Below are 57391 nucleotides of genomic sequence, written 5' to 3' on the forward strand. Positions count from 1 at the left end.
ATCATTGTCATCAATAAATATTGCTGGACACCTCCTTCCATCAAACTTTCGAGAACTTGGAATATGATATACTTTCTTTGCCATCTTTGCTATCATTATACATTTAGTCATCACGATTTTTTTCCTTTTTTGTATTTGCGCTAATACAGATGGTGCCACAGAGAAGTATTCCCATGCAAAGGCAACATTTAAAATTTAGGCTTCCTGCTGACTTCCCCAATACTGTTGAGCGTTGCATGAACATGAATTCCTCCCCAAGCAGCATGGACTTTCATCCTGCTAAAGATTCTACTCTATTAGGTTCATTCGTACATATAAACTTTTAGCATGGACTTTCATCCTGCTAAAGATTCTACTCTATTAGGTTCATTCGTACATATAAACTTTTATTATTGAAAGTGTTTTCTCTGCTCTGATGCATCTGTTCCACCAGAACTTATATGTACTGCTTTGTTTCCCAGTTGGAAATTGTATTGGGGATGTGGAAGTGTGGGATATCTCTTCTGAAGTAAAGTTGTTTGGAAATGCGTTTATGATTTGGAACAGAGAGGCCATCTCAATGTTGTTACTGGTAAAATGACCCTAGGATCATTATTTGCACATATTATCATTCATTTTGGTGTGAGCTTAAGATTCTGATCCGGAATCTTGTTCTTTCATCACTAGAATGATCTAGATAAAGATCCACATATGTCAGTTAATCGTGTATTATGGAGCCCAGATGGATCAGTCTTTGGTAAGTGGACAGGATAGGAACTAATTTCTATATCTGCCCATTTTGAGTCCAGTGTTCTATTGAATTCCTGAATTTGAATGACTCCATAAACAGGTGTTGCGTACTCCAAAAACATCGTGCAGTTGTATTCCTATCATGTTAATGCTAATTACGCTGAGAAACAACTGGAGGTAGATGTCTCTTATATATTCAGCTAAAAGCTTTAATGTAATTTGGCTTCTGATAATGACTTTGACTTGCCAGATTGATGCTCATGTGGGTGCTGTAAATGATCTCGCATTCTCTTTGCCTCATCATCAACTTCTTGTCATAACCTGTGGGGATGACATGTCCATTCGGGTAGATATACTCTCCATAAGTAGTTAATTGTTAAAATTGTACCATGCATGATTTATAACAAATTGGTTATGATTGTTAATTCAAGGTATGGGATACTAAGAGTGGATCCAAACACTATACATTTGAAGGCCATAGTGCTCCGGTTTACTCAATATGCCCCCATGTCAAAGAGGATATCCATGTATGGGGTTCCACCTTATAATGTCAAGACTCGCTTTATTTCTCCCTTTGTTATCAAATTTTACTTATCTTTTCTGTTGATTTAGTTAATTTTGTGTTGCTTAACATGCAACAGCTCCTACTTTCCACATCAACAAATGGTGAGATTAAAGCATGGTTATTTGAAAATATGGGAGCAAGAGTAGCATATGATGCACCTGGTAATTCTTGCATGAGAATGGCTTATGGTGCTGATGGTAAAAGGTAACCTCCTTGAACCATACACTGTTTTTAGTCAAATTGTTCACCTGACTGTATTTTTGAAACCGTCTCAGGCTCTTTTCATGTGGGACAAATAAGGATGGAGAATCATTCATGGTAGAATGGAACGAGACTGAAGGTTATATAACTAGGTTCTACCATGGACTCAGCAAACCTTCGGCCGGTGTAGTCCAATTCAGCACAAGCAGAAACCAGTTTTTGGTGGCAGGTGATGAACACCTAATCAAAGTTTGGGACATGGACAATGCTCAAGTTTTAAACGTTGTCGATGCAGATGGAGGGTTACCAGTATGAGCTTTATTCATGTTTGGAGTCTTATGTAGTTAATTGTGTTTTTATTTTTCAGATATCATTGATATGTAGGAGCTTTGATTTACTTTTCTGGCTGCTTCTCTATTTTTAAGGAAACCCCTTATGTTTGCTTCAACAAGCAAGGCAGTCTCCTGGCCACTTTTGCTGACGAAAATAAGATCAAAATCTTGGCAAATGATGTTGGCTGTCAATTGCTCCAGAAATCAAAGTTTAAATCTTTTGATTCTACTGGGTATCTATCTGAATCATTGCAAAAGGTCAGAAATTAAAATTTGTTTCTACATTTTGCAAGAAAAGTACATTCTGCTTATTGGTTGTAATACTGTGCAGCTCGGCATTGGGCCCAGTCCAACTTCTCCAGGAGTTACAGTTCAGGATAAAAGCGTCCCAATGGTGTGTACGCCTGTGAATGTTTCTTTAAATGTTCATTCTGCATCAAGTCTTCTGATGAAGGAAACTCAAATTTATCTTTCTTTTGCGAAGCACCTAGCATATGATAGAATTAAGTACTCCACCCAAGCTGATAACAAGAGTTGAATGATTTGCAACAGGAAGCAAAAATGAAACCTCAAGTACCTTTGGAGCTGAGTAAGGCCCTGAACAGTCAAAAATGTTCAAAAATTCTTCAAGTTTCATTCTGCAAATCCTTGAGGCTTCCTTCTGAAGTCAAGACAAACAAGGTATGTTTATGTCATGTACTAGTCTTCCTTGAAGAATTGTCTAGAATAAGAAATAGCATGAACAGCCTCACCATCATGATTTGATATAAGATTGATTGGTTTTCTTTAATTTCTAAATAACTCTTTCTTTAGGCTTCTACTTCTGGTTCTGTCTTTGCTTCTGAATCTTCCTGTCTCAAATTTTACAAACTTCATGACAGGATTGGCATGGTTTCCATGTTGACAATTGGTTAACATTCTCAGGTTCAAGAGTGCCATACTGGGCAATGCCTTCTGTAATCATTATGACATGGCAAAATCAGAAAGAAGTTTTGCGAGTGTCATTCAAAATCAATACTTATTCCAGAATATGCATTACTCCGCTCCGCTCCACCCTTAGTGCTAACTGAAACGGTGCATCCAATGTCCCATAAAATTTGTAGTTTTAGAAGTTCGTGCATCAAAAAAAATCTTGCCTTCCTTGATTACTTTTATTCCACAGATAATTGAAAGGTCAAAATTTTGTACAATCTTAAATTTGTTCTTTTCCAATTCAGACTTTGAATTGTGCTCTGGCAGATTCACTACATGGAGCTATGATGAGATATAACTGAATTGAGTCAATTTCAACTGCAAAACATGCAGCACTGCTGCATTGTGGCTCCCGTATGATTTGACAATGTGTAAAAATGGGAATTATTATCTACACAAATATTATGTGTATTTGGTTTTATTCACCACAGTATTTTCCCTTGGTATAATTCCTTTAAATTTAGGATTTTTGCATTTCCTGTTTTCCTTTTTCTTCTTGAAGAGTCGAAGCCCCAAAAGTTAACGATTAGCTTCCCATACAACACTTGCAGATATGCAGGTTAGCATATACAAATGCATGTAATGGAATATTGGCTTTAGCAGCAGATGGCATTCATCTTCTCTGGAGATGGTTGGAAAATGAATTTAACTTCTTCCAGGTAGGTAATTAGATGCGTAATGGCTTCTTTATATTCAGCATCTCTATCTGATTCTTACTTAACTCCACAAGAAATTATAATTGCTTGCTTTGAGGTCATGATACTACCCTTGCTTACCCTTAAGACAGTGAGGAATAAAATTTGCCAAAGATCAACTGTTACATGTTCTTTTATTAAGAAATGTGTTCATTGCTTCAGGCAACCACAAATCATGCCCCTCAATCATTGCAACCAAGGAAAGCATTCCTAATGATCAATGACCTTGCTGACAATAACTTTGAATCGATATCACCCTGCTTTGCATTATCCAAGAATGACTCTTATCTCCTATCAGCATCAGGAAAAATGGTGTCTTTGTTCAACACAATGACATTTAAGGTAACCATTGAACTTAGCTGCTTTAGGAAATGCTCAAGATTTTTGTAGTTTAAACTCTAGACTAATTACTAATAACTCGAGAAAATATGAGAGCTTCTTTATCAATAATCTAGGGTCTAAATGGCAGCTATAAATAAATTTGAATGATGCCACATTCTTGATTGTTTGCAGAAATAAATCCTTGGAGGAATTCCAGTATACTTTTGGCTATTGGCTATTGGCTATTGCACCATTTCTAATGATTACAACATCTTAGTCTGAATTTTTCTAAATATAATTGCAGAGAATGAGAAGTTGCCTGCGGTCTCCACCTGCGGCTTCCTGTATGGCTTTCTATCCGCCAGATAACAACATAGCAGCTATTGGCATGGATGATTCAACCATAGTGATCTACAATTTGCGTCGGAATGAGGTATATCATTCAGTTCATCCATGGGAAGATTTTTCAACTGAAAATTAGTATATGTGGTCAAATTGTTTTTCCCTTTGCAGGCCATAAACAAGCTTAATGGACACTCTAAAAGGATTACTGGGTTAGCCTTCTCCACTACATTGAAAGTACTGGTCTCTTCTGGAGTAGATACCCAGGTCAGTTTGACATAACTGAGATGTCACCCCACATCCTGTGAAATATTTATGTGATAGATCTCTTTAATAGCCAATTTATACAAATTATCCACTCCTTTAAGCTCAAGATTTTCCTATTAATCCATCTGGATTTTATTCTCTTAAGCCAGCAACCCTCTATTGAGATGCACAAGCATCTAAGAAGTGTTCAATGTAATTAGCTCAAATAATGCTGCTCTCATACATGATCACTTGAAAGAACAGAGCAAAGAGACTTCCTTGCTTCTGAAAATAAATCTGGTATCTTCCAGGGTATCTGGTGTCAGAATTACAATTGAGTCAAGAATCAAAAGGTAGGATAGGCTGGCATGAGGATAATAAACTGAGTACCTTAGTCTGCTCACTTCTTTAAAGCTGTAATCTACCTCTCATTGATGATAATTTCCCGAAGCAATTGTTCTGCAAAGTTCCTTTACACATCAACTCATATTTGCGTATCCTTACCTTGTTCTTCCAGATCATTGTATGGGATTTTAATACATGGGAGAAAAAACAAAGCACATCACTGCAGATTTCTAATGGGTGGTCGCCATCAAAAACTTCAGAGACTGCTGTCCAATTTCACCAGGATCAAAAACACTTTCTTGCTGTCCATGAGACACAACTTGCAATCTACGAAACAACAAGTCTGCGACGTGTGAACCAGGCATTTCACCCTCCCCCTGCCAAGTGGAAAAATTAAATACTAATGATTCTTTTCTTGTTTTAACTTGTTAATATGATTTCTCATTATATGCTACAGTGGATGATTGGTGATTTTTGTGCACGGATTTCATATGCAACACTGTCATGTGATGACCAGCTTGTATATGTGGTCATGAGAGATGGAATTGTTATGATACTGGCAGCTTCCGACCTCAGTCCAAGATTTGAGCTTGATCCCTCTGTTTACCTTCCACCTACGCTCAGGTACCTATAGCTGAATTGAACAACTAACTAGATCACAGCTTTCTCATTGAGATTACTTTGACTGCATTACTTCTTTTGCTCATTGCTCAAATCTCAAGTATTCACTGCTTTAAGTTTGTCAGAGTTTACAGGTTAAGCTAACTTTGCCATCTATCAATTTTCATTGCTTTAATGAATACTAATTCAATTCATCGCTAGCACCAGTTACCATGTGAATGCTCAAGAAAGCTGCAATAGTGCATGGTGTAATTAGATATCCAAGACATGGCTGCATCTATCACTTTAATCATCCTAGGAATCCTGTAAACCGAGTTTTCATGATTCCTTTACGTAGTTTGCATATATTTTGTATTCATCAAATGACATGAATATGACAATGCATTTAAATTCCTGTGCATGTGGTGCTAAAAGTCTCCACCTTCAAGTCTCAATATTGTACAACAACTTAATACTTCTCCAATCTAATTTGTGGATGCAGTTGTTGTGTGCATCCAACTGTTGTTGCCGCTCATCCACAAAAGCCAAACCAATTTGCACTGGGACTAACAGATGGTGGAGTTGTCGTCATTGACCCTCCTGAACCTAAAAGGACATGGACTTCATTCAGTTGACAATGTATCTGCAAATTAGTAATAGAATGATCATAGGTTGGATCCAGTGAGGAGAAGAAGTACAGAGGTATGATTGGAAGTTTACTTTATTTAACTGCTAGTAGACCTGACATCATGTTTGCTGTGTGTTTATGTGCTCGATTTCAATCCTGTCCAAAGGAATCACACTTGAATGCAGTAAAAAGAATCTTGAGATATCTTAAAGGAACCTTAAATTATGGCTTGTGGTATCCAAAATGTTATGAACTTCCTTTGTGTGGATTCTCTGATGCTGATTTTGGAGGTTGTAAAATAGATAGAAAAAGTACTACTGGTATATGCAACTTTCTTGGAAATTGCTTGGTCTCTTGGTTTAGTAAAAAACAAAATGCTATCTCACTGTCCACTACTGAAGCTGAATATGTTGCTGCTGGTGCCTGTTGTGCTCAATTGTTATGGATGAAAAACACATTAAATGATTTCGGTTTAGTATATGAATGTGTACCCATGTACTGTGACAACACCAGTGCAATTAATCTAACAAAAAATCCCATTCAACACTCTAGGACTAAGCACATTGATATTAAGCATCATTTCATTCGCGATCTTGTCTCAAAGGGGATAATCCGTGTTGAGTTTATTTGTTCTAAAGAACAGATCGCTGATATACTCACAAAAGCTCTTCCGCTAGATCAATTTGTGTCTTTAAGGACTAAATTGGGTGTTACAGAAAAAATGTTCTGAGCCTTATTTCCAGTCAATCCTTATCGGACGTCCGATGAATTGAAACGGACGTCCGACAGTGTTCTTCATCCAAGGTACAGAAAATCCCTGGCTCGGATGGTTGTGTCGGACGCATCACTTCGTTCGGACGTCCGACACTCAAAAATGTGTCCTATAAGGCAGTTACTGACTCTTCTCAATTCATTTTCCTTCATCAGTCTCGGACGCGACCTTTCAGTTTCTCTAAAATTTGAAATTCAAATTCCTCTCTCCTCAAACCAAGTTCCGAGAAATTGACTCAACCAACTCAATTACACCTCCATTGCTCATTAACCACTCACAAAAGGCACTCCTAACATCCAACTGCTCCAAAATTCCCAATTTACATACGAAACCCTAATCTCATATAACCCTCTCCCTGCGGCATCATAGTGCACTCTTGTTAACTCTCACTGTTCTTTCCTTCTATACACAACACTCTGCATTAAAAATCACATCCACATTGCATCATGGTTAGGATGAGGGGAGGATCTACTAGTGCCGGACGGTCTTTTAAACTGAGGGATGAAGACATTGAAATTGTTGATCCACCTCCTGTGGCTTCAAAAAGAAAGAAAGTGACTCGTAGGGGCACAGGGAAGGAGACTGCCCAAAGAAAATTAGTTATACCATCTCCTGAATCATCTGATGAACAAATGGAAAGGCAGATCTCTGAAGGGAACATTGCTGGTGGAAATGAGGAACCAGAGCAGGCCACCCAAGGTGAAGAAACTGTCACAAAGTCTTCCAGTAAAAGAAAAAGGACTGCAAAGGGGAAGAGATCTCCCCAATCCAAGAAAAAGCAATCTGCTGATCCATCTGTTGATCAGCAGAATGAAGAAAACATCACTGAGAGTCAGCCAACACCTGAACCCTCCATCCGGAAGTCTCCAAGGACAAGGACTAAGACTCAAAATGCTGGTGCATCTGTCACTCAAACCTCTAAAGGAACACGTTCTGGGAAGAATCCAGTATCTCAGCCAGCACCTGAACCCATTCCTCTACCCAAGTTCATCGATGATGAAGCCAGAGACAGATTTGAGTTAGTATCTCAAAAAGGTTTCATCACCCAAAGGCTCATCATTCCTTTTGAATTTCGTAAGCTTGATCTTGAACCTGTCATCAAACTTTTTGAATTCCAGAAATGGACTCATCTCTTGACCATTCCCAATGTTTTCTATCCTGACATGCTGTATCAATTTTTTGCTAATCTTAGAAAGGGAACATCACACACTGAACTCATCTCTAGGGTCAACTCTGTAGACATCATATTAACTCCTGACACTGTGAACTCTATTCTGAAAACTAATATTGAACCTGGTTTTAAGGTAAAAATTGCAAATTTCTTTTCATATGAGGAATTCCCTTCTGCCTATCATCACTTTTACAATGCTAAACTCATGACTTATTTTCAAACCAAATTCAACACCCCTGCTGAGGCAAGATTGGATGATCTCAGTCCTCAGAATCTGATCATCTTCACTATCATCTCGAATCTGTTGGTGCCAACTGATGGCCACAGAACAGATGCAAATAAAATGGAACTCTATCTTTTCTACTGCTTTGTTGAAAAAATCCGCATTGACTTTGGATTTGTAATGTGCAAATTTCTGCTCAAAATCAGCACTGATAGTCGTAGAAAGCTTTCCTATGGCAGATTTCTGACCCCCATTTTTGCCCATTTTGACATACCCTTTTCTGGCAAATCTCCAAAAGAAAGTGCTTCTTCAGTTTTCTCCAAAGCTTATTTTGAAAGAAAGAATCTAAAATTTTTTGAGGGTCATTGGTGCTACAAGGAGACTGTGACCGAGTCTAGAAGAAAAAATTTGCATGAAACCCCTGTCACTCCTAGAACTCCTCATGATCAGTCAGGGTATATGTCTCCTTTCACCATTCATCCCAGAAAGTCTGCAAGTAAGTCCTTCTCTTCCAATTCTGAGGTCATCTCCCTGCTTGAAGACCTCAAACAGCATGTTATGCTTCTTGAAGATGGTCTCATGATGACCATGACCTCTGCCCAACAATCCTCTTTCCTTGAAAAAAGGAATCTTCTTGTGCCCCCTATACCTGAAACAAATGAGGCTGCTCATCAGAAAGAACCAAGATCTGAGCCCACAAGGCCAACCACTGGTGATGAGACTACTCCAGCTTCCAGTTCTCAGCCCAAGAATAAAGGCAAGGCTCCAATAACTGAGGAAGAAGTTGAAGACGATGGTGAAGAAACTGAGGAAGAGGAGGACCCTGAACAGTATCGTCTGACCAGGAGGAGGCCTGGATCATCTAAAATCACTATCTAGGCACCACTAGGTCACTGCACCTAAACCTAGGACTTTAGTTCATCTTTTGCATTGCACTTTTGTACTGAGTGCTGAACACCTGGATATTTTCTACTATCTATGAATGTTTTAACTAAGTGCTTGTTATGAATGATTTGAATGGATGTTATGATTAGCTTTTGAAATCTGTTCAATAAATGAATGTTTCTGTTTAACATCTGCTACATGATTGAGTTCACACTGTGCTGTACATTGTAAATGAATACACGGATAATGTTTCTGATGTGACGTACTGCTTGTTCCAAAAAGGGGGAGAATTGGATTTGTGATGACAAAAAGGGGGAGAATTGGATGGAATTGGATTTGGTTTAACACTGATAGAAGAAAGTAACTAGTTAGGGGGAGACAATCTCAGGGGGAGTTGAGCTGGATCAGCACTGATGGTGTGGATTGCGCCTCTTCTGATATACTATTCATGCACTTCGTTAGGGGGAGCAGTTAAATTCTGTGCTCTATCCAATTGTTTTGTCATCATCAAAAAGGGGGAGATTGTTTATCTCAATTCATATCTTTTGATGATTACAAAACAATTGGGTGTTTCTAATACCTTTTGTAGAGATCCTTTTCAGAAATGAACCAAACAGGTCTGTGGATTTAAAGCAGCAAAAGAAGAACAAAAAGAATGAAGTCTGCTGAGGATGATGTCGGACGTACAAAAGGAGAGGATCGGACGTCCGACATTCTTTGAGTTCCTTCGGACGAGTAAAGAACTCAGACTCGGACGTCCGAAGAAGTCAAGCCAGGAGTTACTTGTTTAACTGATCAGGATTCGGACGCTTAACACCTGTGTATCGGACGTCCGACAAGTGTTGCTGCTCTTCGGACACAACATTCTGAATGCATCGGCCGTCCGAAGAAAGTGAAGAAGAAATTTCCAAGTACTCATCCTACCTTCGGACGCATAAAAACCAAACATCGGACGTCCGACAGCACCAACGGCTAGTTGACTCTTCAGCTGCCTTCTACCCGTTGACAGCATTAATTGAGGAATTCTCTGGTCTCCTATAAAAGGAACAAAGTCAACCACCTCAAGACAACTTTGTACATCAAGCCTACATCATATTGTGAGTGATTCAAGTGCTAGAATACTCAAAAGAAACATTTGTATTCCTTGTATGTGCAATCTTCGTGCAGTTGTTTTTTCAAGTGTGACATAGCTTCTTCAATAGTGTAGCATAGTGAGGGTTGCGAGTGTTTGTAAAACTTCCTTGCTTGACCAAGTGTGTTTTGGGGCAAGAAGGAAGTGATCCCTTCCTTGTACACATAAGATTGGTTGCAAGTCTATTCAACTTGAAGTAACTTGGTATATAATAGTGGTGTTCAAACCTCAGTTGTGTTTGAAGCCTGGTTTGGTTCCTTATTCTTATTTACTGCTTTTCTATATAAACTGTTCTTCTCTCCATCTCACTAATACCTGTGCTATTGTATTATCTTGTTCATTGGGAGGCATTTGGGAAAAAGAAAGGCTGTCTGTTCAAAAAGGTAGAGTATTTATTAGCAGGTTTTTGAAAGCCTAATTCACCCCCCCTCTTAGGTTGTTTTCGATCCTTACATAGGTTCACTTATTTAGAGTTGGATTAGATTATTTCATTTGAGTCATGGGCCAGCCCACCTTGTCCAAGGAGTGGCCGACCCTCCTTTAGCTAGTTTCCTAGGGTTTCATTAGCCCCTTAGCCTATATAAAGGCTCACTTTGTACGGTCAATGGGTACACAATTTTCATAATAAAATTCTGATTTGTTTCTCTTCAATTGTTGAGAGCATTCGATCCTTTACTTGCTTTTGGCAAGGGTTCTTGAGCAATCTCGCGAAGGTCCTTGATTGTTCTACCGACCTATCCATTAGAGTAATCACCTCTATTGGAGTCGTCGTTCTACTACCATTCAACCAATTCGTGTCATCCGTTTTGGTTTTAGGTCCCGCAATCCAAGCGTTGGACAACCTCGCTAGATCCTTGGGCAAGCGTGCTACGTGTCTCGAAACGAGTTGATCGAGGTCTATACCAAGCGCTCTGATACCAACTGTGACACCCCCACCTCTCCCTAGGGCGAAACCTAGGGTATCAGCGGAACGTCTGCCCAACTCTCGTCAGGACTCACGCACTCGTTCAAGCTTAATATAGAGCCACAAAACAACCATCGACTTAATTAAGAAGTACTTCGAATATACAAGCCACAACTTCTAAGGCTAGCAATTACAGTTACAATCCACCAACCAACAATAACAAAATTTACACTTTAAGAGTCACCAAATTCATACAAAAGATATACCAGCTTTCACCAAGTCGCTAGTCTAGAACCTCCAAAGCCTGTTAAGGAAAACAAACTTAAAGGGATGAGCGAACGCTCAGTGAGGCCAAGAAAACTTAAACAAGCAAGCAAGTAGCACTAATCAATCAAATAACATACTTGAAAAGCAACTTTAAACATGAAGTTTCATTTAAGTGCACAAGTAGGAAATAACACACATGGGAGGATATATGAGCTCTCAGGTGCTATATCCACGTCTCGACCGATGCAAGCCATTTGGGGTTGACTTTCTGTCAACAAAAGTAGTAATAGGACCGTAGCGCTCCACTTACTACCTCCATCCAACAACACCCACTCGGATCCGTAACCAAACATTCATATAGGGGCGATACTATTCAAGTATGCCTAGCGAGATCTCAAAAAATCAAACTATATCATTTCCCAAGGTTCACCAAGCTTCTCGACCAAGCCTTTGCCGGCTCGAGTTACAAGGTTAGCCAATGGGTTGGGGCGTCCCCACAAACATGATTGGTCGATGAGACAACGTTCCAATCGACTTAAAATCATTCATAGCATTGAGTCGGGATGAGCGGTACCTCCCACCCGAATAGGGTGTGATACATGTTGTCACTTAGTGCTCACGAGTTAAAACATTTCAAGTACAAGTGCAAGTCAAATACATGCATTTAACAAGTATCATTCGATCGCAAGAGAGAGAGGACGAGGCGATAAAGTACACCCTCCCCTCGACAAGTTCACTTATCATATAGCACTTGTACAAATATCATTTCAATCACATTAGCATTGAACATGCACTTGACACTCACCGAAAGTCAAGGCAAAACAAGAGTAAAGCGAGAAGTCAGACGAGTTCTTCGACGTCCTCGTGACTACCTGAGACATGAACAATCACGATTACCTAGGTACTCGACCAAGGTTAATAAGAAAAATATTTTCTCGCTACCCACTCTCAAGATCACAAGTTCGAGTCAAGTTAAAGGAGTTTTTCTCACTAAATCATTGAAATAATGCCCAAAGAGAACTCAAAGGTCGTTTTTTATTCAAGTCGTGATAAGTAAATCTCAATTTCAAAAGAAAGTACCATATTTACTTTTGGCATGAACATCGAGAAAAAGGTACATGGTTTTCATCTCTCAAAACCTCTAATCTCATGTCCAAACTTTAGAATATAAAGAACGTTCACCTTTTCTAAACTAATGGAGTCAAAACTCGTCAAAACTCCACTCATTTTCATAGTAAATGTCAAAGCTAAAGGTTCCAAGTTTCGAGTATAAACTAGTAAAATTCTCTAAGAATTACTCTAGTCAAAATGCTCCATTTTTAAAGTTCAATCTCATGGAAATCGAGGGCATAAGACTAGGGGTTGAAGTCCATTTCTCAAGTATGAAAAGAGGTGCCATTAACCAAGGAAGTTAGGCAACCAAGAAGAATCATCAAAAGAGGATTAAATCTTTGGAAACTAAGATTCAAGATGAAGGTTTAAAGTTCAAAGAGACCTTGTATCCAACCATGAAATTAAACTTAAAACGGACCCACAATCTCAAAGGAAGGTGAAAAGTTCTTAAAAGGAGCATTTTGTTTGAAACCAGAAAATTTCCAGCTTGGTGCGACACTATTTGGAAAAATCATATCTCGAGTTCCGTAAGTCCAAAAATTGGAAACTTTATATCGTTAGAAACTAGACTCATGAATTAAAGCTCTCTAGAAGAACTTTTCCCAGACTTCAATCCAAAATCATTCAAATCTTAGCTTAAAGTCACTATTCCAGACAGGCCAAAGCAAAACAGGCTTGCAATTTCAGTAAATTTTGGAAATTTGGAAAAATTCATAGAGATAGAATCAGCCTTGAAATTTATACCACTAATAGAACTACAAATCTAGTTTCAAATGCAACAAACAGAACTCAATTTGGACCTTTCTACACCTAGATACAATAGTTTTAAGAAAACTGATTTTTGGAACCTGTTTCACGGAATTTCCAGTTCTGAAGTACTTGACAGAGTTTTAAAATCTGGTCATAACTAAAGCTACACAACTCAAAATTTAGCGTGGTTTGTGGCGTTGAAAACTAGATTCAAAATGCTAAAAATCACTAGAAGGAACTGTCTTAAAATTCATTTTGCAAGATAGGTGAAATTGAGCTACAAACTACAACTATGCTTGTTTCTCGGATGAAAACAGTGAGGAAAATCAGTCATCTTTTTTGGTTCACTACGGCTCATAGGAAACGAATTAGGAGGTGCATTTTATACCGTCAGAAAGCCCTCAGAGTCTAGTTTCAAATGCCACAAATTGCATTTGATTTCAACTCCCAGACAAAAAGTTATAGGTCAAAAAGTGAATACTGGTCGGGTCTCCTGATCAGAAAATTTTACAGATTTGCAACCTCACTTTCCCCTACTTTAACTCAACCAATTGTAAAGCTTTTTGGGAGATATTTAACACACATAAACACCAACGTATAACAAACATTATAGCACCAAAACAACAGAAAAATTCGAAATTAACATGAGGAATTCAACCAACCAAAATTTGGACAGCAAGCCTCTTCCATTCTTCAAGTTTTCTTTTCAACTTTCCAACCAAAACTTAGCCATAATTCATCAAAACAAGCACCAAACAAACAAGTAAACACACAACAATCCTCAAGGCCTCTACCTATGAAGCAACCTCAAGTCTTCTACCTAGTGTCAAGGTTCTTTTGAACCCATCAGCAACCCAATGATTAACTAGATATAACTAACTAACTACTATAAGTTGAGAGGAAAAGATGAGAGCTTTTGAGGATTACCTTGCTTCCAAGAGATGAAGACCAACCACTAGTGTATAAGCTCTAAACCACCAAAGTTCCTTCCATCTTCAAGTCACCCTTCAAGCTTGTGTGATGAACCAAGAAAAGAAGCAAGTTTGGAGTGTCTTCTTGGAGCAAAAATGGAAGAAAGCTAGCTGAAATTTTGTTGAGAAAGGGTGGAGGAAGAGTCTGCCAAGAGGGAAGAAGAAGGGAAGGGTTTGTGCTGTAGTTGGTGAAGTGATGGAGTGAAAGGAAGAAATGACATAAAGGTACTTTCGTACCCAAAAGTCAACAAATGAATAGGAGGCCATTAGTGGTCCTAATTGAGCTTAATTTAACTCACTCACTTCTAATCTCTCACTTAATTTTTTTTAGTCTACTATTGATCAACCTTAATTCTTCAAGACCACTGCACTCTCGGACCGACGTTTGCCTCGAAAAATGTGTAATCGCTATTTCTTACTAAACGAGCTGCAGAAAAATTAATTTTACTAGCGAAATGTTTTAAAATATAAAATGAGACATTGTTCCATGCAACTGAAATTAAAATGGATGAAATAAATTAATCGGAGTAAATGAATAATTAAATAAGTAAATAAGCCAGTAATATAAAATAAAAGTAAGTAAAATAAAAATTCGGGTCCTTACACTGAAACTCTAATGCCAACTGATGTGAACTCGAATCCCCAAACTCTCTCTCTCTTGAAGAAATGAATTGCACAAGCAGCAGAAAGATCTATCTTGATCAGGTTATGGATACAAAATGATGGATTCTAAACAATCAAGGACCGCTCAAGATTGATTAGAGGGGTAGAATGACGTCACAATTCAACGCGATCTTGAATTGATAAGTAGATTAAAAACTCAAAAATCCTCTCAAGTATTCAACAAAAGATCTCTTAGACAAGAGACTTGCTAAATACAAAGTGTTTTGCTAGAATTTTCTTTAATTCATCATGACTTAATGAAAAACGTTAAACTCAAGGCTTATTTATAGCCTTTACAAAAACCTAACTAAACTAGGAAGCTTCTTAACTAAACCTAACTCAACTCTAACTAGAAAACTTAACACAAATTCGGCTTCATCATTGGTCCACATGACCTTGAGCCATTTATTCTTCCAAACTATTAACTCAAATAACCCCAAGCTAACTCTAGTTAATCAATCATTGCTGAAATTAATTTAAAGAAATGAAAATCATGAATAATGACTAACATAAATGACCAAAACTAAGGAAACTAAGAAAAATCAAGGAAGGGATCTTGGATTTGATGGCTCCAATGGATGATTTGATGAACTCTAATGAATCAACCTCTTGTATAACTTGAACATGAATCATTGGATCTTATGTTCATATCATCAGCCTTAAGTAAATGAAATTTTTGTGGACTTGAATGTGACTCTGGATCTTCTTGTTCTTATCAAGAAATCAGAAATTTCTCGAGTATTTTAATGACTTATCCAACAATGCACAAGAAAGTGACGTAGATGAAATTGGTACACTTGAGTTGAGATTTGAACACAACAAGGACTAATTTGAACGACTCAAAAGTGCTGAAACCCGAACAAATTGGTACTGATTTGGTTCATGGAGAATGGAACTCGAAGACCCTAACAAAATTTGGTGACACCCGAACATATTTGATGCTAATTTATGGGGATTTTGGACCAGATTTAGGGCACAATTTACAGCCAAAAACCTGATTTGATTTGGTGCTTAATTCAGCCAAGAAAGACACAATATAAGGAGGACTCGATTTAGGAAACCTAGGACTCAAATTAGGAAACTAGTTGACTCTTTTTAAATTGAGACTGATTTGGACTATTTTTGGACTACTTATACTCAAATAAAACTTGAAAATTGATTCAAAACTTGACAAAGTATGGCTGGACAGATTACAAATGAAATTTTGAACCACGAACGACTCGGCAAAATTTTTTTGGACCCTAGAAATACTCTACCCGATGGTATTTGATGGCTGGAATTTAGAAGCTTGATTCGAATGACCTTTGGATTCACTTTAGCAAAGTAATATGTTGTTTTCAGGAGCTTTCCTAAGTGTACTTTTGAATTTTTACGGCTGAAAAATATAAACCAAGTTCAACAAGGTGATACAAACCTAGCACAAATGGATTGAACTCGTATCGTACACAACCCCAAATCTAGCCGAAAAATCAAGTTGAAGTTACGAAAATTCTTGATCATTCTAACCCGCATAGTTGTGAACCTATTGAACTTAATCTCAACCCACAACTAAATGGAATAGTGAACCAAGAACGCTGGTAGATGACTCCACAACCAATTGTGATTTATTGGTTGATAAGTTGCGAACACTCAAGAAGAATTCTCAAGTATTTAAGTGAACGTAAGAGTTTTGGGCTGAAAAATTCATTATTGCTAAGCTGCAAATAACTTCACTAAAGGTTGTATTTATTGCCTTTTACAGGACACAAGAAAACCTATTCAAACTTGGAAACAACTTAGGACTTTCCTAAACCCTAACTCAACTAGAATAGGAAACTAAATAATTCAAATTGGCTCAATAATGGTCCATGTGACAGCCCCACCTTCCCCTAAGGCGAACCAAAGAGGTTAGCGGACTGCCTGCCCAGCTCTCGCCAGGACTACGGAGCTTATCACACTCAGAATACATACTCGTATCGATATAATAGCATGCGAACGCCTCAACGGTTGCAAAAATCGAAAATAAAAAACGACGCCGCGGATGAACAGTATTGGCCACGCCACTATCCGGCAGGAATCTGGCCGGATTGTCGGCCGGATTCCTGGCCGGATAGGGGCCAGTAGCTCAAACCAAAAAGGGTCGAACACCCCTGCCAATCCAGCCTGTAATCTGGCCAAGAACTGGCCGGATTGCCCTGGCCGGACTCTAGCCAGATGCCAAAATCAAAATTTTGTTTTTCCGTTTGATCCTCGTACTCGCATAAGTCCAAGCTAAACACAAATAAATAACATTCATCCACCAATATAGCAAGTATATACTAAAGTAATGTATAACATACACAAATGAGGAAACACATCCTTGAATTCCAAGTTTTTACAACTCAAAAGGGATCATGGAATCCAAATACATTTAGGGCTTTCATAATCGAGGAGCTATACACACAAAAGAATGCCTAACTAACTCAACTCGCCTCAAAACATTGTTCCAAAAGTTGTTCCTGTAAGGAAAACAAAAGTAACGTGGGTGAGCTTGCGCTCGTGAGGTACCACGAAGACACGCAAGTACAAGCAGACTGCATTATAGTCAACCAAGGCACATAAGGAAGTAAACCAATACAAAAAGGATACAATTGGCTCTCAAGAGCCACTTTCACTTGCCACACTTGATCTCATATTCGTTGACACTCCGTCAACCTTTGAAGAAAAAGACAAGACCGTAGATCCCACTTTACCCCACATTCCTTCCACCAATCATTCCCCTTGCCGGACCCGAACACCTCACAGTAACAGAGGGCAATACTCGAGTATACCACAGGATCAAGGAAACAATATTCCACTCGGCTAACAGTAAACCCATAGTTGGTTATCGAATCGCCCAGGCCCTTGCCGACTTGACTCGAATAACAACCAATGGGGTATGAGCTCGGATATCATAGTTAAGTCGTTGGTCATAGTCCTAAACAACGTTAAATCAAGCACAAATACAGTTTCGCAGCTAAACAGTAACAGTTATACAAATAAAGGAATGAGAGCGATGAAGTACACTCTCGTCCCAGTCAGGCCAACCAAGTTCACACAACAAGTATAAACAGTCATTTAAGCAACAAACCATATAATGGTACACTCACCGAATCAAATAAGCAAGTTCACAAGTTTGCTTCAGACGTAGGCCCCGGATCACCGGCACGACCTATAATAAGCAAGAAACCACCATTGAGACTCGAACACAAGTCAAACTACGATAATGAGCTACTAGTATAATATAACTCAAAAGTAAAATGGAGTGGCAGTGGGTGTTAGGTATGAACAACCTCAAAACCTCTTCAATTCTACCTAAAATCACTCCCCACTCAAGATTACCAAATCTCCATAACATTGGACAGCATTTCCCCTTGGATTTTCACATTTCCAACCTATCATTCATCACCAATATTCACACCAAACGATCATGAGAGCAAACACGGTTGGTAGGCTAGTCATTACACCTCACTAGGGTCACAATACCCTTAAATTTCAACCAATTACAAGCTCATGAGCAAACCATAGAAAAGCCCCAAATATATAAACCCTAAACTGAAATTTTTCGCTAAAAACTGAAATTTTCCGCAATAAACCACCATTGAGATATAGAGGCCCTATATTACTCAATATAAGGCTATCATTCCATGGCTAGCTTATCATATACTATATAAAACAGAAAAATCCTCAATAAATAAAAAAATTGGACAACTCAACCATAATCCATGAAATAATCCACAAAATGACATGCTTCCCCACTAGAATCCCTTAATTGATCATTACTATCATGAAAGAGAAGATATCTTGCCAACTCACCTTTGCAACTACAAGAAACAAGGTAGCTAGTGGTTCTTCTTCACAAGTGGCTCCACCAAAAGCCTTAGCCTCACCTAACAACTCACTTGTGTGCAGAAATTTGGGAGATTAATGGTTGGTTTCCAAGATTAAGCAAGAAAGGAAGGAAAATTGAAGAAGATTTTCTCTCTTCTTTGTCTCCAAGATGCACGGCCAAAAGGAAGGAAATGAAGATGTTTTTGTGGGTCAAAATTGATTTAGGAAAGGTAATATACTTCTAGTCAAAGTCCAACATCCATTAGGAGAGCGACAAGTGGCAATTTTTTGTGTTTATCTCCTCTTACTACTTACCATGGATTACTTATCTAGATAACCTCCAATTAGCTCATAATACCATGTAATAAAATCTCTATATACAAAACTTCTCCAAATCACCCACATTTATCGCACCTACTGCCTTAGTGGGTCCCACCTCCGCTGTACACCACCATTACCACAAAAAAAAAACTTATTTTGGAAAAATGATTTAAAAATCATATTTTCTCATAAAATCCCCAGAACAGTCATATACTAAAGAAAATATAGAAAATATGCACAAAAGAACAAAATAAATGCCCAGAAAAATAAGGAAAATTCGGAATCTCACCTTCGCTCCCCCTTAAAGAATTTCGTCCTCGAAATTTCTCACCTGGGTTATCAAATAACTCAGGATATTTCATTTTCATCTCTTCTTCTATCTCCCAGGTAGCCTCTTCTACCCCGTGGTTCTTCCACAGGATTTTCACCAATGAAATTTGTTTATTTCTTAGCTCCTCAACCCTTCGATCCAGTAAACGCACAGGTTTCTCCTCATAGGTAAAGGCTTCATCTACCTCAATTTTTTTCGGTTGCACAATGTGTGTTGGGTCAGGATAGTACTTTTTAAGCATCGACACATGAAAAATGTCATGAATTCGGGATAAACTCAATGGTAATTCGAGTCGGTACGCCACTTTTCCAACTCGTTGGAGAATCGTGAAAGGTCCTATGAATCTTGGTTGAAGTTTTTTCCCTCTACCCATTGTAACACTTCGTAGTGGTGTAACCTTAAGGAAAACACGGTCTCCAATTTCAAACTCCAAATCTTTCCTTCGGTTGTCCGCATAGCTCTTTTGACGACTTTGAGCTGTTTGGAGTTTTTGACGTATCAACTTAACCTTTTCTTGAGCATCTTCCGTCCAGGGAATGACTGTTGGGTCTAAGATCTTCTTTTTCCCTACTTCATCCCAATATAAAGGTGAACAACACTTCCGTCCATAGAGAACCTCAAACGGTGCCATTTGAATGGACAAATGGTAACTGTTATTGTAGGCAAACTCGACTAAAGTCATATATTGCCCCCAATTACCCCCAAAGTCCAAGACACAAGTCCTTAGCATATCCTCAAGGGTCTGAATTGTTCGCTCCGACTGTCCATCCGTCTGAGGGTGATAAGCAGTACTAAGGTTAAGTTTTGTCCCTAAGGTCTCTTGAAACTTTTGCCAAAATCTGGACACGAAACGAGGATCTCGGTCAGAAACTATACTCACTGGGACCCTATGTAGCCTCACAATTTCTTTCATATATAATTGGGCCAACTTGTCCATGGAATACTTCATATTCACAGGCAAGAAATGAGCCGATTTGGTTAATCGATCAACGATCACCCAAACGGCATCATGTCCTTTTTGTGTCCTTGGTAGTCCCGAAACAAAGTCCATCGTGATATTCTCCCACTTCCATTCAGGTATCTCAAGAGGTTGCAGTAATCCAGAAGGTTTTTGGTGTTCAGCCTTAACCTGCTGGCACATAAGACAGGTTTGTACGTATTGAGCAATCTCCCTGTTCATTTTATCCCACCAGTACAACCGTCGTAGGTCCTGATACATCTTATTACTACCCGGATGGATTGTATATTTTGATCGATGGCCTTCTTCCAAAATCTCATTTTTCAAATTCTCATCCATAGGCACCACTATTCGATTTCTAAATCTCAAAATTCTCTCAGGACTTAAATTGAAATCCTAAATTTCTCCTTTCTCCACCTTTTTCACCCACTTCTGAACCATCGGATCCTCAGTTTGAGCCTCTTTGATTCTACCCAATTGAGCGGATGTTACCCGGATATTTCCAAAGGTTATCTTCTTATGTTCCAGCCTAGGGATCCACTCACCAACGGCTCCTAACATTTCCCACTCCTTAACTATTAACCCAGATATTCGAGCCTTCCGACTTAGGGCATCAACTATTACATTAGCCTTACCGGGATGGTAGTTGATTGTGCAGTCATAGTCTTCGGAGAATTCCATCCACCGACATTGTCTCATATGCAACTCCTTTTGGGAAAAGAGGTACTTAATGCTCTTATGATCGGAATAAACCTCAAAGGTTACCCCATACAGGTAATGTCTCCATTTTTTCAGAGCAAAGACAACTGCGGCTAGCTCCAAGTCATGAGTGGGATAATTTTGCTCGTGGTTTTTCAGTTTTCTAGAAGCATAGGCTATCACATTCTGGTTTTCCATCAATACACACCCCAAACCTTCCCTCGAGGTATCGGTATAAACAGTGAAACTGTCCTCACCGTTGGGCAAGGCCAGAATAGGGGCCATGGTCAACCTTCGCTTCAACTCCTGGAAACTATCCTCACACTTCTCACTCCACTGAAACCGACCACCCTTCTTTGTCAGGTCAGTTAAAGGACTGGCAAGTTTCGAGAAATCTTGGATAAAGCAACGGTAATAACCTGCCAACCCAAGAAAACTTCGAATCTCAGTGGGATTATCAGGTCTTTTCTACTCAGTTACTGCCTCCACCTTCGCTGGGTCTACAGCCACTCCCTCTTTCGAGACCACATGCCCCAAGAAGGAAACCTTCTCCAGCCAAACTCACATTTATTAAATTTAGCATACAACTGGTGATCTCTCAGGGTTTGCAAAACCAACTTTAGATGTTGCACATACTCCTCACGGGTTTTCGAGTAAACCAAAATGTCATTTATGAACACGACGACAAATCGGTCCAGGTAGGGTTTGAAAACCCGATGCATTAGGTCCATGAAAGCGGCAGGGGTGTTGGTTAGTCCAAAGGGCATAACGGCAAATTCGAAATGCCCATACCGAGAATTGAAAGCGGTTTTAGGCACATCTTCCTTCCGGATCAATAATTGGTAGTACCCCTGTCGAAGGTCTAGTGAAAAGACCACCTTGCAACTGGTCAAACAACTCATCAATGAGGGGTAGTGGGTACTTATTCTTAATGGTTACGTTGTTCAACCCTCAGTAATCGATACACAATCTCAAGGTACCGTCCTTCTTTTTAACAAAGAGAACTGGTGCCCCCCAAGGTGATCCACTCTCACGGATAAAACCCCGCTCCAAAAGGTCTTGCAACTGTAACTTCAACTCCTTGAGTTCAGCAGGTGCCATACGGTATTGAGTTTTAGAGATAGGTAAAGTCCCCGGTAACAGGTTAATCTCAAATTCTATCTCTTTTTCCGGTGGTAGATTCACTAATTCATCGGGAAACACATCCGGGCATTCACCCACTACTGGAACATCTTCTACTTTCAACTTATCAGTGGGAGTGTTAAAGAGAAAGGCTGGGAACCCTTGTGCCCCCCTACTCAATAGTTTCCTAGCCCGAATACCCGAAATCATTGCAGATGAGGCTAGACTGCCCCTCACATCTAACCTTAAGGTCACCTCCCCAGGGATACGGAATTCCACTACCTTTCTCTTACAGTCCAGTTGGGCATCATACCTAACTAACCAATCCATGCCCAATATCACGTCGTACCCCTTAATGGCCAAACTTATCAAATTCCCCAATAACTTTCTCTCTCCTACCCAGATTTCACAGTTTACAAACATTTTACTAGTAACCAAACACTGGTCCCCCGTAGGAGTACTTACTTCCAGATCATATGGCAAACTAACAGGGGTGATATTAATTCCACTCATGAAATCAGGATTAAAAAAGGAATGGGTGGCACTGGGGTCTATCAAAATCCTAGCTGGACGGTGGAAGGTAGGAATCGTACCTTTCACCACCTCCGCCGAATCAGGGACAGGACGTTGCTTGATAGAATACACCCGAGCAGGCACCTTTGGTTTCACTCCTTCCACTTTCGACTGTTCCGAGGTAGCCTTCGATGATTGCGTAGTCCCTCTCATCTCTCGAGGTTGGACCGGACAATTGGCGATCTGGTGCTCCGCGCTCCCACAGCATAAGCACTTCCTCTCTTTCCTCCAACAATTGTCCTCCGTATGGTTTGGTTTCCCACAGTAACCACACGGGCCACGAGAAACAGTAGCTGAGCTCCCCTGGGAAGCACTCCTCTGTCGGTCTCGTCCAGTTTGACCACCTCTTGGTAGAGTACCTCTTGCTATACCCGAAAGTCGTCCCCCTCCGGCTCCCCTTCCAAATTTGGGAGGGGTACTTTTATCCCCTTGATTAGAACTACCTCCCAAGAGCCCACGTTTCCGAGCCTGGAAGTTCCTCACTTGAAGCCTTGCATTCTCAGCTCGCAAAGCCTTTTCTACTGCATCACTAAAAGTAGTGATTTAGGCTATGGCCAAGTCCTTTTAGATTTCCACATTAAGCCCCTGAATGAAACGTCTTACCCTCCTTTGTTCCGTTAGAATAAGTTCAGGAGCAAATTTCGACAAGCGAGTAAACTGACTCTCGTACTCGACCACCGATTGGGTGTCTTGGCGAAGTCGGATGAACTCATCTTCCTTCTTTTCCTCGATCAAGGGGGGGAAATACTTGGCGTTAAACTCCCTTACAAAGTTCACCCACGTTCTTGGTGTCTGCTCTCTCTCCCACTTGGTTCGTATAATATTCCACCAAGAACGGGCGGCCCCTTCTAGTTGAAAGACTGCAAAAGTAATTTGTCTCTCTTCCGAGTAATGTAGGGCTGCAAAAATGTCTATCATCTTCTCCAACCACAGTTCGGCTACGTCTGGATAGGGCCCTCCAAGAAACTTCGGTGGAGAAAATTTTTGAAACCTTTCGAGAGCTCGATCCTCGCTCTCTGCATGATTTCCAGGGTTTCCGGGATTCCAGACATGTGGGTTAGGGTTGTGGCCCTGTTGTTGCACGACATGAGCTAGAAGATCAGTCATCCACTGGATAGCAGCGTGTAAGGACTCGCAAATTTTCTTATTTTAAATGCCTATTTCTAGCTCATTTAATTATTTATTTTTGCCATTTATCCCGAATATTTTATTTTGACTTTTATTACTTCAATTACATGGAATTATGGCTCAAGTGTATTTTTAAAATGACTTGATTTCAAAATTTATTTCTCGAGAGTTCGTTAAGTGAGAATAGTGAGTACGCATTTGGAAACTGTAGCCGAGCTGAGAGTACAATATGTGACGGCCCCACCTCACCTTAAGGCGAACCAAAGGGTTCGGCGGACCGCCTGCCCAACTCTCGCCAGGACTCACTCACTCATAGCTCAAGAAAAAAAAGGGTTAATACCACTTTGTCCCCCCAAACTTTGGACGATTGCCCACTTCAGTCCCTAAACTTCAAAATGGGACACTTAAGTCCCTAAACTTAAAAATACCTCCCACTTAAGGAAAATTGTTAACAAATCCTGAATGCCGTTGGTGGTCGAAGTGTCCTATTTTTTGACGGTTTAGGGATTTAAGTATCCCAATTTATAAGTTTAGGGATTTAAGTGGGAGGTATTTAGAAGTTTAGGGACTTAAGTGTCCTATTTTGAAGTTTAGGGACTAAAGTGGGTAATCGTCCAAAGTTTGGGGGCACAAAGTGGAATTAACCCAAAAAAAAATAACGCACATCCTTAGAAAATAAATAACACACCCATTTCAACTTAATATATACATACTTTGATGCTCAAATCCAGATACAAAATTTCAACACACAAAATACTTCAAAGTGTTTACAATACGAGTACAATCAACCCTAGTCGGGTACTAGCGTGAGTACAATTACAAAAGTCAAAATAACTAGACTACGCTAGCCTGTACGTCTCACGCCTCGCTCGTACCCCCTGTAAGGAAAACAAATGACGTGGAATGAGTTAAAAGTCCAGTGAGGTTCCAAATAGCAAGTTAACCCTTATTTAAAAGTGCAAGTATCATGTAACAAAGTATTGAGCATGAAAAGTTCATAAAAGTGAGCAATAATACTTCAAGTAGCAAATCTCAAAGTGAGCGAGTGTAAAAGTTTTCAAAAGAAACAATAATCCAATAAACAATAATCACTCCAAAGTATAAGGATACGGATGGCTCTCAGGAGCCAAATTCCCATTGCATCACCAGAGCTTGATCAAGTAATAGTTGACACTCCGTCAACCTTCAAGTAAGTAACCAATCCAGTAGAGCACCACTTACACTACTCTCCGTCCACCATTCACACCCCCTACTGGGCCCAAAATCCTCAATAAATATTGGTGGTAATACTCGAGTATACCGATTAGTCGAGGAGATATCACTCGACTCGACATTACTAACTACCCATGGTTCGTTATCTAATCGACCAAGCCCTTGTCGGCTCGACTCGATTAACTAGCCAGTGGGGTTTGGGGTCCCCAAAAGTCGATGAGATAACACTCCAATCGACTGAATTAAAATAAAAGTATGGAGACGGGAATGAGAGGCACCTCCCACTCGGATAGAGTGTGGTACATACTGCTGCTCCACACTTACAAATCAAGTACAAGTATATCAAGTTAATTGCAACAATAAACAAGTAGATATCATATTAGGCAAGTACGATAAAGTACACCCTTGCCCGATCAACAAATCTCGTATCATCTATTTTCATGGATCAAGTATCAAAACAAGTGCCAAGTTCAACCAGATATTTGGAAGCACTCACCAAAAGTCTAGTGCCTCTCAAAAACACGTTCAGGTCCAACTCCTTGGTTGGAGTCCAAATCTGTGATAAAATATCATTTACGAATGTAAAATTTTCTAGAGTTCGAAACATTGGAGTTTCGCTTCAAGAAAATCAAGTAAATGCAACTCGTTTGAGTAGTATTCAAGATATTTATCAAATTCTAAGAAATTCATGCTCGCTCTTAAGACTTTGAAACTTGGAAACAATTATACTTTGAAATACCATTTGGGTCGACGAAATGGAGAAAAGTATATCTATTAGTCATAAATTTCATTTTTCCAAGAGTACAAGGTCGGCCAAGTTCTAACTTATATACCTCGATAAAAGAAGGTGCAATATCCTAGATGGTTCAAGTGGTATTCGCTCTCAAACCTTACTCAAGTCGCAAGCATATCTACCTAGTTCTCGAGCGTAAATTTGGGCAGCACGCCCTTTGTATTTACCTATTTTCTAGCCATTTATGGCTTCATTCTTTTCCTCAATCAAACCCAAAGTTACACACAACATAATCTCATTTCATTAGCCGTCCAATAGGCTCAAGGTCATACAAGTACAAAATCAAGCTAAGAACATGTGCGGAAATGAAGTTTAAGTTAGGAAACAAAAGGCAGATTTGACGTTGTTTTGCGTAACAGACGCAACCAGAGCTACGCTTATCGGATTAGGGTGAAATTTATACCATTTTGAAGCTAAGGCAGAGAGCTACAACTTTGATGAAGACCACTCAGTCCAGTTCATAGTGTAGCTAGGTCAAAATTTCAAATTACAGAACTTGAATCTCACACTCGGGCTACTTAACCGCACTATACGTAAATGACAATAACTCAGGCTACCGAAGTCCAATAAAGGTGATTCCAGGGGCGTTGGAAAGTTAAGACATAACACTACAACTTTCATGTTTTGGCCAAATGCTAAATCAGTACGGATCATGGTGAACAGACACGGTTAGTGTTGCAAAATATCAAAATTGTCCATTGGACTAAACCTATGAGAGTCAGGGGTATTTCGGTCTTTTCACAGGCTACGTTGCTCCGATTGAGCTGAAATTTTGTAGGTAACTATAAAACATCATTCTATACAACTTTCATGTTTTGGGCTAAGGCTGGTTCGGTCTCTAACATACTCAAACAGAAACGGACAGAACTGAACCATAAGAAACCGATATTCTGGAAATTTGCTCCATTCAAGGTATAACTCTCATTTTAAGCTTGAAACCAGCACTACAACCTCATATACAAGCTTATATACATCATATACCATCCATACAGCAAGTATAAGAAGAAAATCATTCAAACCCAAAGCTGAAATTTTACACTACAAAGCTGGAATAGACCAAATCTACTACTAAACCATGAGATCTACCCAACAAACCATAACTTTCACTTGTAAACCATTAAGTAGTACAACCATGAACTAATACCTTCCTTACCTAGTATTGGAGAAGCACAACAGCATCTAGGAAGCTTGAACCACCAAAACTCTCCACTCCAAGATGGCAATCCACCTTCCTAAGCAACTTCCATGGATTATTTGGTGAATCTATCGGTTAGTTTGCAAGATTGAGCAAGAAATCAAGATGGAATGAAGTGTTTGTGACAGCCCCACCTTCCCCTAAGGCGAACCAAAGGGGTTAGCGGACTGCCTGCCCAGCTCTCGCCAGGACTAACGGTTCAGTTTAGAGCGATCTAATATGTTCCGGAACATACAAACGCGCATAAACAAGTCAAAATCACAAAATAAAAAAAAAGAAACGGAGTCGGTCATGAATAGTAACCGACACGTCAAAATCCAACCAAGCATCAATCAATTATATACATCTTGAAATTAAGTATATACCATCCAAAGTGGCATACAAAAGTATTCAAAAGTTGATACATGTACGGTTTGCCAAATCAAAAGAGAAACGGACCCAAAAGTACATTTAGGGTTTCAATCAATGAGCCATACAAAAGATATGTCAATCTAGCTCAATTCGGCAACCAACTATCAAATCCAGTCCAAAAGGATTTATTTTCCTGTAAGGAAAACAAAAGGAACAGAAAGGGGTGAGCTTGCGCTCAATGAGGTACCAGACATATAGCAGTAAAATCATGGCATACAAACATTTAACAAATCAGGTACACATGCCAGATGTAAAGTAAAGGAACCAATGATTCAAATAGGAAGGATACAGGTGGCTCTCAGGAGCCAAATTCCCATTTGTATCACCGAAGCTTGATCGAAATAATAGTTGACACTCCGTCAACGATAACGGAGTAACCAATACCGTAGACTCCACTTTCTTCGATTCCTTCCACCTCACATACCCCTACCGGGTCGAAATCCAATCAGTTCAGAAATGGTAATACTCGAGTATACCAGAATCAAGGGTTTCAATACCCAAAGATCCCAAAACAGACTACCGTGGTTCGTTATCTAATCGACTAGGCCCTTGCCGGCCCGACTCGAGTAACTAGCCACAGGTGTTGAGCTCAGAGGTCACAGAAAGGTCGTTGGATACAAGCTTCCAAACGATTTCAGAACAGATACAGAGACAGATACAGATACAGATACAGATAACAGATTCAGATTCACACCAAAATTTGGCATATGAACAGACAAGAGAACGAGTGTGATAAAGTACACCCTCGTCTCAAACAAAATAAATAGGTAGTTCAGTCGTTCATATCACAGATTGCATGTACAGAAATCGAGTTAAACAACAAGTGAGGAGAGTGGTACACTCACCGGTTCAAGTATAGATACTTCAAAAGTTTTCACTTCAGATTGGCTTTAATCGCCAAGAAACCCTAAAATATGCAAAGTAAACCAATTGAAGGTTTCACATCCAAAATCGAGTAAACGGGATGCACAAGTGAGGCTCGACTACACGTCGTATGCCTTTCCATGGTCAGTACTAGTACAAAAGAATAAAATATGACTTTCAAAAGGCAACTCAAACCTAAAGCGACTAAGCGGCCTAGAAAATTGGACAGCATTTCCCCTAAATTTGCTTACTTTTCCAGCCGTCATGGCTTCATTATTTTTCTCAGCCAGTCCCAAAGTCATACGAAATATAAATTCATCACAACAGCCATTCAATAGGCTCAAAGTCATTCAAGTACAAAATTTAGCTAGGAAAATGACCGCAAATGAAAGTCAAGCCCTAAAATATTCAAATAAGCACAATAAGACTCGATTACAAGTCATAAACCAATTCTAAATACCACCAAAATAGGGCTCCATAAGAATACATAAGCACTAGAGTAAACTAGGAAAATCCGGAAATGGAATTAGCTCTAACCCAAAAAAAATAGTTTTTGACATCATTTTGCGGTTTTGGCACCATAGACACTAAGATTATCGGATGGAGGTGCAAGATATACCGTTTCGAAGCTAAGAGATACTGATACAATGTTTAAGAAGGCTACTAAGTCCAGTTTCTAGTGCAATCAGGTCAAAACTTCAATATACTAAACCAGAACCGGAAAAACAGGTTCACCAACCGCATTCTGGTTCAAACATCATAAGTCAGGCTACCTAAGTCCAAATCAAGTGATTCCAAAGCCATCCAAAAGCTAAGATAAAAGGATACAATTCTTAAGAGTACATCAACAACCAAATCAGAAGCATTCCCAATCAAATTGGCCAATCACAGAAGCAATTCTCAAGTTCGGGTGAAAACAGGGCAGCAGGGGTATTTCGGTCTTTTCACAATTTACGTTGCTCCGATTGACCTGAAATTTTGTAGGCATCTCTAAAATATCATTCCCTACAACTTTCATGTTTTAACCCAAGGCCAATTCGGCCTCTAACTATGAGGTACAGTGCCGGGTAGAATGTAAGAAAATGAAACCCTAACTTTCAAAATTTCCTTTCAAAACAGAAATTTTCTGCAATTAACCACTTTTTCACCTTCTAGCTTCCTTAAATATCATTTCCAATCATCATACATGACCGCATAATAATAATCATATGAAAACAGAAAAATCACCAATAATTATAAAACTTCACCAATTCAACCAAAAATCAAGATATAATCCATAAAATTACATCTTAAACTACCACAAATCATGAATTAAACATCATTAGATGGAGGAGAGGGGTTCCTTGACTACTCACCTTAGCAACACAAGAGAGAGAGCAAACTAATCACCTTAGCCTTCCAAACACCTCACAATCACTCACTTAAGGGTTTCTATGGAACAAAAGCAAGATTAAATGGTTGAGTTATTGGATTTGAGCAAGAGTAGAGCTAGGAATTTAGAGAGATTTTCTTTCTTTCTTCCTTGGAGAGAGATTCAGGCCATAAGGATGAAGAAAATGATGAATTGTTGGTCAATTTTGGTTAATTGGTAAAGGTAAGTAAAATAGTCAAAGTCAAGAATAAACCACAAGGTGACACTTGTCACCCTTATTTAATGCAACTCTATCCTTTTGTCTCTCCAACTCTTATCCATCTAGGTAACTTCTAATTATCTCTTAACACCAGATAAATTAAACCCGGTATACACAACTTAACCTAATTGGCCGAATTTTACCGAACTTTCCGCACTAACGGATCCCACGTCCGGTATACGCTCTTAATTTCTCAAAAACTAACCGATACTAGAAAAATCATTTAAAAACTATAGTTACTCATAAAATTTATTTTCACAATTTTTTGAATAAATAAAAGGTGGAAAAGCATGCAATTAAAAGAAAATAAAACCTAGAAATTAAGAAAATTACGGGTCCTCACACTCTCTCCCCCTTAAAGAAATTTCGTCCTTGAAATTTTCTTCTCACGGAATCTATCAAAATTTGCGTTAGACGGCGGATCATACCTTCTACGTCCTCAGACGAGTCAGAGACCTGAAGTTGCTCTAGGGAATTCACCCGAGTCGGCACTTTCGATCCAGTCCCTTTCCCCTTTGTATGTTCAGGGTTAGTCTTGATTGGCTGCTGGGTTCTTTTCCCTTCGCGTAGTACAACTGGGCAGGTAGCAACCCGATGATTGACGCCCCCACAACGCAGGTAATTTCCCCTTCTTTTCCAACAATTCACCTCAGTATGATTGATTTTTCCACAATAGCCACAAGAGATTTGATCTCCTGATGAGGCCCCTCTCGGAGTATCTCCTTTAGGTGACCCCAAAATTCTCACACCACTAGTTCTCCTACCTACCTTAGCGTGTGGCCTACCTGGATCACCATGTTCTTGCCTTTGAATGTCACTAAGTGCACCCCTTTTCTTTGCATGGAAGGCCTTCACCTGTGCACCTGAAATTTCTAGCCTTTGGCTTTTCTCTGGCACGTCCGTAAAAGTATTAATTTGTGGTCTTGCTAAAGTCTCTGCTAAAACCCCTTCGCATTGCCTTTTCAGTCCTATGTTCTCGTGCAATAGCTCAATTTTCTCCGAGTATTCACGTTTCCATCGTTCTTCCCAGTACTCGGCTAATCTCTTTTGAATCTCTACTTCGTTTCGCAGCATCTCGATTTCCTTATACACACCAACCAAGTGTGCCATCTCACGGATTCGGTGGAACTCAAGTGATAGCCTGCTAGGCAAGTTAATGAATCATAATAAGTAACGAGGTATAAGTGGCAATCTAACCATATAACTGTTAAGGTCCTTTGCTCCCAATTCAACCACAGAAGATTAAACTTAGATATGCTCAAATGAAATAGGCGGAAAGTAGAACCTAGTCAAGACAATATCTTATGATACTTTACCACGTATCATGTATATACATATTGAAACCTTACAACATACTTCGTATATCAAGATTTCACACCTTATGCCACATCTTTGTTTTCACAATCTCCCTACCTACTTCCATAACTCTTAATCTTGGTACTCTCATCATCAAGCCAAGTTCATACAGGACATTAGTGGATAGGTCTCAAGGAAATATAGGCAAGGGTCGTCCGTCAAGGACCAAGCTACGGGTATCAGATATCCAAAGTGAGGTAGAGACCTAGATCATTGCAGTTAGGCCATCTCAGATCAAATAAATGCTTATCAAGTCCTCACAGTCATAGCAGTCATAGCAAAGAAAATAGGTCTTAGGTGTGAATGTCTCAAGGTACCCTACAGGCTAGTCACCTTCTAGAAAATCCTAGCCAGACTAGTATGAGATTAGTCAATGATAACACTTCCAGATTCAATCCTCTCGATCCGGCTAATTACTAGGTCCAATATAAAGATCTTCTGTGCCTTGTCTATGGCCATCAAGACTTACCTCAGATTCAATCAAGATACAGACCCTTGGTCTAGCGCTCTCCACCCTTTTGTACTCAGGTCCAAGAATCTAAACTAAGATAATTCACAACTCGAGCCGGCCGGTCCCAAGCGTAAATCATCCATATTAAAGATTCCTACCCGACAGACATACCTAACTTCCTCAAGTCCCATGATAATGATCCTTACACTTATAACATGCACAGTTCATAGCTTACGCTCAAAAGAGCACTTATACCTTTCGACGCATTCACGAAAGCAGGACCATAACACCACTTGGCCTCAAGCTCACTCCGCGCAGAGACCACGCGAAGTGGCTCTGATACCACCTGTGACAGCCCCACTTTCCCTTAAGGCGAACCAAAGGGGTTAGCGGACTGCATGCCCAGCTCTCGCCAGGACTAACGGTTCAGTTTAGAGCGATCTAATACGTTCCGGAACATACAAACGCGCATAAACAAGTCAAAATCACAAAATTAAAAAAAAAAAGAAACGGAGTCGGCCATGAATAGTAACCGACACGTCAAAATCCAACCAAGCATCAATCAATTATATACATCTTGAAATTAAGCATATACAATCCAAAGTGGCATACAAAAGTATTCAAAAGTTGATACATGTACGGTTTGCCAAATCAAAAGAGAAACTGACCCAAAAGTACATTTAGGGTTTCAATCAATGAGCCATACAAAACATATTTCAATCTAGCTCAATTCGGCAACCAACTATCAAATCCAGTCCAAAAGGATTTATTTTCCTGTAAGGAAAACAAAAGGAACAGAAAGGGGTGAGCTTGCGCTCAATGAGGTACCAGACATATAGCAGTAAAATCATGGCATACAAACATTTAACAAATCAGGTACACATGCCAGATGTAAAGTAAAGGAACCAATGATTCAAATAGGAAGGATACAGGTGGCTCTCAGGAGCCAAATTCCCATTTGCATCACCGAAGCTTGATCGAAATAATAGTTGACACTCCGTCAACGCTAAAGGAGTAACCAATACCGTAGACTCCACTTTCTCCGATTCCTTCCACGTCACATACCCCTAGCGGGCCCGAAATCCAATCAGTTCAGAAATGGTAATACTCAAGTATACCGGAATCAAGGGTCTCAATACCCAAAGATCCCAAAACAGACTACCGTGGTTCGTTATCTAATCGACCAGGCCCTTTCCGGCCCGACTCGAGTAACTAGCCACAGGTGTTGAGCTCAGAGGTCACAGAAAGGTCATTGGATACAAGCTTCCAAACGACGTCTGAACAGATACAGAGACAGATTCAGATTCAGATTCGCACCAAAATTTGGCATATGAACAGACAAGAGAACGAGTGTGATAAAGTACACTCTCGTCTCAATCAAAATAAACAGATAGTTCAGTCGTTCATATCACAGATTGCATGTGCAGAAATCGAGTTAAACAACAAGTGAGGGGAGTGGTACACTCACCGGTTCAAGTACAGATACTTCAAAAGTTTTCACTTCAGATTGGCTTTAATCGCCAAGAAACCCTAAAATAAGCAAAGTAAACCAATTGAAGGTTTCACATCCAAAATCGAGTAAACGGAATGCACAAGTGAGGCTCGACTACACGTCGTACGCCTTTCCATGGTCAGTACTAGTACAAAAGAATAAAATATGACTTTCAAAAGGCAACTCAAACCTAAAGCAACTAAGCGGCCTAGAAAATTGGACAGCATTTTCCCTAAATTTGCTTACTTTTCCAGCCGTCATGGCTTCATTATTTTTCTCAGCCAGTCCCAAAGTCATACGAAATATAAATTCATCACAACAGCCGTTCAATAGGCTCAAAGTCATTCAAGTACACATTTAGCTAGGAAAATGGAAATGAAAGTCAAGCCCTAAAATATTCAAATAAGCACAATAAGACTCGATTACAAGCCATAAACCAATTCCAAATACCACCAAAATAGGGCTCCATAAGAATACATAAGCACTAGAGTAAACCAGGAAAATCCGGAAATGGAATTAGCTCTAACCCAAAAAAAATAATTTTTGACATCATTTTGCGGTTTTGGCACCATTGGCACTACGATTATCGGATGGAGGTACAAGATACACCGTTTCGAAGCTAAGAGGTAGGGTTACAATGTTGAAGAAGGCTACTCAGCCCATTTTCTATTGCAACCAGGTCAAAACTGCAATATACTACACCAGAACCGCAAAAACAGGTTCACAAACCGCATTCTGGTTCAAACATCATAAGTCAGGTTACCTAAGTCCAAATCAAGTGATTCCAAAGCCATACGAAAGCTAAGATACAAGGCTAAAATTCATAAGAAGATATAAATAACCAATTCCGAAGTATTCCCAACCAAAATAACCAATTACAGACGCAATTATCAAATTCGGGTAGAAACAGGGCAGCAGGGGTAATTCAGTCTTTTCATAAGTTACGTTGCTCCGATTGACCTGAAATTTTGTAGGCATCTCTAAAATATCATTCCCTAAAACTTTCATGTTTTGAGCCAAGACCAATTAGGCCCCTAACTATGAGGTACAATACTGGGCAGAATGTAAGAACATGAAACCCTAGCTTTCCAAATTTCTTCCAAAACAGAAATTTCCTGCAATTAGCCACTTTTTCCACCTTCTAGCTTCCTTAAATATTATTTCCAATCATCATACATGACCACATAATAATAATCATATGAAAACAGAAAAATCACCAATAATTATAAAACTTCACCAATTCAACCAAAAATCAAGATATAATCCATAAAATTACCTCTTAAACTACCACAAATCATGAATTAAACATCATTAGATGGAGGAGAGGGGTTCCTTCACTACTCACCTTAGCAACACAAGAGAGAGAGCAACTAATCACCTTAGCCTTCCAAACAACTCCACTAAACACCTCACAATCACTCACTTAAGGGTTTCTATGGAACAAAAGCAAGATTAAATGGTTGAGTTATTGGATTTGAGCAAGAGTAGAGCTAGGAATTTGGAGAGCTTTTCTTTCTTTCTTCCTTGGAGAGAGATTCGGCCATAAGGATGAAGAAAATGATGAATTGTTGGTCAATTTTGGTTAATTGGTAAAGGTAAGTAAAATAGTCAAAGTCAAGAATAAACCACAAGGTGACACTTGTCACCCTTATTTAATGCAACTCTATCCTTTTGTCTCTCCAACTCTTATCCATCTAGGTAACTTCTAATTATCTCTTAACACCTGATAAATTAAACCCGGTATACACAACTTAACCTAATTGGCCGAATTTTACCGAATTTTCCGCACTAACGGGTCCCACGTCCGGTATACGCTCTTAATTTCTCAAAAACTAACCGATACTAGAAAAATCAGTTAAAAACTATATTTACTCATAAAATTTATTTTCACAATTTTTCGAATAAATAAAAGGTGGAAAAGCATGTAATTAAAAGAAAATAAAACCTAGAAATTAAGAAAATTACGGGTCCTCACAGTGTTTCTTTCTCTCCTTTTCTCTCCTCACTCTCACGGCCAAATGTGCAGAAATGAAGAAGAAATGCAGCCCAAGGAAAGATAAGAAAGCAAGAAAAAGGCTTGGTCAAAGTTTAACACATGTCACAATTTGATTGGTGGTCAAAATTTTCTTTTCTCTCTCTTGTTTTTTGTCCAACTTTTCGGCTGCTTTATCAGATATTTTGGGGCTGATTTGACTCAATTAATAGCAAGGGTATTAAGGTAATAAAGTGGTGTTCACGTGGTGCACTCACTCGGTAACAAACGGTGCACGTCGGTTCTACCCGTTTTTCCTTAACTCGCACGTACTAGGATTTTTACTTATAATTCACTAACTTATTATTCTCACTTCTAATCTCATATTATTTCTCATCTAAAACTCACTCTTAATTACTAAATTTAGTACACAAACCTCCACACTTAATCACATTACCAAAATACGTGAAAACTCTAATTTACCCGAACTATAAAACTAAGGGTAAAACTCTTAATTCTATTCTTTATTCTAACCCTTGAGGATGTAAATAAGTAGTATAGCTATAATAAGGTAATGTATTTCAAGTAAAAGGGAATTTTATGAAAAATGTGATGAATTTTACAATTTCATAGAATAAAATTAGGGTTTTGAGTCAAATATGAGGGATTTAAACACAACCTGTTAGTCACAAGTAAACTAGGATTTTAAAGTACAAGTAGGGTTTCTAGTCTTTAAAATAAAACAATGTTTTAAAACAAAAATAAAATAAAGAAACCGTAATATCCTCTTTGAGACTAAACAAAAACATTATCCTAAAAGTCGGGGTATCACAATCTCCCCTCCTTAAAAGAATTTCGTCCTCGAAATTCTAACCTTTAATTCAAACATTCCTGATATCTCTTCTGTCTTCTGACCTAGTTTCACTGGTCATTACATATTCCTTCTGGTAGAAGATCCATACCCTAACCCACTCTCTCGTGTACACTTATAAACTTGCACAAGAAGAAACCAGGTGGTTATCCAAATTCCACCAAAATTCGTATACAAGTACAGAACTCACATTTTTGTTCCCTAAAATTCCATATAGAATTCAAAACTTAAAGAGAAATCAAAGTCAAGTTCCTATGCGGTATCACAGAGGTGTAGAAAATAGACACAGAGGTATAGAAAATAGAAAAATAGTTAACCAGTAGTTAAAATGAGTTCATAAGAAATTCATGTATATCCGTAATCAAATAAAAAAAAATCATAGAAACACGAAATCAAAGTATGTAGGTACCGAAGAACCAAAACAATTATAATACCAGCACCTTAACGTGTGCAACGATCACAAATCTAACTATCATATATATAACCCTAACCAAACGTGCACAAGACTAATCCATGACAACACTCACTGATCCATTTTCCTTAATTAGTTCAATCTCAAATCCAATCCTAGAATCTTTCATGCCTTGACGTTTACCATCCAAATTTATCTCAAGTTCAATCGAGATATAGTTCTTTATTCTAGTATTTTCCAGTTTTGGTATTCGGGTACAAGAATCCGAAACTAGGAGCATTCACATCTCAATGAGTACCCTGCTAAACCTAGAAAACTTCGCACCTCTGTGGGATTCTCTGGTCGCTTCCATTTGGCTACAGCTTCCACTTTCGCCGGGTCTACAGCAAGCCCATCTTTTGAAATTATATGACCTAGGAACGCCACTTTTTCCAGCCAAAATTCACACTTGCTGAACTTAGCGAACAATTGGTGCTCTCTTAGGGTTTGCAGCACTATTCGCAAGTGTTGTTCATGCTCCTCCCTTGACTTCGAATATACTAGGATATCATCAATAAACACCACTACAAACCTATCCAAGTAAGGTTTAAACACTCGATGCATTAAATCCATGAACGCTGCTGGGGCATTGGTTAAGCCAAAAGGCATTACCGCAAACTCAAAATGCCCATATCGAGTGTTAAACGCCGTTTTTGGCACATCCTCCTTTCTAATTCTCAATTGATAGTACCCTTGTCGAAGATCCAATTTAGAAAACACCACAGCCCCTTGTAACTGATCAAACAACTCATCGATGTGGGGCAAAGGATATTTATTCTTAACAGTTACTGCATTCAGTCCTCGATAATCAATGCATAACCTTAAACTCCCGTCCTTCTTTTTAACAAATAGCACTGGAGCTCCCCATGGTGACTCGCTCTCATGTATGAATCCCCGTTCTAGCAAGTCCTGCAATTGTACCTTTAACTCCTTAAGCTCAGCAGGTGCCATTCGATAAGGGGTTTTAGAGATGGGAGTAGTTCCGGGTACTAGATCAACCTTAAATTCAATCTCCCTTTCAGGTGGCAATGACCCCAACTCCTCCGGAAATACGTCCGGATATTCTCGGATTACCGGCATGTCCTCCAACTTAATCTTCTCTCCCGGAGTGTTAATTAGAAAAGCTAGATAACCGTGCGCCCCACGACTAAGCAATTTCCTAGCCCTTATTCCCGAAATGAGCGCAGATGAGGCTAACATACCCCTCACGTCTAACTTCAAAGTTGCCTCACCTGGTATGCAAAACTCTACCACTTTCATCCTACAATCTACCTGAGCATGGTAATGAGCTAGCCAATCCATACCTAGAATGACATCGTACCCCTTAATGGCTAGACTAATGAGGTCGACTACTAATTTCCGTTCGCCAACCCAAATATCACAATTTCTGTACACCTCATTTGCAAGTAAAATTTGATTACCCGTAGGTGTTCTTACTTCTAAGTCATAAGGTAGACTTTCAACTTTCATGTCAATTCCAAGCATAAATGTAGGGTTAACAAAAGAATGAGTAGCACCGGGTCTATCAAAATTTTGGCTAACCAGTGAAAAACAGGAATCGTACCTTCCACTACCTCCGTTGGTTCAGGCACGGATTGTTGGTCCAGCGAATACACTCTGGCCGGTACCCTCGACCTGGTCCCTCCGACATTGGTCGGCTTTGGGTTTGACCTGGCAGTCGACTGAGTATCACTGATCAACGGGCAGTTGACTATCTGGTGCTCCGTACTTCCACACCTTAGGCACTTCCGAGCCTTTCTCCAACATTCATCTTCTGTATGGTTCGGTTTTCCATAATATCCGCACGTTACTCGGGGAGTGGAGGTTTGGCCCCCCTGCGGAATGCCTCTACCTTGTCCCCTACCACTTTGGCCTCCCCTCTGGGCACCTCCTCTCTGAGCACCACCCCTAGATGCACCCGAAAACCGTCCACCTCCAGCCCCACGACCGGATTTAGCGGGTGGCATGTTCCGATCACTCCACACTGACCCTTGGGCTCCACTAGGTACCCCTTTCCGTTTTGCGTGAAAATTTCTCACTTGCGCCCTAGCAGTCTCTATCCTTTGGCCTTCTCCAGAACCTCCGTAAACGTATTAATCTGAGCTGCCGCCAAGGCCTCTTGTATCTCCACATTGAGTCCTTGCACAAATCTCCGTACTTTTTTTTGCTCCGTAGCTATCAGTTCAGGAGCAAATTTTGATAATTTCGTAAACTGAGTCTCATACTCAGCTACACTAGAAGTTCCCTGTCGGAGCTTAATAAACTCGTCCTCTCTCTTCTCCTGGACGATAGGAGGAAGGTATTTCTCATTGAACTCCCGTACAAAATTTAACCAGATCCATGCAGTTCCCTCTCTTTCCCATTTGGCCCTAATTACATTCCACCAAGCCCTGGTTGGACCTTCGAATTGAAAAATAGCGAATTGTACTTGCCTATCCTCCGTATAGTTTAAAGCGGCAAAGATGTTGATCATGGCCTCTAGCCATTTCTCGGCTCCTTCAGGGTTTGGTCCTCCCAAGAACTTAGGTGGGGAGAACTTCTGGAATCTCTCTAAGGCCCTATCTTGCCCTATATCGGGGTCCCTAGGTTGATTTACAGGGGCTTGACCCTGTTGTTCCACTAGACGGGCCAAAATTTTAGTCATTTGTTGGATTGCAGTTGCCACTTGATCTCCCCCTACAGCCTGGGGTTCAGGTTGTGGCTCAACCGTTGCCTCTCTCTCCTCTCTCAATTCTTGCACCGGCTCCCGTGCTTGTCTACCCCCACAGCCCCGACTAGGACCGCGTTCTCGGTTAGTTCCCCTGGCTTGACTTCTTCTACCCTCCATGTTTTGGATTTAACCAACTATGGACATATAAACAAAGTAAGGTATGGCTCGTATCGCACGTTGCAAAAGGATAAATAGAGGTAATAAAACGCATAATAAACAAGTACTTTATATACATAGCAAACAAGTCACATATACATGCCAACCTAGGCAAGTCAAAGGCTATACTAGCCAAGGAACATAGAACAAAAGAAACCCTATTTACATCCACCGTGACACGTCAAAGTCAAAACCAAAAGAAAACGTGTCGTCCAACTATGTTCCTAACTACTCCACAAAAATCTCCTCAATCCCCGATCCTAACAAGTCGTTTGGCTAGACGCCGACCCAACAGACTCTGAGGATGCACTCGGCTCCTCCCCGGGTCCTCCTTAGGATCCTCCTCAGGAGCACCAGGAACGTCAGGAGCTACAGGCACTTGACGCTCCTCGGCCAAGTCTTGTATCACATCATCCACCAGTGCCTCGCACTCAGTCAGGATATGGCCGGTCCGGTCTCGAATGTCCTCAACCACTCGCATGAGGCGTCCAGTAGTCGCCTGAGCCTGCTCGTGGAAAGCATCAGTCCGCTGCTGCTCCTCCAAAATCGAGGCCTCCAGCTCTTGGATCCGGGCTCCCTGGTCTCGGAAAGTAGCTTGGAGACGCTCTATCTCCAAATAACACCTACGATTGGCGCTACCCAATCATCTCCGCTCGTCGTCCACTGCAAGCACTACCCGATCAGGGTATGAGTAGGTCTTCCAACAGTCGCAACGTTGGATCTTGCGCGTTGGGGACCACCGCTGCACTGGCCCATCGGGGTTCTCCTGATACGTGATCACGCGACAGACGGGCCCCTCCAGATGTGGCTTGTCAGTAGGAGCGTCAGTAGGTATGTTAGTAGGTACGGGCTGAGACGGCCCAGCACTCCCAGATGCATCAGCACCCGCCATCACCTAGGTTTGTAAATAACATTGCAAGGTAAGTACAGGAGACGTAGAAAACAAGGCTAAAGACTAAGCTCAAGAATAAAACCCTTGCCTATCGTGTCAAGCACTCAATCCATCCAGATCAATTCACAACCTAGGCTCTGATACCACCTGTGACGACCCCACCTTTCCCTAAGGCGTACCAAAGGATTCGGCGGACCGCCTGCCCAACTCTCGCCAGGACTCACTCACTCATATCACGTGCATACATCCGTGGACCATAAATAACATCGCAATTCAAGCTTATAATTTACATTGATGCACAATCAAGATACAAAGCCTCAATATACCCAAACTGATTCAAAGTGTATACAAGCCAGATATAAAACATTCTATTCGAGTAATAGCGCGAGTACAAGTCAAAAGTCAAAACAACTAGACTACGCTAGTCTTTACACGTCTCACGCCTCATTAGTACCCCTGTAAGGAAAATAAAACTAATGGAGTGAGTCAAAACTCAGTGAAGTTCCAAATATCAAACTGGCCATCAAACAAAGTAATAACAGTGTAATAGTGAAATTGCGAGCAAACAAGTCCAATCAAAGAAATAATACTTCAGGTAATCAAGAATATATGAATCATATTCACATGTAAGGATACAGTGGCTCATGTCTCGGCTCCATCCCAGCTTGATCGATTGGTAGTTGACACTCCGTCAACTTTCAAGTGATAACTAGTCCAGAAAGAAAACCCCACTTCACGCCAGTCTCCATCCACCGATCAACCCCCTTATCCGGGCCCGCACGCCACACGAAACACGGGTGGTAATACTCGAGTATACCGATTAGCCGAGGAGATAACACTCCACTCAACATTACTAGTTACTCAGGGTTCGTTATCTAATCGATCAGGCCCTTGCCGCTCGACTCGATTAATAGCCACAGGGTTTCTAGAATTCCAGACAAGATATAATTCATACACATGTAAAGCAAGTCAATTGAAATCGATGAACAAGTACAAGTCTCATTAGGGCAAGTGCGATAAAGTACTCCCTTGCCCTGTCAAATCACTTATATACCATGTAATCACATTTGTCAAAGAGAAATCACAAATATCAAGTTCAATCAGATATTTGGAAGCACTTACCAAAAGTAGTGCCTCTAATATTCGCGTCTGGGTGGTGCTCCGGGTTTGGAGTCCAAATCTGTGATAAAACTTGATTTAAGAACTTTGAAAATCAACTAAGGTTCGAAACTTAGACGTTTCGTTCAATAAGAGTCAAGAAATTGAAATTCACTTGGAGAATAGTCGTGAAACGGTTGCTCGCTTTTCAAACTGAAAAATTTTTCAATAAGATGTATACTTGGAAATAATTTTTGAGTCGAAAGTGCAAGGAAAACGGATTTATAATGATTATTACCACTTTTCCTAAGGGTACAAGTTCGGTTAGGTTCTAACATATAACCCTCGATAACCAAAGTAGCAAAAGTCCTAGATGGTTCAAGTGATATTCATTTATCAACTTTACCCAAGTCGCAAGTGTATTTCTCTAGTCCTCGAGCGTAAATTTGGGCAGCATGCCCTTTGTATTTTCCTATTTTCAGCCATTTATGGCTTTATTATTTTCCTCATTCAAACCCAAAGGTACACACACAACAATCTAATTTCAATAGCCGTTCAATAGGCTCAAGACAATATGTGACGACCCCACTTCTCCCAAGGGCGAACCCAAGGGTATTGGCGGGCCGCCTGCCTAGCTCGCGCCAGGACTCAAAACTTAAAGCTAATAAAACTCTTCTAAGCCACAAGAACACGATTCATAATATATACAACCACCAAAAGTCTATTTACATCTTCAAAAGCATCAAGCCAAACCGCTCTAATATACTATAACAATAACCAGCAAAAGGTAGACCCTAAGAAGGGTCCTTATACAAACCACCAAAACAAAAACAAACATCCTAACTGTTCAACTATTACAAGCCAATCTACTTATACTAGTATACGAGCCAAAATTCCCCGCGTCGGCCCCTGCTAAGGAAAACAAAAGGAAAGGGTAAGCTAAATGCTTAGTAAGTAAACATGGGCGAAAGCATAAATTCACGTAGCAACAATTACACAATAAGAGTAAAGCAAAAGCAGAAAAGAACAACATCATATAATAAGGATACGGGTGGCTCCAAAGCCAATTCATGTGCCATGTATGATCTCCTGCCGACACTCCGTCGACCGCAAATAATAGTCCGTAGAACTTCACTTATACACCCACCGACACCTTATCACCCTCACTGGCCAGTCACCTCACAAACTTGCCCGGGCGAACGAAATCACAAACTTGAGCTTGAGTCACAAGCTCGGGTCACAAACTTGGTCACCTTCTCGGTGAACCGAATTCACAAAATTGGTTCATAACATGAACCTACAAACTTGGTGACCTCAGACTAAGTTGGACTGACTTCGACCAAGCCCTAACCGGCTCGAATAGTCCAAACAGGTCCTAGATCGGGCCCACGAACTCACAAACTTTGCAAACTTCACAAACTTTACTCGAAAGTCACCCCGAGCCACAAGCTCAAGGGTTTTGGCTCCAAAAGGTTCATATACATATGCCAAGTACAATTACACATTCAAATTAGGGTTTAGGTCGAGTGCGATAAAGTACACCCTCGCCTAAGTACCCTTTTCACATATCTCAAACACATAGCAAAGAAAACACACCAAACTGGCCTGAATACTTACTCAGAAACTGAAATAGCAAAAGTACGAAGTCGGATCGAAATGAACAGCTAGTAGTGGGCCCCACCAGTTCCGCCCAGCTCACCACCGTCTGAAATAGGAGATTGTGTCACATAATATCGTAAACGGCTACTATCGTGCCTCAAACAAACAAAACGGCAAAAACGGCACGCGCGCACGTACATATGACGGACGGAAACGGAAACGGCCGTTAGCGGAAACGGCAGATTTGACACTCGTTTCTAGTTTAATCATAAGTTGAGCTACGAATACGGATTAAGGCGTATGAGACACCATATCGAAGCTTAAAGGATGAACAACAACTGTTATGAAGACATCCAGAACTGAAACTGGAGGCTTCAGTCCCAAATGAACCAAACACAATCGCTTACGAAATCTGGCCAATGCACAAATGGTCAGTTTTGAGTGCAAACTGTTTTCTATGCTACACATGGTCAAAAGAGCTGAAAATTGGCAGTTAGATAGTTCATTCCAAATGGAACAACTTTCATGAAGGTCGGCAATCCAAATTTGGAACGAAAATTGGTCATCAGGACCAAAACAGATCTGACCAGAAAATGGTCATTTTCACGGGCAGGCCTTATTTGCTCGGCTATATCTCAGGTTCTATAAATCCGATTCATGAAATTCCAAGGGCTTTAGAAAGCTATGATATAGAGCTATAAGTTTGGTGTTTTGGTCGCAAGCCCAAACAGCTTGTAACCTAGTCAAACGTGAAGCCAAAGTTCCAGTCGTAAACTGTCCGGATATAAGAACAGAACAGAATTTGACGGTCAAAACAGGTCTGAGTATTTCGTTTATAACTCAGGTTATACCACTCCGTTAATCCTGAAAATTTACAGGGATATCCAGGACTTAAGGGGCTACAACAATGTAGAAGGCCTCTCAATCCAAATCCTAGCACAACTAAGTCAAAAATGCAGAAAACCAACCCAGAACCGTAATTGCAGGTTCCCAAATCACACAAAACTGTAATCAGTCCAAGTCAGGCTATACAGGTCCAAAAGCATTGATTCCAAAGGCATATGAAAGCTAAGACATCAAGATACATTTCATCAGAAGACACCAACAACAAAATCCAAACCAATTCCAGTCGAAACAGACAATTACTATCGCAGTTCGGACATTCTGTTCACCAAAAACAGCAACAGTAAAAACGGCATAACTCACTCTATACTACTCCAAATGCCCTGAAATTTTGTAGGCACTTCAACCTCATCAATACCTACAACTTTCATGTTTTGAGTAAAGTCCAATTCGGCCTCTACCTATGACCTAAAATTTCGGACAGAATGTTCAACCAAGAACCCTAATTTTCCAGAAATTCTTCCAAATTCAAAATTGATTGCATTTATCAACAATTCACACCTACAAGAGTCATTTTAAACCATTACCATTCATCATACAAGACCACAACATCCCATTCATATTAAACCAGCAAATTCATCATAAAATGGAAAACTTCACCAAAACTCTTCAAATCAAGAAATAAATCATATGTTCCATTACTCAAGCTACTTCTAAGCATAACATAAACATCATTAGGTGTAGAAGAGTGTTCTAGCATCACTTACCAAGTAACAAGAGAGATAGGGATTGTGGACACCTTAACTCTTCAAAACAACTTCACTAGACCACTCACTATCACTAAAAGGAAAGATTTTATGGAGTAAAATGGATGTAAGCAAATGTTTTTGGGTGATTTGCACCAAGTAGAAGCTTGAAAGTTGATGGAGTTCTCTTCCTTTTGGAGCTTGAGAGGGCCGGCTATGGTGAAGAAAGAATGAGGAAATTTTAATGAATTTTGAAGATATTTAACCTTTGGTCAAAAAAGTCAAAAAATGTGAATAATAACTCTTAAAGTAAAACCAATAAGAGGATGACACTTGTCACCTCATTAATGCCATCCTATCCTTTCTTTTCTCTCTCACATCAATCAAATCACCTCCTCTACTTATCTCCTAACACCCGATAAATTTTCCACAGTATCCGAAATTTAATCTTATTGGCCGAATTTTTCCGAACTTTTCGCACTAGTGGGTCCCACGTCCGAAATACGTTCTTAATTTCTCAAAAACTAACTAATACTAGAAAAATCATCTAAAAACTCTATTTACTCAATAAAAAAATTATCTGGAGAATTTTCTAATAAAGAAAATGTAGAAAACGGGTTTTCAATCTTAACCGGAACTTAGGGTTTTCGAAATAATCCCAAAACCAAACGTTACCGCCCAATTAATGAATATCTCGACGTAGAACGAACTGGGGCCTCACACAATACAAGGACAAAATCAAGCTAACAACAAGTGCGGAAATGAAGTTTAACAAGAGACAGATTTGATAGAGTTTTACGTAACGGACACAACCGAAGCTAAGCTTATCGGATTGGTGTGTAACTTACACCGTTTCGAAGCTAAGACAAGGGCCTACAACTTTCATGAAGATCACTTAGTCAAATTTCCAGTGTAACCCAGTCAAATTCCCAATTCACAGAACCAACTTCCAACTAACCGGCTAGTTAACCGTACTACATTTAAATGGCCATATCTCAGGCTAACAAAGTCCGTTTAAGGCCTTCTTGGAGGCGTTGGAAAGCTAAGACAGAGTACTAAAACTTTCATGTTTTGCCAAATGACTAAATCAGCACGGATCATAGTGAATAGACACAGTCAACTGGATGAACTGTCTAAAACGGATCACTGGATGCATCCTAGGGCAGTGAGGGTATTTTGGTCTTTTCACAGGCTACGTTGCTCCGATTGAGCTGAAATTTTGTAGAAAACTATAAAACATCATTCTGTACAACTTTCATGTTTTATACTAAGCCTAATTTGGCCTCTAACATCACAAACTGGAACCGGACAGAACTGAACTACAATTTTCCAGAAATCTGAAATTTTACGGTTTCAAAGGAAACTTTCTTCATTTCTTGCTTCAATCACTACCACAACCTCTTATATAAGCTTAGATACAACATATACTATCCATACAACAAGTATAGGTAGCAAATCCTTCAAACCCTAACTCATGTAACTCAAGAAAACATACACTATATCCATCCAAATCATTATAATAGCTATCATCCACCACAAATTTAAGGTGCTATGCCAAATTAAACAAGATCAAGAGTAAGAAATGGTAAATCATCCTTATTACCTTATTAAAGTTACTACCAAGAGCAGCCCTAGCTTTTCCTTCCAAACTTTCACCAACACACCACTAGCTAAACACTCAAAGAAGGTTTTAATCGGTTTAGTTTCTTGTTTCCTCACTTGGATGGCTCAAACTCAAGATGAAATGGTGAAGCTCTCCCTTGGTTTTTCTCTCCCTCTCTCTCGGCCAAAGCAAGAAGAAATGATGAAGAAATGAAGCTCCATGGTGATAAGAAGGCAAGACTATTTGGTCTTGGTCAAGGCCCTAATGGCCAACAAGTGTCACCACCAATTTCCACTCATTTTTTTGTTTCTTTTCCTTGCCAATTTGGTCAAAATTTTCGGCCAAAGCCAGCTGGAAATGAGGGGATATTTTGCTCAAATATTAATGAGCTTATATGGTAAGAAAGTGGTGATCAAGTGGTGTGTTCAATCGGTAGTGCACGGTACACGTCGGTTCGCACCGTTTTTCCTTAAATCACACGTACTAGGGTTTTTACTTCCTATTCACTAACTTTTTATCATTGCTTCTAATCACATATTATTTCTCACCTAAAAGTCACTCTTAAGCACCAAATTTGATCCTTACTCCATACCGGATAATTACACTACGGATACACGAAAAATCCTATTTCACTTCGATTTGAAATCGGAAAGGAAAACCCTAATTTCCTATGATCATTGGCACTTTTCTAGGGTGATTGAGTAGTAGGATAGTGTAGAATAATAATTGCCAAATAATTTTCAAATAAAAGGGAATTTTCAAGAAATATATAAGGAATTTACAAGTCCTCACACTCTCTCTCCCTTCAGAGAATTTCGATCTCGAAATTCATACCTTTTGTCGTGAACAGGTCGGGATATTTCTCTTGCATGTTGTTTTCTAGTTCCCAGGTTGCTTCTTCCACTTCATGATGCTTCCATAGAACCTTTACTAATGGAATCTGCTTGTTTCTCAGGTCCTTCACCTTCCGATCCAATATTTGAATGGGTCGTTCTTCATAGGTTAAGGACTCGTCGAGTTCAACATCTTTTGGTGGCAAAATGTGAGTTAGATCCGGATGGTATTTGATACGTTCCTCGATCAACTTGTTTCAAGACACGTAGCACGTTTGCCCAAGGATCTAGTGAGGTTGTCCTACGCTTGGTTTGCGGGACCTTAAATCAACAAAGACGACACGAGTTGGTTTAAAGTAGTAGAACGACGACTCCAATGAAGGTGATTACTCCAAGGGATAGGTCGGACGAACAATCATGGACAAGACGCAAGATTGCTCAAGCACCCTTGTCATTGCAAGTAATGGAATTGTACTCTCAATGTAAGAGAAACAAAACAATGTTTATTATCATCAAACGGCTATCTAAAACCTTACAAAGCAAGCCTATTTATAGGCTAAGGGTTACTAAAACCCTAAGGAAAACAAGGAAGGGAAATTCGGCCATCTTGGGGTCAAGATGGGCCGGCCCATGCTTTACTAAATAACTAATCCAACTCTATTAGACACCAAGGCCTAATGCCCTAGTCGACAAGAGTGGGCCGACTTTGCACAACCAAATGAGTCGGGCCACAATTTGGCAAGAGTGGGCCGAATTTGCACAACCAAATGAAACTGCTAATTAAGCTAGCAATTCAACTAATGACTCGATTAAGCCCAACTAACAAACAACTAATAACAAACGACTAAAGGACTAACGATTCGGCCAACTCCATTAAGCTTCATTGACTTGAATCAAAGTGTAGACAACTTCAAGCCTTCAATGTCTCTATGAAAGCCTTGAGTCAGGGCCGCCATCCATCTCGCCATCCGTGCACACATCAGTCCCCTCCTCTTGAGAAGGATTTGTCCTCAAATCTGGATGGAGATGAATGATACTAACAAGAGTTAGTAGTACACACCTTAAATCGACGGTGCGCTTGGAGGTCAGCCACGTTGGGAACAAATGAAAGGTCACGAGCCAAGTTAAATGTCGTTTGGTCAACTTCATGAGACTCTCAAACAAGGACATGCGCCAAGATAGGAAAGAGCTTGTGTAAGGCTCGTGAAAATTCCAGGTAGCAATCCAAAGCTCTCTAATCAGCCGTTGGCCATGGATTGTCATATTGGTACCTACACAATAAATCACATAGTTAGTAGTCACAAGTATAAAACTATGCAATAGCTTACCAGTCACGTGCACAAGATAAGGTTCTTCATAATGATGCTTATTGAAACTAGAGAAACCCTGAATTGGGTTGTACAAGGTGGTATAGTTTGGCCCTTCTTCGCAACATGCAGTTGGAACAAGCATGAAATCAGGTTGCAACTCTTTGGTCAAAGCTGAAAGCTTTCGGACAGCTTTACCACCTACAAAAATGAAATAAGTTTCAACTTGTTTCGAACCAGAAATTCGATAAAGAAGCAATGGGACATCATTAGCTAAATGGTAAGAAGGTGTAGAACAAGATTTAAATGTGAAAACTCCCTTTGACACTTCAATGTGCCTTCCACCACTTGATTTAACTTGAGAATCTAGTGCAGGTTCTCTACACCTCTTATCAAAAAGATGAGCTCGAATGAATCCTCCAATGGCACGGACAGGTTTGAATGGACATTGTTCCATAGATTGATACCAGAGAGATTTAGCTCCTAGGAGACAAACTCCATGGAAACTCGCAAAGCGTTCAAGTGACTTCGGAATGGAACATGCCATGACCAACTCTACCTGACCTTGTTTAATTTGCACAAGCAAAGAGATACTAAACAAAACACGTGTTATCTGGTTAGCAAACAAAGGGTTCACACGTTCAATGTTTGCAGACGTGGTCAACTCTTTTTCTTGACTCTTCACTAAGGCCAAATTGTTCTTGCTTATCCCCACTCTCTTCTTCTCGGACCATTGTTCCTTTATTGCACTTGAGTTTTGTTTTTCATTGGCTAGCTCTTGTTCACGGCTCGGCGGCAACTCATTCGTATGTGGCTCTTCAATCAACGAGGGACTAGACCGAATTTTCCCTTTATTACCACCGGTTAGCACATGGTTAAGTTGCTCTAAGTGTGAATCTAGCACTTGGCTAAGTCTTTCCATCATATCATCAATCAATGCTTTAGTCCGACTTCGGAATTTATCCTTTGATTCACGAAGCTTTGCCTCAATTTGAGAGTTCTCGAACTCCTTGCCTTGATTGTCAAAGCACTTTGTAGATGAATCTTGTTTGCTTGAGATTGACCTCGATTTAGATGTTCGGTACCAACTTCTTTGCTCTTTCTCATACTCATCACAATCTCGTTTATACCTTTCATATACACATGAAGCACGGTAACGTTCCATCTCTTCCCGGAGTGAACGAAACTCATGTGGTGAATTAGATTCCATGGAACTAGAGTGCTTGCGGGTAGGCCTCTTGGGACCCCTCCTCTTGAAAGGCTCATTCTCCAAGAATTCTTGGTTGTATGGGTAAGATACAACTTCTCTAGGCATGAGTGCGCTGGACCATGCCAAAATGCGTTAGCAAAAGAAAAAAAAGGAGATTCCTTTACGCCACAAAGCTCACGTGTATGTGCTCATCCCTCGTGTATCTCTTCGAATTTACCACTCTAATGGTCCTTAACCAAAAAATTCCTTACCTGGCCGGCTGGATAGATGATGAAATGCCGCACAAGTCCAAAAATTGTCACCAACTTTTTCCACAGGAGAATCAAGAAAGTAAGGACACAATGTGGGGTGCAAAATGAGGTGAAATGGATGGAATTGGAGGAGAAGAAAAGCGAAACCCTAGCTCTCTAAAGTGTAGGAGTAGTTTCCTAGAATGGATGAGAGATATAGGAAAGTTTCCTTTAAAGTGAATGAGGAAAAAATAGGAGGAGGTTTTCCTAAAGTGGATGAGAAAAATATAGGAAAGTTTCCTAAAATGGTGGTTGAGAGAATATAGGAAAGTTTCCTAAAGTGGATGAGAAAATATAGGAGAGTTTCCCTAAAGTGGCATGAGAAAACTTATAGGAAAGTTTTCCTAAGTAAATTTAGGAAGGTTTTCCTAAAGTGGATGAGAAAATATAGGAAGAGTATATCCAAGGTTGTACTTAGTTTCCTAAATTGATTTGAAAACAAGTTAGTGTTGGGAAACCGATTAGAAAAAACCTTTCCTTGAACAACTTTAATTAGTTTCAAATCCCATTCCAAGATGGATTACCAATCAGATTTGGAACCTATTCTTCCCACGAAATTCCAAAATTTTTTCCCTCTTAAAACCCTTCAAAAAGTTCGGCTAATCTCCCTTACAATCCCTCTCTTCACAGCCGCACCTTACCCAAAAATTTCGGCTCTCTTTTACCCTCAAGACACAAGGCCAATTCGGCCCCCTTTCCTCCTTGTGCACACGGCAAGACAGGTTTGTCCTTGTTCACCGTTTCAATGGTTCCCAAGAAAACGTAAAGTAATCTCACTCAAGCCTCCCCTCCACGTGCTCAAAGAATTGCCCAAAAAAATTTATTCCCAAGCCAAGAAAACCTTGTATGGATGCTGAGAGCGTATAAAAAGCCTTTGTTATTCGGAAGGGAGGCTGCAAGTCTTTCAAGGCTCAAGATGATCAAGAACCTCAAGAAAGGGCTGGTTCAAGTGATCAAGGCTCAAAGTAGATCAAGAATTGCTAAGAAGAGGTAGGACAAAAAACTTTTGACACGCCTTTCTTTGTGGGAATTTTCTGGTCTTGGTTAGGAAATATGATGTAGTAACTGTTTGGGCAATAAAAACTTTGCTTTCCTCTCTTGTTTTTCTTGTTCTTGCCAATCGGATTCCCTCTCCTTTTTTTTTCTTTGTTTTCGTTTCTGTTTTTTTTTTTTTTGACTTAAAGAAACAACAAGTACTTGGCCGAAAGAGGGAAATTCCAGAAATTTGGTCAGCCGCTCTAACCAATGCACAACCAAAATCCCTCAAGAACTAGCAAGATATTTTCAAGAATTTCAAGAACTTCAAGGTAGTAGTCTTGAACTTCAAGAAACCCATAAAATCTTGTAGATTCTCTTCAAGATTCACAACACCAACAAGTTTAACCCAAAAAGTCAGATTGGAAAATTAAGAAAACAACTTGGATGACTCAAGAACCAACTTGGACAGATTTGGAACAAAGTAGTAAACCCTAGCGCACAAAGGAAAATCCTCGCCACAAGTAGAAAACCCTAGCCGCAAGGAAAACCCTAGCAGCCGTCACGTTATTGTTCTTGCTGCCCAAGCGACAACCAACTAACGGGATAGATTTAGGAGCAACGTTGAAACACCAACGATCAGAATTTTTTGATGAAACAAACAACTCAATACCAAGAAACAATTTGTGGGCAGAAATTATCAACAAACTAGACACAAAACACAAAGGAGACAACTCACCAACAGATTTTTTTTTTTTGGTTCGGATGAACAGTAACGTGAACAGTGTCGGTGAACAGTACGGTGTGAATAGTATGGTGAACAGTGACTTTTTTTTTTTTTTTTAAACAAGGCAGCGGACAAAACACAAGAATCCTACAACACAACTACGAAAAATAAGGATATAACGAAAGATACCTCAACCTAAGTTCTGAATCCAACTGATACGTTTCTCGATCAACTTGTTTCGATACACGTTGCACATTTGCCCAAGGATCTAGCGAGGTTGTCCTACGCTTGGTTTGCGGGACCTTAAATCAACAAAGACGACACGAGTTGGTTTAAAGTAGTAGAACGACGACTCCAATGAAGGTGATTACTCCAAGGGATAGGTCGGACGAACAATCATGGACAAGACGCAAGATTGCTCAAGCACCCTTGTCATTGCAAGTAATGGAATTGTACTCTCAATGTAAGAGAAACAAAACAATGTTTATTATCATCAAACGGCTATCTAAAACCTTACAAAGCAAGCCTATTTATAGGCTAAGGGTTACTAAAACCCTAAGGAAAACAAGGAAGGGAAATTCGGCTATCTTGGGGTCAAGATGGGCCGGCCCATGCTTTACTAAATAACTAATCCAACTCTATCAGACACCAAGGCCTAATGCCCTAGTCGACAAGAGTGGGCCGACTTTGCACAACCAAATGAGTCGGGCCACAATTTGGCAAGAGTGGGCCGAATTTACACAACCAAATGAAACTGCTAATTAAGCTAGCAATTCAACTAATGACTCGATTAAGCCCAACTAACAAACAACTAATAACAAACGACTAAAGGATTAACGATTCAGCCAACTCCATTAAGCTTCATTGACTTGAATCAAAGTGTAGACAACTTCAAGCCTTCAATGTCTCTATGAAAGCCTTGAGTCAGGGCCACAATCCATCTCGCCATCCATGCACCACATCAGTATTTCTTAAGTAAAGAAACATGGAAAACGTCATGGATCTGAGACAAACTAGCTGGTAATTCAAGTCGATAAGCCACATTTCCTATTCGTTGGAGTATATTGAAAGGTCCTATGTACCGTGGTTGCAACTTTTTCCCTTTTCCTGCTCTAATCTTTCCTTTCAACGGGGTAATTCGAAGAAACACCTTATCTCCTATCTCGAACTCCAAATCTTCCTCCGATGATCGGCATAACTTTTCTGTCGGCTTTGGGCTATTTGAAGTCTTTGGCGGATCACCTTTACCCGTTCGTAGGTTTCCTCAACCCATGGTATTGTAGCCGGATCTATAATCTTTTTCTCTCCTACTTCATCCCAATGGATTGGGGATCGACATCGTCGTCCATACAAGGCTTCATATGGGGCCATTTGAATAGAGGAATGATAACTATTGTTATAAGCAAATTCAACCAAGGTTAAGTATCGGCTCCAACTTCCTCCAAAGTCTACAATACAGGCTCTCAACATATCCTCAAGAGTTTGAATGGTTCTTTCAGATTGTCCATCAGTTTGCGGGTGATATGCTGTACTATAATTCAACTTAGTTCCTAGAGCGTCTTGCAATTTCTGCCAAAATCGGGATACAAACCTAGGGTCTCTATCGGATACAATGCTTACTGGTACCCCGTGTAGTCTTACCACTTCATCCATATAAAGTTTGGCAAGTTTCTCCAAAGAATATTTCATATTTACTGGTAGGAAATGTGCAGTCTTAGTTAATCGATCCGCTATTACCCAAATCGCATCATGCCCCTTTTGTGTTCGTGGCAACCCTGATATAAAATCCATTGTTATGTGCTCCCATTTCCATTCAGGGATCTCTAATGGCTGTAACAGACCTGACGGTTTTTGATGCTCAGCTTTAACTTGTTGGCACGTAAGATACCTTTGTATAAACTGGGCAATCTCCGCCTTCATATTCTCCCACCAATACAGACTTTTGAGATCTTGGTACATCTTATTATTCCCTGGGTGCACCGTATACCTAGAGCGGTGTGATTCCTCCAAAATCTCCCTCTTTAACTCCTCCTCCCTAAGTACAACGACACGATTTCGAAACTTTAAGATTCCATCAGGACCTAGGTTAAAGTTAGGCAACTCCCCTTTCTTCACTTTTTCCACCCATTTTTGCACCATTGGGTCCTTCACTTGGCCCTCTTTAATCCGATCCAACAGTGTCAACTTCACCTCAATATTTCCAAAAATCACCTTCTTCGGTTCCAGACGAGGTTTCCACTCACATACCTCTTCTAACAAGCTCCACTCTCTCACCATGGAACTGGCTAGTTGAGCCTTTCGGCTTAAAGCATCTGCTACAACGTTAGCCTTTTCGGGATGATAGTTAATCGTGCAATCATAATCTTCTAAGAACTCCACCCAACGATGTTGTCTTAGATTTAGCTCCTTCTGAGAAAACAGATACTTAAGGCTCTTGTGATCCGTATATACCTCGAAAGTCACACCATATAGATAATGTCGCCATTTTTTCAAGGCAAACACAACAGCTGCAAGCTCCAAGTCATGGGTTGGATAGTTCTGCTCATGAGGTTTTAACTTTCGAGACGCATAGGCAATCACATTCCTATTTTGCATCAACACGCACCCTAGCCCCTCTTTTGAAGCATCGGTATAAACCGTGTAATTATCGTTCCCCTTGGGCAAAGCTAAAACTGGAGCCATAGTCAATTGCTTCTTAAGTTCTTGGAAACTACTCTTACACTTAACATCCTAGATGTACTTTCCTTGTTTCTTTGTCAAGTCAGTTAAGGGTCCCGCAATTCTCGAGAAGTTCTTTATAAATCGGCGGTAGTACCCTGCTAAACCTAGAAAACTTCGCACCTCTGTGGGATTCTTTGGTCGCTTCCATTTGGCTACAGCTTCCACTTTCGCCAAGTCTACAGCAAGACCATCTTTTGAAATTATATGACCTAGGAACGCCACTTTTCCTAACCAAAATTCACACTTGCTAAACTTAGCGAACAATTGGTGCTCTCTTAGGGTTTGCAGCACTATTCGTAAGTGTTGTTCATGCTCCTCCCTAGACTTCGAATATACTAGGATATCATCAATAAACACCACTACAAACCTATCCAAGTAAGGTTTAAACACTCGATGCATTAAATCCATGAACGCTGCTGGGGCATTGGTTAAGCCAAAAGGCATTACCGCAAACTCAAAATGCCCATATCGAGTGTTAAACGCCATTTTTGGCACATCCTCCTTTCTAATTCTCAATTGATAGTACCCCTGTCAAAGATCCAATTTAGAAAACACCACAGCCCCTTGTAACTGATCAAACAACTCATCGATGTGGGGCAAAGGATATTTATTCTAAACAGTTACTGCATTCAGTCCTCGATAATCAATGCATAACCTTAAACTCCCGTCCTTCTTTTTAACAAATAGCACTGGAGCTCCCCATGGTGACTCGCTCTCATGTATGAACCCCCGTTCTAGCAAGTCTTGTAATTGCACCTTTAACTCCTTAAGCTCAGCAGGTGCCATTCGATAAGGGGTTTTAGAAATGGGAGTAGTTTCGGGTACTAGATCAACCTTAAATTCAATCTCCCTTTCAGGTGGCAATGACCCCAACTCCTCCGGAAATACGTTCGGATATTCTCGGATTACCGGCATGTCCTCCAACTTAATCTTCTCTCCCGGAGTGTTAATTAGAAAAGCTAGATAACCGTGCGCCCCACGACTAAGCAATTTCCTAGCCCTTATTCCCGAAATGAGCGCAGATGAGGCTAACATACCTCTCACGTCTAACTTCAAAGCTGTCTCACCTGGTATGCAAAACTCTACCACTTTCATTCTACAATCTACCCGAGCATGGTAATGAGCTAGCCAATCCATACCTAGAATGACATCGTACCCCTTAATGGCTAGACTAATGAGGTCGACTACTAATTTTCGTTCGCCAACCCAAATATCACAATTTCTGTACACCTCATTTGCAAGTAAAATTTGATTACCCGTAGGTGTTCTTACTTCTAAGTCATAAGGTAGACTTTCAACTTTCATGTCAATTCCAAGCATAAATGTAGGGTTAACAAAAGAATGAGTGGCACCGGGGTCTATCAAAATTTTGGCTAACCGGTGAAAAACAGGAATCGTACCTTCCACTACCTCCATTGGTTCAGGCACGGATTGTTGGTCCAGCGAATACACTCTGGCCGGTACCCTCGACCTGGTCCCTCCGACATTGGTCGGCTTTGGGTTTGACCTGGCAGTCAACTGAGTATCACTGATCAACGGGCAGTTGACTATCTGGTGCTCTGTACTTCCACACCTTAGGCACTTCTGAGCCTTTCTCCAGCATTCATCCTCTGTATGGTTCGGTTTTTCACAATATCTGCACGTTACTCAGGGAGTGGAGGTTTGGCCTCCCTGCGGAATGCCTTTACCTTGTCCCCTACCACTTTGGCCTCCCCTCTGGGCACCTCCTCTCTGAGCACCTCCCTTAGATGCACTCGAAATCCGTCCACCTCCAGCCCCACGACCGGATTTAACGGGTGGCATGTTCCGATCACTCCGCACTGACCCTTGGGCTCCACTAGGTACCCCTTTCCGTTTTGCGTGAAAATTTCTCACTTGTGCCCTGGCAGTCTCTATCCTTTGGGCCTTCTCCAGAACCTCCGTAAACGTATTAATCTGAGCTGCCACCAAGGCCTCTTGTATCTCCACGTTGAGCCCTTGCACAAATCTCCGTACTCTTCTTGGCTCCGTAGCTATCAGTTCAGGAGCAAATTTTGATAATTTCGTAAACTGAGTCTCATACTCAGCTACACTAGAAGTTCCCTGCCGGAGCTTAATAAAATCGTCCTCTCTCTTCTCCTGGACGATAGGTGGAAGGTATTTCTCATTAAATTCTCGCACAAAGTTTAACCAGGTCCACGCAGTTCCCTCTCTTTCCCATTTGGCCCTAATTACATTCCACCAAGCCCTGGCTGGACCTTCGAATTGAAAAATAGTGAATTGTACTTGCCTATCCTCTGTATAGTTTAAAGCGGCAAAGATGTTGATCATGGCCTCTAGCCATTTCTCGGCTTCTTCCGGGTCTGGTCCTCCCAAGAACTTAGGTGGGGAGAACTTCTGGAATCTCTCTAAGGTCCTATCTTGCCACATATCGGGGTCCCTAGGTTGATTTACAGGGGTTTGACCCTGTTGTTCCACTAGACGGGCCAAAATATTAGTCATTTGTTGGATTGCGGTTGCCACTTGATCTCCCCCTACAGCCTGGGGTTCAGGTTGTGGCTCAATCATTACCTCTCTCTCCTCTCTCGGTTCTTGCACCGGCTCCTGTGCTTGTCCACCCCCACGGCCCCGACTAGGACCGCGTCCTCGGTTAGATCCCCTGACTTGACTTCTTCTACCCTCTATGTTTTGGATTTAACCAACTATGGACATATAAACAAAGTAAGGTATGGCTCGTATCGCACGTTGCAAAGGGATCAATAGAGGCAATAAAACACATAATAAACAATTACTTTATATACATAGCAAACAAGTCACATATACATGCCAGCTTAGATAAGTCAAAGGCTATACTAGCCAAGGAACATAGAACAAAAGAAACCCTATTTACATCCACCGTGACACGTCAAAGTCAAAAACAAAAGAAAACGTGTCGTCCAACTATGTTCCTAACTACCCCACAAAAATCTCCTCAATCCCCGATCCTAACAAGTCGTTTGGCTAGACGCCGACCCAATAGACTCTGAGGATGCACTCGGCTCCTCCTCCGGGTCCTCCTCCGGATCCTCCTCAGGAGCATCAGGAACATCAGGAGCTACAGGTGCTTGACCCTCCTCGGCCAAGTCCTGTATCACATCATCCACCAGTGCCTCGCACTCAGTCAGGATGTGGCCGGTCCGGTCTCGAATGTACAGAACGAACCAGGGTCTGAAATTT

General features: G+C 40.4%; 1 protein-coding gene across 1 annotated transcript; it reads left to right on the top strand.

Moving 5' to 3' along the window:
* The first annotated feature begins 149 nt into the window (after positions 1-149).
* LOC113758948 (topless-related protein 1-like) lies at positions 150-5992 on the top strand. The gene is made up of 18 exons (XM_027301620.1): positions 150-300; positions 462-571; positions 667-736; positions 830-906; positions 980-1075; positions 1161-1256; positions 1371-1498; positions 1570-1804; positions 1921-2085; positions 2159-2221; positions 2380-2508; positions 3351-3458; positions 3657-3836; positions 4120-4248; positions 4329-4424; positions 4921-5109; positions 5206-5372; positions 5851-5992. Exons 1-18 carry the CDS (start codon positions 150-152, stop codon positions 5981-5983), a joined length of 2322 nt encoding a protein of 773 aa, XP_027157421.1. The 3' UTR covers positions 5984-5992.
* The last annotated feature ends 51399 nt before the right edge of the window (positions 5993-57391 follow it).

This window comes from Coffea eugenioides, unplaced genomic scaffold, assembly GCF_003713205.1.
Source record: "Coffea eugenioides isolate CCC68of unplaced genomic scaffold, Ceug_1.0 ScVebR1_79;HRSCAF=401, whole genome shotgun sequence".
Lineage (NCBI taxonomy): Eukaryota > Viridiplantae > Streptophyta > Magnoliopsida > Gentianales > Rubiaceae > Coffea > Coffea eugenioides.

Coding starts and splice junctions, on each gene's coding strand:
- LOC113758948 (XM_027301620.1), top strand. CDS start 150: ATGGTGCCACAGAGAAGTATTCCCATGCAAAGGCAACATTTAAAATTT. Junction 1,257..1,370: donor ATGTCAAAGAGGATATCCAT/GTATGGGGTTCC, acceptor AACATGCAACAG/CTCCTACTTTCCACATCAAC. Junction 2,086..2,158: donor TATCTGAATCATTGCAAAAG/GTCAGAAATTAA, acceptor AATACTGTGCAG/CTCGGCATTGGGCCCAGTCC.